The sequence below is a fragment of the Paramormyrops kingsleyae genome, chromosome 8 (assembly GCF_048594095.1).
Source record: "Paramormyrops kingsleyae isolate MSU_618 chromosome 8, PKINGS_0.4, whole genome shotgun sequence".
Lineage (NCBI taxonomy): Eukaryota > Metazoa > Chordata > Actinopteri > Osteoglossiformes > Mormyridae > Paramormyrops > Paramormyrops kingsleyae.
The window spans coordinates 39,844,023-39,894,916 of NC_132804.1; the positions used below are offsets into that span (position 1 = coordinate 39,844,023).

Genomic DNA, 50,894 nt, shown 5'->3' on the forward strand with positions numbered 1-50,894 from the left:
GGACAACATCAAAGGCTTTCTGGAAATCTAAGTAAATCACATCATAGGCCTTTTTGTGATCAATTTCACTTGTAGCTTCCTCAAAGAACTCAAGCAGATTCGTTAAGCAGGATCTACCTCTCCTAAATCCATGTTGGCTATCCTTTATAATGTTATTTGCATCTAGGTAATCTACCATTTTCACTTGAATTATAGCTTCCATTATTTTTCCAGTAATGCTAGTTAAACTGATTGGCCTATAGTTTGCTAGATTACTTCTATCCCCTTTTTTGAATATGGGTGTTATATTAGCATGCTTCCAATCTGATGGTACCACACCCGCAGATAACGATTTCTGGAATATTAAAGTCAAAGGTTGGCTAATAATATCCCTCATCTCTTTCAAGACTAAAGGTAAGATGCCATCAGGCCCCTGCGATTTATTTATTTTGAGTTTAGCTAGGCTTAGTATCACATCAACCTCAGTTATACATATATTGGTCATAGACGATGCTGTATTCGTATTAATTGGTGGTAAGTTACTTGTGTTCTCTATTGTGAACACCCTTGAAAAATAATCATTAAACTCGTTTACCATATCAATTTCGTTATCAATTATAAGGCCCTTACTATCCTGAAAATTAGTGATTTCAGCTTTTAGTGCTCTCTTGGAGTTAAAATATTGGAAGAAACCTTTACTGTCATGCTTAGCCTCCAATGCAATTTTTCTTTCTACATCCCTCTTTGATAGCCTAATGTCATTTTTTAACTCTGCCTGTAGACTTAGATACTCCTTTGGGGCAAAAGTTTGGTTTTCATAAGTGTTTATATAGTTTTGACTGGAGAGCTTCATTTTGCAGGATATGTGAGGTGTTTTGCTCTTTGGGTGAGGTGTTTTGTGAATTGTGCTAAATGATTTGCAAAAATGAGCCTTGTTGTCAAAATTGTGCTTTAGCAATTGGAAAAATCTGTAAGAAAAGCAAAGAGAAGCATAGTGTTATACGGTCCTAGAATGGCATGGCGGTGGAGTACCCATCATTGGCTGATGGCTGCGCACATAGTGACATTCCCTCCACGTTGACCAGGGACATTTACAATAGCACGATGGCCAATTATGTTCCTCCCCCTTCTCCTCCTTTTGGTCAGGTTAAAACCTGCCTCATCCAAAAAGATAATTTCATGGGGAACAGGCCGTCCTTCAATCTCAAAGATTCTCTGCAAAACACATAACACAGTAGAGTAAATCGCTACCCTGAACCACAGTTCAAGAGTGCACAAATGGCAGCATAAACTGCCATGCTGTGATGGAACACAATACTTCATACAGTATCAAAACTCATACCTGGACATATTCTACTCGTTGGTTTTTCTGTTGGTTCAAAAGGGATGCGGTATGCCTGTTTCATCCGGAATTGGTTCTTTCGGAGGATGCGGTCAATTGTGGAGAGGCTGATGGCATTTATCCCTCAAATGATGATCATCCTCAATCACTCTCCTTTGAATCTCTCGCAGGCGGATTACATTATTGGCAATTACCATGTTTACAAGCTCCCTCTCTTGCTCCTTAAAATATCTGTACTTTATATTTCTGCTCCCTGCATGGATTACCTTACATTTATCTGTGTTAAATTTCACCTGCCAAGTATCAGCCCATTCGCTAATTAAATCCAGATCCCTTTGAAGCCTCTCTGCTGCTAGATCAGTATCTGCTACACCGCCCACCTTGGTGTCGTCTGCAAATTTAACCAATTTACTGTATGTATTTGTGTCAATATCATTAATGTAAATTAGGAACAATAATGGTCCTAAAATTGAACCCTGCGGTACCCCACTATGAACGGAGGCCCACTGTGACATTGTGCCTCTAATAACTACTCGCTGCTTCCTGTCAGTTAGCCAGTTTTTGATCCAAACTGCCACAGTTCCTAAAATCCCTGCAGCTTTAACTCTCTGGGGTCGAGTATGTCGTCGGCGACATCGCGTACTTTTCGCGTCTATTTCAGTTTATATCTCGCTGAAATCTTAATGTAGAATCATGAAAAAAACGCTGGCTAAATCCGTAATCTGTCTTCTTTTCAAAACGTGCATTGTCGGAAGTATTAAAGTTTTTTTAATTAGGTTAAATCGGCAGAAAATTAAACCATGTCATCTTACTTTGTTTTACCTGCATGGGGGGCGTGTAGTGCCGCTCTCACCTGAAGATCGCTATTCACATTCTAAATAGCCGCATTAGCGCGTATTCAAATCGCATTCGCATGGTAATTTGATTAACAGCGCAATGGTGAAACGCGATCCAGATACATCCCCTTCAGCGCCATAAAAGGGGGTTGGGGACGTGGCCAGGTGACAATGGCTCATTCATACACATGAAAGTTGCTACATTTCAATGAAAGGAGCCAGAAATAGTGACATGAGTTAGGTTTTTCTTATTTATTTATCCAAATGAATGTTGCATCTACACAATTTAGTCATCTTCATGTAGCCAAGACTTTGGTGATCAGATATCTGGGATCAAAACAAACTGCCAGCATTGCTTACTATGTACTTTTATAATGTTTCTGCAAGTGTTCCAAACTGCGTTTTGCAATGTCTATACTTTGATGTCAAATTTCAAACTTAACAAAAATCTGACATATTTACAATATATATTAAAATACAGATAAGTGTAATGGCAAAACAAATATATAAGAAATAATTTATTTGCCATGAATTAAGTTTATGATATTTGAAGAAATGTGTGATCATGCCCCAGTCAGTGAAAGTGTGTTTCCAACCCCTAGGCTCCAGAGGGTTAAACAGGATCTACCTCTCCTAAATCCATGCTGGCTATCCCTCAAAATGTTATTTGAGTCCAGGTAATCTACCATTTTCTCTTTGATTATAGCCTCCATAACTTTACCAGTTATACAAGTTAGACTGATTGGCCTATAGTTTGACAAATTACTTCTATCCTCTTTTTTGAAAATGGGCGTTATGTTGGCATGCTTCCAATCAGAAGGTACCACACCTTCAGATAAGGATTTTTGAAACAGTAAAGTTAAGGGTCGGCAAATAATATCCCTCATCTCTTTTACAGTTTTTCTCAAATGCTAAAACACATTTCACAAACGTTTCCTCCATGTTCCCCAATGTCTAAACAACAACACCCTTTTCTAAAGCTACATAAACACAACCACACCTTCTCACTTCAAAACTCAAACTTTCACACCAAAAGAGCAGCTCGAAGCTTTCAAAAATGTAAACACTATACACATCATTACACACTACAGCAAAACAATTGAAAACACAATGCTCAATTTGTGAGAAGGTTCTTTGTTTCATAACTGCCAATGCATATTTTTAGAAACTTTAAAGTAACGGATCTTCTTAGATCTCTGCAGAGGATTAGGCATTTAGATTTGTGAGTTTCATATGAAGAGTATAAATCTATAGAAAATTCTGCATGTACACTACTGTAAAACAACTCAATGCAAAAACAGAATCTATTGCACACAACAGTACTCTTGAAAACATGATCAGGGTGTGAAGTTTTTTTATTTACTTTATTCACACCACAATCACTGTGCGGCATCATGTCGCTGAGCTGCATCGGGCCACATCACCTCATCCACATCGCAGGCTATATTGTTTCTTGCCAGGCACCGTGGGAAAAACGCCCTGGAATGGCAAATCCATCCTTGGAAGGCCTCCACTGGGATGTCAACACAGGCCAGCTCCATTGCCCTTAGGAGGTTCTCTCTAGTGTATGGTTGTCTGTCATAAACCTTCCATCTCCACGATGAGAAGAACTCCTCTATAGGGTTCAGGAAAGGGGAGTAGGGTGGCAGACAGACGTTTAAAAAGTGGTTACTGTTGGTGGTGAACCACTCTCTGATTTGGTTTGTTCTGTGGAAGCGGACATTGTCCCAAATGATCACATAAATGTGATGTGCGGGCCCAGGATGGTGTTGTTGACGGTCCAGGAGGATGTCTTTTAGCTCCTCTAGGAAGGTGAGGAGACGTTGGGTGTTGTAAGACCCAAGGACAGCATGCTGGTGGACAAGCCCCTCCGAACCCATGGCCGCACAAAGAGTAGTATTACCCCCCCGTTGGCCAGGAACCTCAGTGATGGCTCTTTGGCCAATGATGTTATGGCCTCTTTGCCTTCGTTTCTGCAGGTTGAAGCCAGCCTCATCCAGGAAGAGGTACTCATGAGGTCTGGCCATCGCGTCCAACTGTAATATCCTCTGTGAAAAAGTGAAAGTGCACAGGTGTTCAGAACAACAGTCAATCAGGTAGCACAGTATTGTCCAGAAGTAATGTAGGCCACTGAGCAACACAGTATGTCCACTAACTGTACTGTGAACATGGATGTATAATTACTTGCACATACTCGTAACGTAGGTCTTTGTGTCGCGCAGAGTTGCGCTCAAAGGGAACCCTATAGACCTGTTTCATCCACATCTTTTGGCGCCGGAGAACTCGGTCTGTTGTGGCCAAGCTGATATCATCAATGCTCTCAAAGTTGACATTATCGACAATGACTTTGTCTCTGATCTCCCGGAGTCTGATGAGGTTGTTCTCACGAACCATATTCACAATGAGGGTTTCTTGTGCCGCTGTAAATATGGCAACCCTCCCACCTCTATGTGGCATTCTTTCAACTCTAAAGAAAGAAACATGTGTTGTCAATTGACATGTTTTGCAATAACAACTGATTTGAAACCAAGACAACTTTCACAGGCTTGTAAAACTGTATTGTGACAAAGACAGCAATAGAGTACAATACCTGTTGTGTTGTCTGAATGCCTGAAAGGTGGTCACGGTGAACCTACTCAGGTTTGGACGGACTCTTAGTCCTGCTTCAGCCATTGTCATGCCATGGACAATGACATGGTCAATGACTTTTGCTTGTATCTCGTCCGTAATGATGGTGCGAGGTTGTCTTGCTCTCCCTCCTGGACCTTCTCCTCTCCCTTGTTGGCCTCCTCCTCTTCCTTGTTGGCCTGCTCCTCTTCTTCCATGGCCAGCTCTTCTCCCTCCTCTGACTCGAATTCCTCTTCCCCTGACTCTGCCTTCATCCATTGTGTTTGTTTGGAATCTTCAGCAAACTGTGCACTCTGAACTTGCTTTTATACATGTGGTCACAGCATTAGCAACAAGTGTCTTCAATTTTGAGTCGTTGTGTGTAATGAATGACGCCAGGTGTGTTCATTGTGTTCAAATATTGCTGACTGTGGCAAGCATTTTGCATCACATGAGCTTTCATTTGAGAATATGAGCAGAGTTCTTTTGCAACTTGTGTTTTAGCAAGGAAAAATGTGTTTAGATTTATGAGAACGGAGGATTGTGTTTTGTGAATTGTGTCTTCATGTGAAATGTGTTTATGATATTGGAAAATGATGGCTAGATTTAGTAAATGTGTTTAAACAACTGGTCATTTGGTTTAGAGGATTGGCTTTTGTGTTTTAGCATTTGAGAAAAACTGTAACAGAGATATCCCCTCATGATTTGCGCGCCAATGTCATACGGATCATCCAAGTACGCTGGCATTGTCTTTGGAGAAATTGTAGTTGGAGGGGCGGTGCTCATATAGGGCTGGCTTACGCAGAAACCTCGTCTTAACCAAGAACAAAAACTGCTCAGAGCAGTTTTGAGACTTAGCGTAAATTGCCATGGCAGCATGCCTCGACTAAAACCTACCCACCTTTCGTAATACAGGTTAATCGCAAAGTTACACCATGCGTCATCAAGTTACTCGCAAAGTTACCCCGATAAGCCAGTAAACCCGCTTCGTAGTACAGGCCAGTCTTGTGCAGTGCTTGGTAAGTTTATAGTAGGCTATTTGTGTACTTTCTCTGTATCTAAATTATCCTATAAGCATGCTCTCAAACAACATTTCTGAATAAAACCCAGCACTCTACTTCTGAAAAAAGGGTTTTTAGAAATGTGTTTTGAATTTATTATGGGAGTGTGTAACAAATTGAAACTGTACGATCATTGAAAGCCTGTGTTAGTGACATGAGAACAAAATAACATTTTTATCAATTTGTTTATAGTTTTGGCTGAAATATTTCATTTTCCAAAATAACTGGGGTGTTCTGCAAATTGGGTATGGTGTTTGGTTAATTGTGTGAGGTGTTTAGAAAAAAAGGAGCCCTGTTTTCAAAATTTTGTGTAAACAATTGAAAAAACTGTAAACATAATGACTCAAAATTGTTCACACATGTTTCTAAACATGAGTAGAACCCAGAGTGACTAGAACATAGAATACATGCAGGATGAGAGCACAAGTACTATAGGTGAGTTGAATTTCGACACCAACATACAACATATAGTCTTTTGGTTTCCAAAACAGCTCAACAAGCAAAAGACCACATCCACAGTAAATGTTTCTCTACATGCCAGCAACAGTTTTGACTGGTAATGTTTTCAATTATTTGCTGTAGTGTGTAATGACTACTCAGTAGTCTTTGTGTATCAATTGACTTGATGTGTGATCTGAAAGCAGTGTTTGTTTTTGAGCAAAGATAATATAGTTTTGAGAAGATTGTTTGATGTTGCAAGAGGGGTCAATGGTTTTGTGAGTGTAGCTTGAGTTTTAGGGTTTGTGCTTAATGTTTTGAGAAAAGGAGAGGAGATTTTAGGAAATGTGTTTTAGCAATTCAGAAAAACTGTATCAAAATAATATTAGGGATGAATATTTGATTGAAACAAGTATTTGTTATGAATAATGTGTTCTTTCCAAAGCTGACTGCCATCTGATCATCCAAAACTGCAAACTGTCACTCTGGGTTGCAAAGAACTGCTTCTGTGCACCCTGCATGTGGGTCTAACCTATATTACTGTGAGTACAGTCAATTTTGCCTAAGCAAAAACTATGTATGAAGCTCTCATAAGCTGTTTCAGGGGCTGCAACCTTCCAAAGCTGCAGTTAAAGACCTAATGCAGTAAGGCTGTCCCATTTCAAAGGCTCCTTCAAATGTGGCCTAGAAATACGTCATTCTTTTCCTGGATTGTGAAAGTTCCTCCCAATGGATCATTTGGAGCCGAACCTATCTCAAGATTCATTGCATGGATTTTTAGAAGGACACCGTCTACAAAAGCTATGCCTTTGAAGGACGCAGCCCAGGAATTGGGACACAGACTCCCAGTGAAGCTTGGCATCCGGGTGACCTCTAAAAACATGTAACCAAAGCATATTCTTGTATCCCTAGCTAGTTTTGCGTTAGTCTACCATATTAACATAAACTAGCACGTGGGTGGTTGTTGTTGTTTCATTTTTAACTTTTATTTTTACGTGTGTACTTGTCTGTCCTTGTTCATTGACAGCGTGAGTGTTACCGAAAGCTGCGGGCGCGAGTGGCGTTTCTGTCTGCGTCCTTCGCATCAAACACCCGCGGGTAATATTATCGAACATCGGTAACATTAACTCTAAAAGGACAGTTGCTCCTGAGCTTTGCTCGGTCGCCGGTCCGGGCCGGGAGGACATTTTCCACTTTTTTTCCCGCTCCGGCAGTAGCCTGCTTTGAAAGGGTTTTTTTTTTGTGGTTTTTTGGCCTCCCTAGAGCAACTTCGCTTTAGTTTAGCTAAACGTGGTTCAGCAGGAAGTTAGTCTCGGGTAAGTAATTGTTAATTTGGTTATTTTAAAAGTTTAATTTAAAGGTTGTTATCGCTGACACTGCCGGATAATTTATAATAAAGTACCGATTTAACGCAAGTGTTAATTTAGTGTTTTAGTGTACTCGGCACTTTGTTTTAACTATACGTTAATTAGATCAACTAAAAGTTTAAATACTCTATATTAATATACTGCGCTGGGAGTAAAAGACGGGGACATAGTGAGTTAGGTAATTATGGGGCCAGCTCAGTGTTGTGTTTGCAAGATGTTTGCCCTTCTGGATGCTTGCATCCAGTCGGACTTCATCTGCGAGCGATGTAGGTTAGTTGACTCTCATGAGTCACTCATGGTCCAGGTTCGTGACCTAGAGGAGCGACTGGCTCTCATCCAACATAACAATGAGTTAAAGGAGAGAGTTAATACGCCTTCTAGGGAGACTGTGTGTACGTCACAAGCGGGGAGGGGGGAGAATGGTGAACAGGTAGGTCGAGAGAGCTGGGTGAACGTAGGTCATAGACGTAGAAAAGGGCGTACACAATTCACAGAGGCGGCATCACCTGAAGTAACGGTGTCTAACCGCTTTCAGGTGCTTCCAGCTCTAGAGCCGGAAGAGACTGGGGAAGCAGGTGGGCCCTTGGGCACCAAGGAGCCGCCTAACCCCAGTAGGAGGGAGGTTGTGGTAGTAGGGGATTCAATTATAAGAGGTGTAGATAGTTATGTGTGCACCCGTGATAGAGGGTCCCATACGGTGTCTTGCCTGCCTGGTGCCCAGGTAGGGGACCTTCCAGATCGAGTGGACAGGCTTTTGGCCCCAGCCGGGGTGGATTTTTTTAATTCAGCCTGTAGATTTAGATACTCTTGCTTTATTATGTCATCATCAGTTATTTTCCATCTCTGGAACAAAGCCCTTTTCCTCCTTACTTTATACTTTATTTCCCTATTAAACCACTTAGGTTGCAATTTCCTTGATTTATTCTTGCTGGAAACAGGTATGAAGTCCTCTTGCACTTGCAATAATGTGCTTTTAAAAAATTCCCATGCCTCTTCAACAGTTTTGTTATTTAACTCCATCCAGTCTACAGTTTCTAGTTTTAATCTCATACAATTGAAGTTAGCCTTCCTAACATTATATATTTTATATAAAAAATACATATTGTGGATGGCAGTACTCAAAACACAACTACACTACTACACATACAGAACCACTCCACCACAAAGGTAACTGTGTAGCTTTCTGAACATATCTATGTGGTACTGATCCAATGGTACATATTCAGCTGTTACTGGATTGCACCCATTCTGTATTGTACAGTAAATGTAAAGGACTGTAACTGTAGCTGGCTGATTGGTGTTCAGTTTTGTAAGTAAGTGTTGTCAGGTGTGTGCCTAAGTGTTTTCAATTACCCAATGTGTTTTGTATTTTGAATAGATGTGTTTTCCCAATGGTACACTGAGATGTCAATTTTGACCGAAGTGTCTTATGTATGAAATAGTGTGTAGTGTGCAGGAGCAAGTGTGTTGCAGAAAGGAGCAAGTGTTTTGCAGAATTGCAACTAAAGTGCAAAGCAGCGCTTTTGTTTAAGGTATGGTTAGACTTTGTTTAAGGTATAGTAACAACAACTTCAAGTTATGTTACTTTGGTTTAAGCATGTGTCTATAGTGTTCAAGCAATGGGTAAAAACTGTAATACGTATGAAGGAAAGTGGTGGTCAGCAGAAGGCAGGAGAGGCACAGGAGCAGGCAGCAGGGAGATGGCAGGATCAGGACGGTGTGCAGGACCGTGAGCAGGCAGCAGGAAGATGGCAGGATGAGGACAGCGCACAGGACCAAGAGGTGAGTTAGAAATTAGGCTGTACTTTAAGATCTACTGTATCATCAAGACAGATATTAGCCTAATAGGCAAATATTTATTTCTGAAGGCTGTTGGAGCTGGGGGGACTGAGAGGGCAGGAATAACACCAGACTGCTGGACCAGACCAGGCTGTTTGTAAATGTATAGGCTTATTACTTTTAATAATATACTTCTTCTAAGATAATTCCTGGGAGTTATCAAAACCAAATTCTTTTGGATAGGGATAAGGATAATGAGATCTTCTGTATTGATTCTCATTTTGCCGCATGTTCAGACCATGACTGTGTGTTGCATACATGTTAGTAAACACCCCTAGTGCATCTTGCACTCTTAACATTGATCCTGGTGGCGACTATTCGTATTGATGCGGTAGAGGACCATAATGGTCATAGAATTGTTATGAAGGCAGTACCCTCCAATTATGGAGGGGTAATTCGCACTCTGTCTAAACCTGATTAGTGTGTCTATAATTAAGCACCTAATTGTTTGTACACCTGGTGGTTTTGTTTAACCAAATGGTTCATGGGTGTGGATAATTCAAAACCAGTGCTTTGAAATGGACAAATGTGTTTAGTGATTTGCAAATCACTGTGTGTTGAGTTTTGGAAGAAGTGTGAAGCTGACAATGTGCTTAGTGTTGCGCAAATCTAGACCGATGTTTTGCTAACTGAGTGTAAAGTTATGCCAAATGTGGGAGACTTTTTCTTTTAGTGTTTAAGCAATCAGAAAAAAACTGTAATAAAGACTAAACAGCAAAACAATGTTATTTTTATATTTTATATTAACCAAAAAGTTATCCAGAGTTTGAAATTTTGTCCTCTCACTCTCATGATAAAATACATTCATATGTGATTACATATTTCTCAAAGTTTGTAGACTACAAAACAATATTTTTATGTCATGCTCTAGAATGACATACAGTATAAGGACAAAATTCTTTCAAGTTATGATTCTTATGAGGTTTTGCTAAGACTTGTAAACAACAGTTGTGTAATGTAATTCATTATCATCACTGTCCTCGCTGGCTTCACTGTGACACTTTGCCTTTTGCTTATCCATTACTATTTTACTGAGCAAGTCCTCATTGTAATCAGCTTCACTCTCAGTGGAATCATCAGGTGCCTCGACATTCACATAATCCTGAATTCCACAAAGCTTTGCCGGAAAAAGGCCACTCTTATCCTGGGACAGGTTCACATAGTCACCCTCAAGCCTGCCAGTCACCTAGAAAAAATAGAATTACTCTAGATTACTTATTATTTAATATCCAGCATTCTGAAGACTTGTTCTTGGTTTCGTCTTCTACTGTAGTACTGCTAAAATGCATTTGCCCACAAAGTGTCATGTGGCTTACTAAAGTAAAGTTACATTCTGTATACAGTCAAATACATTATGGAAGAAGATGAACGTCACATGCATGAGATGCAACATCCTCATTATTTCAAAACAGGAAATGACTAGAATCCCCTGACTGCACATGTGTCAGTGTCATGGATGCGGGCGGCTCGGGTATGGGAGCGAGGCATCGGGCACAAAAAGGGTGGACGACCCACTGGCGGCTCCGAGACAGATGGGGTTTTAATCAAAACAGAAGATACTACAAACACAAAACCAAAAGGACCACACAGGGTCAAAGAACTAAAGGGGATAAATAAAGACTACAAATCACAAATAGACATAAACTGGGCAGGGAAACATAATACCGATCTAACCTCAAAAATATCTGAATACAATCACAATCAACAACAACACACAGACAACAATGAACCACTGAGGAACTAAACAGAAGCAGGAACTAAAATACTAAAGGGGTAACGAGACTAACACAGGACAGGTGAGACTGATTAACAAAGACCAGGGAAACGGGGTACAGGTGAAACTAATACTCAAAGGAACTAAACAGGGAAACTAATAACTAACCAAGGAAATAGAAACCAACACTAGGGAATTTAAACAGGTAAAGACACAAGCAGAGGGCACAAGGAACAAAACAAAAAAACATATACAAAATCACCAAATACAATAACTAGACAAACTCAACTGAAACACTAGGGAGCAAAATACAAAAACAGAGGAGGCAGGATTCAAACACAGGATAGAAAGGTACATAGACAACCACATGCTCAACACATTGAGCCACATGACCAGACAGGTAACAGGGGAGAACAAAGACTAACATAAAGAACGGGATGACCAGCAACACCTGCTGGTCAAACGGGGAAGAGACACGGAAGGACCACAGCAGGGGCTGACCCTGACAGTCAGTACTTAACCTACACCTGAAAGGCCAGAAATCAGATTTTATTCCAGAAAAAGTGTCTTTAAAGATATTTTTGTTGCTATTCATTAATGCTAATTGCATAAAGGAGAAATTTGTAATGAATGAGACCTTCCCTTTATTATGCTGTATTGTGTATGTATATAAGTGAATTATACAGTGGTACCTCGGTTCTCAAACTCACTAGAACTCGAATTTCTTTTAAGTCGAACAAACCAGAACTAGAACTCAATCTGAATAACAGAAGTCGAACCGTGAATGCTGACCTAATATAAATTGTACGTGCCAGGAAATGAGTCATACTACAATGCAATCCATACTTGAATGCCTTCTTCACAGACTGGACGATTAACCAAATAAAGCAGCGCAACATTACAGTAACTAACAATAAATAAACCACTAACTCACATGTACTATTAGAGCATTTATGTCATTTATTTAAACTTTATTTTACCAGGTAAATTAACTGAAAACCCAGTTCTCACTGCTTTACGTGATATTCGGGAGAAATAAAAGATTACGCATCGGAACTGCCCGGGATACAAACGTCATGCGTGTAACTAAACTCTTCAGCCAATAAGGGCAAAGGTGTGTCGTCACGGAGGCGGTTCCAGTTTGTGCAGCCGGGTGAGAGGTCGCAATGCATCTAACCGTAATGCATTGCGTCAGGATCAGAATGCGTTGCTTTAATCCAGCGCTGTAAACAAGTCGAACGCACCGAATGACCGGACTGGGGGAGAAGGGTCCAGCTGCAGACGCCTGTAGAGTGGAGCTCCACCGGAAATATGTCACCTCCACAGGAAATACGTGATTTTAAGGGGCGTAAAGTGGAGCTCCACAGGAAACACGTGACCAAACTGTGTGTTACAGCGGAATTTCAGTTGTAAAATGTAAAAAAAGTATGTTTTTGTTCATTTATACGCTAGAGAAATTATTATATATATATATATATATATATACACATATATATATATATATCTGGTCTGATCTAGTTTGTGGAATATATATATTGGTCATAAGATGAGCAGTTATAAACATGCCATACATACGCAATTGCTATTATGTTACTTTCCATACACATTACTAATATATATATTGGTCTTGCCTTAACTGTTATAAACATATACTATATACGATTGCTGGAACAGCGCAAATGCGTACGTATTTTATGTGCATTTGCGCTGATATGACAAGAAATTATTGTGCATTTTAACCTGTATATGCTAATTCGTACTTCATTTGCGGTATATAGGTTGAAATGCACGGTATTTTCTTGTCATATCAGCGCAAATGCACATAAAATACGTACGCATTTACACTGTCACAGCAATCGATTGCCGCACGTATCGCTTTTAAAGGTGAATGCGTACTTGCGTACCAGTTATATGCAGCCCTGTATGTGTTGTATAAATGATGATCAACATGTAACAATTATATTCAATCAACTGCTAAATTTATTTAGACAGCAACAACAAACAGAATTAAATTTTTTTTAAAAATCAATCAACACACTCATGTGCCAGTAATTTAATCTTTCTCATAACAGACAGCATTAACCCGGAGGCCCCGCTGGTCAACACAGGCATGTAAAAATAATTCCATGTCACGTGTTTCCTGTGGAGCTCCACTTTACGCCCCTTAAAATCACGTATTTCCTGTGGAGGTGACGTATTTCCGGTGGAGCTCCACTCTACAGGCGTCTGCAGCTGGACACTCTTGGACTGGGGAAACAAACTGAAACGCGGACTTAATACAGAGGACTAATGACAACAACCAGAAACAGCTGATCACATGGGAATCCCACATGAGGTTAACGAGGGGGCGTGGCACACGGACGGAGCGGACGATCGGACAGGACAGGGGTAATGTTGGGACTTTATTGTTTTGAAAGCCACTAAGAATTTTGTGTTTAAATGCTAAAAAATTGGCCGGGAACCAATTAATTGGTTTTTCATTATTTATTATGGGAAAAATTCGATCAGAACTCGAACTTTTTAGGATTAGATCCGGAGTCCAGAACGGATTAAGTTCGAGAACCGAGGTATCACTGTATATTATATATTAATAAGCAGAGATGGGGGACTCGAGTCACATGACTTGACTCGAGTCAGACTCGAGTCACAATTTTCAGGACTTGAGACTTGCTTGATTGAAGTAAGAAAATGACTTGACTTGACTTTGACTTGAGAGTAAGTGACTTGAGACTTGACTTGACTTAAAGTGGGAGACTCGACAATGACTTGAACTTTTAAATATAATTCGTTTAATAAAATAAAATAATTTAATAAAATAATTATGACTCAGCAGCACCATAATTGGCGCCTGCGCCCTTAACGCTGCACAACTCTTAACGTTACCAAGAAGAAGAACGCTGCACAACTCAAACCGCGCCAAACATAGCAGACAATAGTCGAGCTCCTCATATAGTCACGTTTGGCTATAAGGACTTTGAACTAGACCGTACTAACAAAAAAAGATTTGCCAGATACAGAGAATGCAACGCGAGAGTATCAGACACGACAACCACAACATCAAATTTCATCCGGCACTTCAAAAACCACAAGGAAAGGTAAGAAAGTCGAATTCTTTATTATAGTCAATTTAATAAAACGATTACTAATTAATTAAATTAATCTTTTCTGTTTGTCATAATTTGGCCTTGGTTGCATGTTTTTTTTATCAGAAATGTGATGATCATCTCACAAATAAAACGCTATAACGTTACCAGTGGCGTAGCCACATTTTAATGTTGAGTGCAACTTTAAATGAAAGGGCTTCTCGATATTACATGTAAACTATAATGTCTATATTAAATGTGCGCCTTTTCAAGCGTTTGTATGGACTGACTGCGTGTGGTTAGTTGAATGGCAGCTCGTGTAACGTTATACTGCATGAAAATCTAAGATGAAAGCGTCGGTGCAATCACTTCTCCTTCAATAACTCGTTCAAAACTTTTTGGTCATACAGACAAGAATAATTTCATCGTTCGAATCGGTTACGTTAAGTGTCTATAATTTTTTTTGTGTACACTCACAATAACAACAAAATGTTGTGAGCTGTATAACAATGAAACCAGTTCAAATAGAAAACAAATATATCAGATTATATATTATGTATGAAACGTGTATATTGCGCGTCCACCGCAGAGATGACGATTAAGCTTCATAACTTCATCACTGGGCTATATTAACATACATTATATTTATATTCTGCTGAAATGAAAAAGATCCGTTTATTTTAATTAACGAGATTCATCACTAACGTTAGATTAAAAAGAGTGGAGTCCATTATATAGAGAGAAATCCTGAAATGTTTTCCTCAAAAAAACAATTTCTTTATGACTGAGGAAAGAAAGACATGAACATATTGGATGACAAGGGGGTGAGTACATTATCTGTACATTGTTGTTGTCAAAGTAAACTAATCCTTTCAGATTGAATACATTTTAGACTGGATTTCTTAGTTTTAAACATTTTGTGTAAGCAACACAATTTTATTTTCAGATATTAATGTAGCACAGATATGCATATAATTTAAATATATCAATGCAAATAAGATACATAATATATGTATATAAGTTCATCTTTACTGTAAAAATTTTTCTGTGCAAAAATAAACATGTATCGAAAATTTAACCTCTGTTTGTTTTAGTACTGCAACTTGACTTGACTTGGCTTGAAACTTATCAGGACTCGACTTGACTTGCTTAGGGTGAACCCTTGACTTGACTTGACTTGCTTGATTTGTCTTAACTGTGACTTGAGACTTGACTCGAGACTTGATGGTTAACACTTGAAACTTGCTTGGACTTGATCATATGCGACTTGTCCCCATCTCTGTTAATAAGGTTAGGACTACCTGTAATCAATCCTTATCAATCAAATTTTGGTGATGTATTCCACCTATTTAGGTTTACATGTAAATCTTGAAGAGAGATGGGCACTCCCTTTCCACATTATTAGTGATCAAATAAATGAAGTTTCAAGTTCAGAAGTTAAAAGTGAAATCTTAAGTCAAACAGTTACAACAAAGTAATTTGACAGATAAACCATATGTGCTAGAAATTGAGGAACTGCCGTATCATTTAAATAAATAAATAAATAAATAAATAAATAGATAAATAAATAAATAAATAAATAAGAAAAGAACGAAGAACTATTGTGTGCAATGGATAGGGAAGCACACTTGTAATTGAAAGATTGCAGGTTTGAATCCCTGACCAGCAAGACACCACTGAGGTACCCTGAGCAAGATACTACCCTCAAGCATTGCTCCCCGGGCGCTGAATTAGCTGCCTCCTGCTATGTCATGATGTCACATATAGGTTAAATGCGGAGGACACAATTTGTTGTTGTGCACTGTGTGCTGTGATGTGTCATCAATGATCGTTAAATTCTAAATCTAAATTCTAAAAATAGTGGTGCTAGGTCATTTATGACCACCAAACCCAAAGTGTGACAGAATTCCTAAAAGCAAATCTCTACTACGGCCCTTGGAAATTCAGATTTTCTGTTGCAAATCAAGCTACTTATCAACCTATGGGTATATTTAATTATATAAATATATTAATGTCTGTTGCATGTGCAAGAAAGAGGAATCAGAACTCTGTCCATTTTTCTACTTATCTGACTTGAGATGGACCTTTATTGAGTAAGGATAGAAAGTTTATTGAGAAAGAAAAACACTAAAGAAATATACCAAATTCCACAGTGAATTTAATGTTTTGCAACTTTTTGTTCGAGATTCGTCAGAGAGTACACTGCTCTCATAGTTGAACATTGCATATGATACATGGATTAACATAAATCGAGATAAGACCATAACTCCTTGTTCTTAAGAAACAAAATGCAGTATATGTAATGAATATGCAAACTAAAACCAGTGTGAGTCTACTGAAACAAATATTGCCAGAGAACAAAAAAAAAAAAATCAAAAACACCAAAATAAAAAAACTAAGTAGATCACAGCTTAACAATACCTTAATTTCATATAGTTTTATAGGTACAATTTAATTTAGATTTAAATGCCAATCAAAAGTATGTTTTCCAACACATCTGGATAAGTAAACAGTTCCTATGACAAAGAACAAGCTGGAATACTTACAGAGCCATCATAACTTTCTGAGCTAGTTGAAGAGGAATCATCACCTGAACCTACAAAATTATATTATTTACATTATAAAGTAAACATGCAAAGATATATAATAATAAACATAATGACTCAAATAATAAAAGTAATATATATTTTAACTCATGGTTACCTTTATCACCTCCAGTTGTTCTGAAAGGAGTGGGATGATTATGGAGGCCGGAGGCAGGGCACCCATCCAAAGATGGCACATTTCTCATGGCTCTCATTTGGATATTGTTTCCATTCTTAAGGTAATTAGTAGTTTCTAAAATATAAGCCACTCATTAAAAGTCCTGGCAACCAATGTAAATTGTAAGAATATGAAAGTAGTTATTTCTAAATTTATAATCACACCTAATTAACATATAACATTAATGAGAGTTATGAAAATTAAATCGTTTTCAATATTATTAAACTTGTCACATAACTCACCACTGCAATCTGCAAGTTTTCTTCTAACTAGTACTGCAAAAAGGACTATAATTATGAAGATTAGAATGGCTATGATAGCATATAAAATGTTAGATGGGCTGGAACAAAGAGAAACAAATGACACTTTAACTAAATCGCAAGCATTCTTCAGCATCTATGACCATTATAAAAAAAAAATGTAATTAAAAATCAGCACTAGATTTTTTAATAATGAATGTCACTATTCCTATTACCTTATCAACAGTTGATTCATTGCCAGTCTAAATTTGTGGTATATCTACTTGTAAAATAGTATTTTGAGTACAGCTGTATTCATGTATTCATGACTTTATTGTAATAAAATTATACATAACTATTTTCTTAAGATTTTATATTTATTAATTGTCAGACCTTTTCAGATGCATATCAGGGATTCCTCCTGAAGTAGGCACTAAAAAAAATATATATATATAAACACATGCAATTTAGTATTTTCCCAGGGCAAGTGACTGCACCTGTATCGACAAAAGGCCAGAAGGATGAACATAATACACACAAACACACTACACAAGCAAGCATGTATTATGGACATTTTAGACTAGGGTGTCACAACCTTAATAATACGGGCCAGGTGGCAACTCTACCCCCAGTATTCTGAGGTAGAATACTGGTCATGGTTGGGAACCCCTACTTTAGAGAAACCACATAACATATTAAGACAGATCAATGGGGCTTGGGGTACAGAGTATATAAACAACATATTCTTTTAATCTATACATAAACTATGAAACTTTGTGGCAGACATATGTTTTCCACCAACTCGTGATTCGCTAAAGTAATTTTATGATTATAAACATAAGCACACAGAATAACTGTAGACAGGAGCCAATTAATACATACTGTAAGCCATCCTATGCTATAGCCTGGGGTGCCAGGAAATATTGGGGCCCTGCCCCATGTTGGAAAACTGGAACAGTTAATCTAATTCTGGCCACTCAATCTGCCAGGACCCACCCAATTGGCAAGTGTTGCTGGCAGCCCATCCCCCCCTTCCGCCTGACAAGCATTATAATCAGCACCTCTTGCACTGATTAATAAATTTGGGATGTTTCATTGTTTCTAATTCTGTCTTCTTTGTCTTTCTACACAAATAATATCTTAAATCACGCTAAACGTGTTACTTCAGTAGCAAAATGTATTAGATTAGATCATTTAGAAACTAAGACAGTCATGTGAGTTTTTTATTTCCACCTCATCTAAGTTTTTTGAGCTAGGGAGTACTACCAAATGACAACATGAAAAAGTACATCAAAACAAAAAAAGTACAACAAATATTTAACCTTTACATCTTAGTAATAATTCATTGTGTAATAATTTTACAGGTAAAAGTTTATTAATGCCATAGATAGAGACAAAGCTTTACTGGAGACATAAAATCATTTCCGTATTCTAATTCAGCATTCAGCCATTTTGTTTGGTGTCCAACCGACATTTTGTTATGTATAATTATCGTTAACTAGATTTTAAAGCCTTATGGTTAAATGAAACATAAATTTGTACAATACCTATTAACAGGGCAGTATTTCTTAAATATAGACATATACTTTTAAATACAGATTTTATCCTTAACCTAATGTAATGCACCGAAAATGGGAGAAATAAAGAAAAAATGGATAGATAGATAGATAGATAGATCGATAGAGAGAGATAGGTAGATGCCCTTTTCAATCGTCAGAGATGTAAAATAAAAAAAAACTTTTCTTAATCACTGCTTCAAGTTAACAAAGTGCTTCTTATATTCAAATAATACTCATTAGAATTATACAATATATGTGTGCCAAAGTCAAACCTCTTCAAAGTCTGATGTTTCATAGTTGAAAATGATGTCTACAGCCCATTAGCTTATCAATTTCAAAAAGTCTTACTTTCTGAAGTAGTGGTACTGGTATTCATCTTCTACCCAGAAACCCAGGTGGGTGAACTCTTCAGTTTCCAATGAATACAGTCGTGCTACTTGACTTGTTTAAAATAATGACAAAATCTGCAACAGTCCCACGTGGATAAATGCAACATGATGCACTGGAAGATAAACATCAGCACTGCCTACATGTGGTAAGTGGTGACTTCCTACTTAACCGGTAAAAATTATGCAGAAAGAGAACATTAAGATATATTCATATTCACTTTACAGTTATTTAATATTTACTTTAATGATATTTACTTGAATGATTTAGCACACTGATGAATATCCACCCTCAACAGTGAGGCAAAAAATACACTGGCAGTTAATAATATTCATTATATTGAAATTGATAAAATTGCATCAGGTTATATTATGTGTTTAATTAGAATCGATTGTCTACAATAGTTTTATTCTAAACCTAATCCAGGTCTAATTATGAATTATACTGTCAGACTTACGTATTGTTTTTGCCCATTTTGTTACCGTATTGTGTCTCGTAATTATCCTGCCCTGATTGCCCTCATATGTTACACCTGTGTTTTACCCTTTATACAGTATGTAAGGGCTTAGGCTGAGCATTTGTCATGTCTGTCACTGTAGGTGCTGTGGTGTATGCAGTTGCTAGCAAAGGGGGAATACTTGCTTAATGCACACTATACTCTTCATAAAGAATAAGAACAACAGAACCATTTAATCATTCTATACAAATAAATAAAAATATATTCACATTATTTCCATTTTTTAATCTTCTGGTCAAATCTAGGTCATTCTTGCCTTAGTTATGGATGCTAAGAATAAAGAAAAATTATGCAGTGTAAAGACTGTATGTATATACATGCAAGAATTTCCTTTGCTTCTGTAAACTGTATCAATTTTTAAATAATTGTACCTTTAGTATATATTTTTGAAGAATTCACTTTTTATTTCTCTACTGATGAAAATGTATTAACTTTATTTATATTGAAAGGGTGTCTCATTGGCCTTACTGGATAAAAACTTAAGACCATCTCTTCCAAGTAAATTACACTCAGCAATAAACTCACACACAGTTTTTGTTTGTATGCAACATAATTTGCTTTACCTTCAATGCAGTGGTAATGTAAAGGAATTTAAACTATATAAATAAATATAATTGCTAAGAAGTGCAGAACTCCACAGCACAATAAATTGCCATGCATGAGCCAGAGATCTTTAGATGTGACAAGGCTCACTTTCCATAGCGCAGGCCAAAAGAGTTCCAGTTGTAAGAGGAAAGGTTTTGCTGTTTCTTAGCCTTGATGTGTGCCATCTCTGGGTACCACCAAGTCCTTCTGTGAAAACGTGCTCCCATGAATGAGTGGCTGAGCTGCAAGGGCATGGGGCTGGACAACACTGTGGGTGGGGGGCCAGTGGTTGAAGCAGCATCCAAGACCTTTAAGACCTTTAGGAAAGCCAGCTTAGGGCTCTCATCTGTACAGAAGGACATGTGAAACAAAGAACAGTCAATTGTATGACTACTCAAAATAACTTTGCAACACTGTATATGAATTTATAAAAGATAACAAAGTTAGTTAGAATTGTAGTTATTTTTGCCCAAACATTTTAATGTGTCCCACTTTTGAGGTCCATCCAGTGGCTCTTTTTGAGCCCCATCCCCTGCCCCCTCTCCTGGGGCACCAAACTGAGCAACCCCCCCATCAATATGTCAGGAACGGTCTGGAGAACAGAAGAAATCTTTTCTTTTTATTATTGTATTACTGTTCATTGGTATATATTTCTGAGCCAATATACATCAGGACCAGTCCACTGCCACTGCACATATCTCATTAGCATAACTATATGTGTTAATAAATATATGTGACCGATCTTTTTCAAACATTGCAGACACATTGTATAGGTGAAGATTTAGAAATTAGGACATTTTTGAGGACCACATGAAACTGAACCTGCGGGGGGAGTGTGGGTGTGGGTGGGGGGGATACAGATAAATGTAGAGGTTGTGGGAACTATAATTGTAATAGTACCTAGTTTTCTTTGGTTAGTACTGTATTGTATGTTGTACAAGATTTTTTATTTTTTTTACAGAGCGTGGAACAGTCATGATCAACCCAAGACCACAAATCAGGGGCATACCTTTATTCAATTGGAGAGAACCACTGGGGTAGGCCTCCCGAAGGCCAGCAGCCAGCATCAGCAGCATGGTTGGAAAAAGCATACTGGAGTTCATGATGGAGTCGAAGTGACAACCAGCCCACAGAGCAGAGGTAATCTGCAGAAGACAGAAGAGAGGCATCACTCTGATTTGTATCTCTTTTCCAATAAGGCAAAATAATATTATAATATAACAGTCCCAGGTAGCAGTGTGAATTCCAGCTCTCAACAAATCTAGAATAAAAAAACTTAATTTTATAAAAGATTATAAGAACATAAGAACATAAGAACATAAGAACTATACAAACGAGAGGAGGCCATTCGGCCCATCGAGCTCGCTTGGGGAGAACTTAACTAATAGCTCAGAGTTGTTAAAATCTTATCTAGCTCTGATTTAAAGGAACCCAAGGATTCAGCTTGCACTACGTTATCAGGAAGACTATTCCATACTCTGACTACACGCTGTGTAAAGAAGTGCTTCCTTAAATCCAGTTTGAAATGTTCTCCCGCTAATTTCCACCTATGGCCACGAGTTCTTGTATTTGAACTAATGCTGAAGTAACTATTCGGTTGAACAGCATCCAAACCTGTTACCAGGTTATCTGCTATATAGCAGATATGGAGCAGATATGGAGGATAGACAAATATTGGAAATACCATATCAAAAAGTCCTTTAGCATAACAAAGTCACAATTATAAATGTAGCTACAAAAGTGAATGATTAGGTTTAATGTCAGTTAGCCATGACAGTTGTAGTAGAATGCAACATGAAGCAAAGCATACCTATAGAGCAGAGAATAAAGAATGAATCTTTGATCAATGATTAATGAAAAAACGGAATACAGTCTAGAGTCAGATTTCTCAACCCTACATCAACAACAACAACAAATTTATTTTTGTATAGCACATTATCACAACATTACATCGTCTCAAAGCGCTTTACAGCATCCCCACCCAAAGCCCCCAGTGAGTAAGACATAGGCGACAGTGGCAAGGAAAAACTCCCTAGAAGGAAGAAACCTTGGGAGGGACCAGACTCAAAGGGGGAACCCATCCTCCAGGGGCCGGCAGAAATGGCTATGGCAGCATAAGTAGGAGGGAGAGGCAGGTGGGAATGCAGGCATGGGGAGTCCCTGAAATGACAGCACTCCAATCCCACAAGTGATTGTGAAGCTAGAGTGACAGCACTGTCAATTCAGTTTATCCAAAGCCAATGGCACCGATCCCCACCCAGCTCTACACCTCACACTATAGGTTTAACTGGGAGTGAGAAGTTAGCTAGAGCTAGAACTAGTGTCCCTATAAGCTGAACTAAACAGGTGTGTTTTTAATCTAGACTTGAATATTGAGAGTGAGCCTGAAATCCACACATCCGGTGGAAGACCATTCCACAGCTGGGGAGCTCTTTAGGAGAAAGCTCTGCAGCCTGCCGTAGCTCTTTCTACCCTAGGTACTAACAGATATCCCGCACCTTGAGAACGAAGTAAGCGCGGGGGGTTGTATGAGGTCAGCAGATCACTTAGGTATTCTGATGCAAGGCCATTCAGTGCTTTATAAGTTAATAGCGGTATTTTATAGTCAATCCGAGACTTAACTGGTAACCAATGAAGAGAGGATAAGACTGGTGTAATGTGATCAAATTTTTTAGCGTTTGTGAGAACTCTGGCTGCTGCATTCTGTACCAGCTGAAGTTTATGTAAGGATCCAGACGGGCAACCAGAAAGGAGGGCATTACAGTAGTCCAGTCTGGAAGTTAGAAAGGCATGTATAAATTTTTCTGCATCACGAAGTGAGAGCATCTTACGAAGCTTGGCTATGTTCCGTAGATGATAAAACGCAGTTCTAGTAATACTTCTTATGTGAGCATCAAAACATAGATCTGAATCAACTAGAAGACCAAGATTTCTAACCACCGTGTTAGGTTGTGTAGGAAGACCACTAATGCTTAGGTGGTGCAACATATTTCTTGCAGCCTTGGGACCAATCACCAGTACTTCTGTTTTTTCTGTGTTTAACATTAGGAAATTTTTTGCCATCCAGCACCGATATCTAACAGACAGTCTTCTAACCGAGATAGGAGTGATGTATCATCAGGGTTAACAGATATATATAACTGTGTATCATCTGCATTACAATGAAACCCAACACCATGATTTCTAATAATGTTACCAAGAGGTAGCATGTATAGGGTAAACAGTAGTGGGCCCAGTACTGATCCCTGTGGGACACCGTATGTGACTTTGGTGGCCTTGGATGATTCGTTGTGCACATGGGTATACTGATAGTGATCAGTTAAATATGAGCGGAACCAAGAGAGTGCTGTCCCCATAATGCCAATTACCCCTTATAACCGGTCCAAGAGGATATTATGGTCCACAGTATCAAATGCTGCAGTTAAATCTAGTAATACCAACAGCGATATACAGCCACGATCTGAAGCCATAAGTAAATCATTCATTACTTTGACTAGAGCAGTTTCTGTGCTATGGTTTGGTCTAAAGCCAGACTGATATAATTCATTAGTATAATTTTTTTGTAGGAAAGAAGACAACTGATGAACTACAACCTTTTCCATGACCTTTGAAACGATAGGAAGATTTGAAATAGGTCTATAGTTTCCTAAAACACGAGGTTCAAGATTTGGTTTCTTTAGGACGGGTCTAATAACAGCCATTTTAACATATCCAAGCTTAAGAGATGAGTTTAACACATTTAACAGGGTACTGAAAATCTGCGGTGCAATTTCCTTGAAGAATTTTGTAGGAATTGGGTCTATGAGGCTTGCAGTGGATTTACAGGAGGAAATTAAGCTCAAGAGTTCTGTGTGTTTTATAGGAATGAAAGATTCAAAAGTCTCATTATTGATAGGCATAAGACTAGCAGGAGTCTGGCAGTCATCGGTAGCTAAGGACGTGCACTGGATGGTCTGTCTAACCTTAATTATTTTACCATTAAAAAATTGAATAAAATCATCACTCTTAAGAGCTTGCGGGACTTGCGAGTTTAATGGAGAATTCTGTGTTAACCTAGCCACGGATTCAAATAGGAATTTTGGATCGGTTTTGTTCCCATCTATTAATCTGGAGAGATACACAGACCTAGCAGTCACTAGTGCTTGTCTGTATTTAGACAGGCTCTCTTTCCATGCAGATTTGAAAACTTCTAGTTTAGTTGAGCGCCATTTGCGCTCTAGCTTGCGTGATGCCTGTTTGAGTTCACGTGTATGATCAGAGTACCAGGGGGCAGGTTTCTTATCTCTATGCTTTATTTTCTTAAGTGGAGCTACAAGATCTAGTGTGCTACGAAGGGATTTATCCATGTTTGCAGTCGCCTGTTCAAGTTCATTTATACACGATGCTTCAGATGTAAGGCTGAAGGACTGTGGAAGTTGTTTCATAAATGTTGTTGTAGTTAGTGAGGCAATGGAACGTCTGATTCTGTACTTTGGAGCTGTGGTCAACGGGAGGCTATACCGGATTTCAAACGTTAACAAGTAATGATCAGAGAGAAGGGGACTCTGAGGCATAATAGATACATGTTCCACCAGGATGCCATGACTAATAATCAAATCAAGGGTATGGTTACAGGCATGAGTAGGCCCGACAACATTCTGACATACACCAACAGAGTCAAGAATAACTGCAAATGCTATTTTTAAAGGATCACTATTTTGTCCATATGAATGTTAAAATCACCCACAATAACAGCTTTGTCAGTACTGACCACCAGGTTAGTTAAAAAATCAGCAAACTCCTTAAGAAAATTACTGTACGGCCCAGGTGGTCTATATACAATAACAATGGTGATTTGGGCTGAAGAGCTATGAAGAGATGAGCCAGCAAGACTAAGAACAAGAGTTTCAAATGTGCTGAAACTCAAACCACATTTCTTAGACACTCCTAGGCTGGACTGAAAAATTGCAGCAACACCACCACCTTTGCGATTTGGTCGAGGATTATGCTTATAACTGTACTCAGCTGGAGTAGATTCATTTAGTGCCATGAATTCATTCGGTTTAAGCCAGGTCTCTGTGAGGCATATTGCACCAAGGCTAAAATCAGTAATTATTTCATTTATTAATAGTGCCTTAGGAGCCAGTGATCTTACATTCAGAAGTCCAAGTTTAAGTTTAAGCCCTGCATCACAGCTGTTTTCTAGTAACGGATTCATTGTAATTTTTAAGTTATTATGGCACACACTATGGTGGAATAGGCTTCCATGATTAAAAACGCGGGGAACAGACAGTCTCAAGAAAATGAATCCTAGGTGACGACTCTAAGCGACTAGCAGGCGGTCGGTTATGCCGGTTTGCCTGCTACCTGGACTTGGCTCTAGTTAGTCAGCGATTTGCCTGGAGACTAAGAGCTATGCTTTTAGACAAGAGCCAGTTCACCAGCCCGCGAGGGGTGAATAACGTCCCTCTTCAAAAGCCCAGGCCTACCCCAAAACATCCGCCAGTTGTCTATACTGTATAACCCACACCATTTATCGGGCACCATTCCGACAGCCAACGATGTAGCAACGATAATCTGCTGTACATTTCATTGCCACGTCTAGCAGGGATGGGGCCAGAGCACGTTACTGACACACACATCTTCTTCGCAAGGTTGCACACCTCTATGAAATTTGACTTCGTGATCTCTGATTGCCTCAATCGGACATCATTAGTGCCGACGTGGATAATAATCTTAGAGTATTTACGTTTACTTTTAGCCAGCACTTTTAAATTTGCCGAGATGTCGGTCGCTCTGGCACCAGGGAGACAACTATGGTCGCTGGAGTCGCTACTCTCACGTTTCTTAGAATAGAGTCACCTATTACTAGAGCACTTTCAACAGGTGTCTTAGCGGGAGTTTCACTGAGTGGGGAAAACCTGTTGGAAACGTGAATGGGCGAATGGTGCCGGTGTGAATTATGGTTGGATTTACGAGTATGCCGCTGGGTCGTCACCCACTCGCCTTGCTGCAAAGGCTCTGCTGCTGGAGCGGGGGGAGACTGAATACCTATGGTGGACATATCCGGAGCCGCTAACACTGAATCAATAAAACTCTCAGTCTCCTGAATGTCCCGTAACGTCCGGATTCGTCCCGCTAAAACTACAATCTTCTCCGCCAGCCTAGCAACTAACTGACACTTCTCACAGATAAACGTACCGCTAATGACCGGAGAAGAATAACTAAACATATTGCACTCAGAACACGGAGCAGGAGACATGGCGTTGTACTTATGTGAAACGGGAAGACTGAAGTTCTAAAGCTGGAAGCACCTTTTTGATTGAATGGAGATCATGGGTCGGTGCTTGCGAAGGTGATTAATCCATAGGGGTTTGGAAAATTATCAGAAGACTATTAAGCTTGTGAAGATTTTTTCCGATGACTTCATTCTAATTATTATTTAGGTGATATCAATAGTTTTAAAGTTCGCGTGGTAGCAACCAGTTTCGCTCATGCTCATGCAGGAAACAGCGGAAATGACGTCTAAAGACAAACAGTCATAAGGATTCAACATACAAGATCAGTAGCTAAACTGTCTCGTAGTATGGCACACGGTGCGCAGACCAAAAACATCCTACATATCAAACATGGTGGGAGATCCATAAGGGTTGGTCAGCCATCAAATGGGAGTCATCAGGTCTGGCATTAGCTTTGCAGGTTTGCTATAGCATCCAAGGAATACAGTATGAGACCATTTTACAATACCAGGTGCAGCCTATTGTTCAAACATTGTTCTCTCATGACATTCCCATATTCCAACATACACACTGCTAAACAAATTCAAGACTGCCTTCATGAACCGCAGCATGAAGTTAAATATGGCCTCCCCAATCACCAGATCTAACTTACTTTAAGAGAAGTTCTAGAGTACAGAGTGTGAAGTATATTTCCACTAGGGGTGGGCGGATCGATCCTAATATCGATAGTATCGATACCAACGTTGGTATTGATATTGGATCGATAGTAGTCTTCCGAGATCGATACTATTTTTTAAATTTCATCTAATTTACGCTAAAGTACATTGCTCATGTTTCATAAAAGAGCGGACATGTCTCTAAATACCCCGCTCCTTTTATAGCTCGTATGCACCGTTGCTCCTCCCTGCTCTGCTGTTATTAGTTGTCCTTTCGTCACGTGACTCAGCAGCGCCAAAGCGCAAGCACTTTTGGCTGTTCTGAGATGACGGAAAGAAAGAGGAGCGCTGTTTGGAGTTATTTTACTGCAGTAAACGAAAATATTGCAAACTGCGATGTTTGTAGAAAGTCTATTCGATACTGTGGCAACACCACAAATCTACACAAACACATAAAACAACACGAAAAAGACAACGCCGAGCTGCAAAAAAGGAGAGAAGAGGAGGCAAATCCTCCAGACAGACCCCCAGCAGTGCCAGCCCTGAGACAGAGGTCACTGGCCGAGTCGTTTCGGAGAGGCAATGAATATCCAGGTAGCTAGCTACAGTGGTGAAATTAATATTTGAGTTATATAGGACATTCAGTATTAGTTTTGAAAAAAAAAAAAAACGAATACTTGATCATAGTTGAACTTGTTACTTTCATCATCAGGCTGATTAAATATAGCCTATATTAATTTGTTTAAAGACATTGAAGAAGTGCTAAAAGAGAAATGGTTTTGTTATTATATTATTGTTTCTGAACAAAAACCCCAGACTGAAGGAAAGTTAAAAAAAATTCATTGTTCTCTAGTAATAAGTTTGTGTTTCCAAATCCAGATCATTACAATAATAAAAATGTTTTTATTTGGCTTAAAAGTGTTTAAAATTTGTCCTGGGTTTTAACATATACATTTAATTATAGCTGCTTTGAGAGCATTCAACTCATAAATCATGACACACTGTTATTCCCTACAGAAAAGTACATTTAGGTTCAAGTGCATGCTTTTTAAAGTAAAAGTATCAGTATCGGTATCAATATCGGCGATACTGGCCCTGTATTTACTTGGTATCGGATCGATACCAAATTTTGCAGTATCGCCCAGCCCTAATTTCCACCACCTCCATCCATTAAATAACAAGAGACTTTTCTTCTTGACAAATGGTCCGGTGTCCAGCTACATATGGTCCAGAAGAGAGACAATATGAAAATTTTATATCATTACTATACCAACAGGGTGGCATGGTGGTGCAGTGGTTGGCACTGTTCCTTCACATCTCTGGGACCTGGGTTTGTGTCTCTGCTAGGGTTCCTTGTGTGTGGAGTTTGCATGTTCTCCCTGTGTTTTTGTGTGGTTTCCTCTGGGTACTCTGGTTTCCCTGCCACACTCCAAAAACATGTTGAGGCTAATTGGAGTTACTAAATTATATAAATATACTGGGCTGGGAGTAAGGGATGGGGACTTAGTTAATAGTTAGATAGTTAGCTCAGTGTTTGCAAGATGTTTGCCCTTCTGGATGTTTGCGTCCAGTCAGACTTCATCTGCAAGCGATGTAAGTTAGTGGACTTACGCATGGTCAAGGATTGTGACCTTGAGGCTCTCATCCGATAAAACACGGAGTTAGAAGATATAGTTAATATTCCTTTTGTGGGGAGGGGGGAGAATGAAGGGCAGAGAGGTCAAGAGAGCTGGGTGACCTTATGTCATAGACATAAGAAAGGGTGTACACAGTTTAGGTGACTGTTAAGGTGGCATCTGAAGTGACTGTGTGAAACCGCTTTCAGGTGCTTCTAGCTTTAGAGCCAGAAGAGGGGATTCAATTATTAGAGTTGTAGACAGTTATGTATGCACCAAAGATAGAGGGACCCGTATGGTGTCTTGCCTGCCTGGTGCCCAGGTAGGGGACCATCTGGATCATGTGCAAAGGCTGTTGGCCCCAGCTGGGGTGGATCCAGTGGCCATGGTGCATGTTGGCACCAACAACATAGGCAAGGGTAGGAGGGCTATTCTGCAGGAAAAATTGATAGAAGTTGCAGATAAGCTTAGAAGCAGAACATCCATGGTGGTATTCTCTGGAATACTTCCCGTGCAATGCACAAACCAGGCTAAGTTAGCTGAGATAAGGAGTTTATATGTGTGGCTGAAAGGGTGGTGTAGGAAACAGAGGTTAAGGTTTATGGGGCACTGAAATATCTTCTGGAATAGGTTGGACCTGTTCAAGCCAGATGGGTTGCATCTGAACCAGAGGGGAAACAGTGTATTGGGGAGGCATGTGTGTAGAGTAGTTGAGGAATGTTTAAACTAGGGACTGGGGGGGCAGGGTGGTTAGTTAAGAATATAGGTGGGAGGAGACCGAAAGCCCCAAATAATATTTAAAGTGGGCACTGTAAAAGGTCTTTGCAGGGCTAGACATAAGCCGCGGCACCGCGGCCAATGGCCGTCGTGCCTTTCAAAATTGGCCGCACGCCTCCTCAAAATTGAAGTACCTTACGGCCAAGATTGGCCTGCCTTTAATGTTTGTCTGGCCGTATGCCCCCTTTTTACCGAAAGTAACGTTCATTACACAAAAGACTTGCGCACGACACGGTCCACTTTACCTCGTCAACAATCGATGCATCTGTACTGAACCCGAACCCAATCTTCGATACGAGAAACGAGGTCGACCCGCACATCTCGTAATTCCCAACTACTGAATGAACCGCAATGAATTCTGGACTAATACGATCATGTGTTCGTCGCATGATTGGCTGGTACGGTATGTATCGTCCAGCCTACTATGGAGCCACAGCAATGACAATGGTGCATCATTGGGGGTTACGTTTTTGATTGGAAAAGCCATCCGACGGTTTGCGAATAACAGATAGGTGTCCTCTTCGGTAATCATCGTGTAGTTGTCGTCTGCTGCTTATGCTGTCACCATGCCTCGCAAAGATCGAGAACGTAAAAGAAAGCAAGCTGAACTCGCGGCTACTGCCGCAAAATGTTGCAAATTATCTACTTTGTTCAGGTAAGTGTCAGATGGTGTTGTAAAAAAACATTTGCCGAGGCAGAGCAGATTTGACTCAGAGAAGTACCAAGCTCTGCTGGGAGGATATAGGACTGGTAGCGTGCAGTGTGCAAAAAACGAACGTCAAGTCAATTGTCATGTACACTAAAAGAATACGGGTGTTCTGAGCAAACAAATACAAAAATATTGACGGCTCCTTTATTGTTGGATTTTGTTTTTTGAAATAAAGCTATATATATATATATATATATATTCTGTCTCAAATCGAAGGTCGTATTGCGTAGGTTGTCTAAACTTGGTAATTACAGTAATTGGTAATTAGTGACTCAGTATTGGCCCAATGCCTTTTTGGAAAGTTTCTGCTTTTTTGAAAATAAAAAAAATGCATCCTTTATGAAAATAAAATTTCTCCACAAGGCCCGAGGTGTCCTATGAAATTTAAATAAATGAAAAAAACATTTTTACTCCAGATTTTGGCCTTGTGCCCAGGCTTAATGGCCTTGTGCCCTAGAAAAAATATGAATAGCCAAGGCCAAAGTGGCTGTGCCCTCCTAAATCCTTATGTCTAGCCCTGCCTTTGCTGTCTGCACTTAAACGCTAGGAGTATTAGAAACAATATTCATGATTTAGAGGCCTTTATTTCATCAGACACTTACAACATTATAGGAATAACAGAAACATGGTTGAGTGAAATTGACAGAGAAGAATATAATATGGATGGTTACACGTTGTTCTGTAGAGACTGGATTGGCAAGGAGGGAGGTATATGCAGTATATGTAAAAGAAAACTTGCAGGCAAGGGAGCTCACTGATAAAAATAAAAGTACACAAGCTGTATGGGTAAATCTAGATGCTAAAAACTCAAATGGCGTAATTGTTGGTGTTTGTTATAATATGGTTGTTGAGGAAAGCAGAATGTTATACAACCGTATCAGGCTTATGTGTAATAAAAATGATGTGGTAGTTACAGGGGATTTTAATTTACCTGAAATACAGTGGGATATAGTCTCTGGCTCTTCTGTAAATGAACTTGAGATGGTGAAATTGGTACAGGATTGTTTTTTGACTCAGAACCCCTACCACTGGAGAAGCCATTCTTGATCTTGTTTTCTTTAATAACCAGGATAGGATTGGAAGACTGAAACTAGAAACTGTAAACTGGATGGAGTTAAAAAGCAAAACTGCTGAAGAGGCATGGGAATTTTTTAAAACCACATTATTGCAAGTGCAAGAGGACTTCATACCTGTTTCTAACAAAACTAAATTTAGGAAACTGCAACCAAGGTGGTTTACTAAGGAAATTAAGAATAAAGTCAGGAGGAAAAGGGCTCTGTTCCACAAATGGAAAATAACTAACAACAAAATAAAGCAGGAGTATCTAAGTCTACAGATTGAGTTAAAAAATAACATTAGACTCGTGTAGAATGGAAGATTGCACTGGAGACTAAGAATGACATTAAAAGTTTCTTCCAATATTTTAAATTTGAAATAGCTCTAAAAGCTGAAATCACTAATCTGCAGGATAGTAAGGGTCTTATAATTCAAAATGAAATTGATGTAGTAAATGAGTTTAATGATTGTTTTACACAGGTATTCACTGTAGAGAACACGAGTAACTTACCACCATTTTGTACAAATACAGAGTCGTCTATGACCAATATATGCATAACTGAGGCTGATGCGGTACAAAGCCTAGCTAAGCTCAAAATAAATAAATCGCAGGGCCCTGATGGCATCTTACCTATAGTTTTAAAAGAGATGAGAGATATTATTAGCCAACCTTTAACTTTACTATTCCAGAAATCCTTATCTGCTGGTGTGGTACCTTCTGATTGGAAGCATGCTAATATAATGCCCATGATCAAAAAAGGAGATAGAAGTAATCAAGCAAACTATAGGCCAATCAGTTTAACTTGCATAACTGGAAAAATAATGGAAGTTATAATGCAAGTGAAACTGGTAGATTACCTGGATTCATGGGTGTAAATTTCATTTAACAGTAGGGGGGGGACAATAAATATAAAATTTCTCATGAGCAAGGGGACACAAATAATAAACTCAAATTGTACTTATAAAGATATGTCCCCACAGTGAAAAACTTTGCTTCTTATTATTATTGTAGCATGGAGACTGCGTCATTATGGTTATTTTCAAAGTTTTTCTCAGGTTCAGTGACAAAGCAGATTTTTCTTCAAAACTATTTATTGCATTGTTTGTTATGTTGTTTACAGTCAAGCCATCAACATGCAATAACATTTAAACATGACTGTTTAAATGCATAATATAAATTGATTATACAAAAAAAATACAGTGGGGTCAGTTTGGACGTAGCACAGTGCTCATTAAGTAAATGCACAGCTAAACAATAATCTAATTGTGGCTGTTAATGTTAAGTTAACATTATGCCAAGTCGTCACAAATAAAACAATGCATGGGAAAAGGCTTTGACGTGTTAGTTGCAGTGCACTATGCAACAAGCTATTGTAAACAAGCTAACGTTAACTAGATAAGTAATATTTTAATCGCTAATATAGCAGATTCATGGAAAATTACATCGGTAATCAGCATTTTTGCCGCAACTAATTTATGAAAGAGTCTGCATCAACTACATTAAAGAGAATCGCTTCATTTAAAGTGAATAAAATATCCTACTTACTGGAGTTCAACGTTAATTGAGCCGCAGCCACACACCTGACTCGTGTGTGCAGAGTAGGTGAGATGAACTGGGAAAGCAGGCAGTGGGCCAAACCACTGTGAGGAAGGGGAGGGGGAACTCAACTGTTTTTAAATGCATTTTTTGGGTTTGTTTTTTTTTTTCTACTTACATAATTATTTTAGGTATACATACATATATTTTTCACAATAGAGAGTGTGATTTTTTTTCATAATTTTTTTTGGGGGGACAACCCTCGGATGAGGGGGGGACATGTCCCCTCCGTCCCCCCCGGGATTTACGCCCATGCCTGGATTCAAATAATGTTCTGATTCAACATGGATTTAGGAGAGGTAGATCCTGTTTATCTAATTTACTTGAGTTGTTTGAGGAAGCTACAAGATAAATTGATCACAAAAAGGCCTACGATGTGATCTACTTAGATTTCCAGAAGGACTTTGATGTTGTCCCCTGCAAATGGCTCCTGCTTAAGCTCAAAGCAGCAGGGATTTTAGGAACTGATTAACAGTCAGCAAGCAGTGGGTAGTTATTAGAGGCACAATGTCATAGTGGGTCTGTGTTCATAGTGGGGTACCTCAGGGTTTAATTTTAGGACCACTATTGTTCCTAATTTACATGAATGATATTGACACCAATATATACAATAAACTGATTAAATTTTCAGATGACACCAAGGTGGGCGATGTAGCAGATACTGAACTACCTGTTACCTGGCAGATGAAATTTAATGTATATAAATATAAGGTAGTCCATGCAGGGAGCAGAAATATAAAGTAAAGATATTTTATGGGTTCCACTGAAATAAAGGTAGCTGATTATAAGAAAAACCTCATGTGTGTGTTGATGCTTCCATGTTCCACTCTGGCCAGTGTGGGGAAGCAATTAAAAAGGCCAATAGGATGTTGGGTTACATCTCTAGGTGTGTGGAGTTTAAGTCAAGGGAGGTGATGTTACATTTATATAATTCCTTGGTAAGACCCCACCTAGAATATTGTGTGCAGGTTTGGCCTCTAATAACTACTCATGCTTCCTGTCAGTTAAGCAGTTTTCGATCCAAGCTGCCACAGTTCCTAAAATCCCTGCAGCTTTGGGCTTTAGCAAGAGCCATTTGTGGGGGACAACATCAGAGGTCTTCTGGAAAACTAAGTAGATCACATCGTAGGCCTTTTTGTGATCAATTTCACTAGTAGCTTCCTCAAAGAACTCAAGTAGATTCGTTAAACAGGATCTACCGCTCCTAAATCCATGTTGGCTATCCCTCAGAATGTTATTTGCATCCAGGTAATCTACCATTTTCATTTGGATTATAGTTTCCATTATTTTTCTTGGTCACCATTCCTTAAAAAGGACATTGCTGCCTTGGAAAGGGTACAACGTAGAGCTACAAGAATGATTCCTCGTCTCAGAGAAATGTCTTATGAGGAAAGGTTAGCTGAGCTAAATCTGTTCAACCATATCATATGTGCATTAACATAAAAAAATTCTGGAGCTCTGTAACTGCCCTGAAATATTTTCATTAACACAAAATACATCCACTATGCATACTGCATCTGCACACCTGCATCTGAGAGATTGTTGCTAACTTTGGTTGATGCTGGACAGTATTAAATGAGAGCTTTTCAAAGTGCGGTAATCATCGATGGTTTTAATTAGGGCTGCATGATATCACATTGTGGTATGTGAATTATCCTAGTAATATTGCATTATTTATAAAACAAAAAAGGAGATGAAATTACCCAAAATAATCTATAACCAACTAGAACTTTTATCTACCAATATAATGCATCAAATAAGTTACCGGTGTTGTCGAGAGTTGTGTCAACAGACACAAAGCAATGCTGACAAATATGATGTGATTATTGCACATGTACACATCATGATTACAATACTAAAATGATATATTGTGCAGCTCTTGCATCAATGATAATTAAAAATTTTAAACAGTAACATTAACTGTGGGGAATTTTACTGTTATTGTGAAACCGGTAACTGTTTCATTCCTTGGAATATGTGTCCTGGTACACATTGACAATATCTTAATTATTCCAAGTCTATTGTTGAGCATGTCACTCATATACACATTCCATAAATCCTCAGTGTCGTTCTTGGTGTACGTCCAGCAGTTTCTAGGTTTCACTAACTTTCACTACAGGTTCATCCAGAATTTCTGCTCAGTGGCTATCTCCCTCATAGCTATGTGAAGGGCAAACCACACACCATCATTTACTCTCAACTCAAGTAGTATTTGACAGCCTCAAAGGAAGGTTTACCACCACCCTCAAGCTTGAGCTCCATGACCATTTGTGCATCCAAGGTGGGTGTGAGAGCGGTGTGCTTTTAAACACTATAATCCTCCCAAACTGTTCCCATGTGCATTTTACTTCAGAAAGCAAACCTATGCTGAGTCAAACTACATTGGCAGCTTCTGATCGTGAAGGTGGGCCTAGAGGAGTGATGACTCTGGCTGGAGTTGCAACCATTTGTTATGCTCATGGATTGTTGCAACCTGGAGCATATCTACTCTGCTAAACCCTTAGCAGTCCAGGTGGGCCCTGTTTACACAATCGCCTATCACCCTGGGTTGAAAAATATGACATCCTGATTTTGCCCAGTTTGCTGTGTCCGTGGATCAACAAAGGAGGGGCTTGCATTTCACTTCTTTAATCAGTCACAGTCTTCATCGTATTACATTACCAAATTGTTTTTTTTTTTTTCTTCTTTTCAAACTTAAGGCTTCCAACCATTAAGGTAGAGATGGTGTAAGGCTCAGTGGACAAAGCTGCTGTGTCTGTGATTAGAAGGTTGCCATTTCAAGCCTTATTATTATTATTATTATTATTATTATTATTATCATCATGAAATAAAGACATGTCCTTACATTGCATCATCCAGTCTTTCCAAGTAAGCATGTTCCTATGTTTTGTATCTATGACATGTCCCTTATCAAAAGGCATACACAATGAAATTGGTACTTTACGAATCTGGAAACCATGCTGCTTAACAGAAAACACTGGCTTTAATTTGTGCGGTTATGTCATACAATGAAGACTGATTGATTAAAGAAGTAAAACGCAAACTCCTCCCTTGTTGACCCAGGGACACATCAAACTTAAAAAATCAGGACGTGATAGCGTGCACAGCCCAGGTGATAGGAGAGAAGTACTTGTGGCCCACCATGGCTGCTAAGATAAGAAAATGTCAAGTCATGTGCCATGTATGCTATCAGCAAAACCATCTAACAGCTACAAGCCAGTAAGCTCCTTCTGCTCCCCAAGACTGAACACCACTGGTCACACTTGAATCTGATGTTGGCTATTGGTGGTAGTAGACAATTTTTCAAACGCATGTCACCTTGTTCCTCTGCCATCACTTCCTTATGCACTCCAGTTTGCAACTGCGTTTGAACATGTGTTCAGGTATTACAGCTTCCCTGAAGACATCCAGTTGGACCATGGCTCCCTGTTCACTTACTGAGTCTGGTCAGCCTCCTTCCACCACCTGGGGACCACAGCCAGTCTCATGTCCAGATACCACCTAGAGTCAAATGGCCAAGTGGAGTACTATCCAGGTCCTGAGCAGGTCCTTTAGGGCATATTGTTATATTCAGCAGCATGACTGGACATCAAACCTCTGGTGAGCAGAATATGCACGGAAATACCTTTGTCAGTCAACAACAACAAACAAATCTACATTGTCTCTAAGCACTTTACAGCATCCCCACCCAAACTCCCTAGAAGGAAGAAACCTTGGTAGGCACCAGACTCAAGTCAGCCACTGGACTCGTCCAATTCCAGTGCATGCTAGGTTATCAACAAGACCTGTGCCTGCCCAGGGATGTCACCCCCACTAGTGTCCCAGTGGTGGGTGACTGGTGCTGGCAAGCCAAGGAGGTCTGGGTCAGCACAAATACAACATCGCCTGTGCTGTTTGCTGGTTCTAGGCCCAAGTAGACAGCCACCATTAGGAGACACCTGAGTACCAGCCAAGTGACAGGGTTCACTCACTCCTTGTTTTGTTGGTCCCTTCAGTATCCTGTCCCAAGTTAACAGTGACATGTATAAGTTACCTTCCCAGTATTGTTTCACCTTAAATCCAGGTTTTTCTCCTTAGAACAGTTATCTGAGGACCCATGGCCACTCCCCCTGAGGCATCCCTGTAGGTGCTGGACTTTGGGAATTCCACTGCTTGCCAGACCCTCCGCCAAGTCCTTGATATCCTTGATTCAAGATGCTGTTGGGACCATGCAGACTATCTTTTAAGTATGGCCCGGACAAGTGCTGTTGGGTCCTGACATAGGACATGCTGGACCCCCACCTCATTACTAAGTTCCATTATTCCGTTTTCCCATCCTGACTCTCTGGCGCTGCATCCTCGAGGTCACCTGCCTGGTCAGCATAGTACCATGGTGGATGCTATTTCTTTTAGGGGGAGGTCTCTCATAGAGGGTCAATCCCTCTAGTACTTCTGGGCCTCGGAGTTCTAGCTGGGGATCTAGCCCTGCCTGTTCCACAAGCTTACCTGTGATTTTATGTTCTTAGTTCAGGACTGTGCCTGGAGGTTTGATTCTGTCTTAATACTTTTTAAAAGGAGGAAGCCCTTTGCACTTGCATTCTGTCTTTTGGCATCCTATTTACCAAACCCATGCACGTCATGACATGCCAGGGAAAAAATGTACTAATAAAGTTGTGTTTACAGAGATCACCTGCTCCATCCACCACAAAATGCAGAAAAGTCAGTTCCAGCCGATCACAAACAGTGGTATAATTGCAATAAGATTATTCATTTTTGCTTGCAATAGATAACACAAAAGGTCCAGGTTAAAGGATTTTACGTCAAATTAAAACTAGGAGTCTATGTGATATTTTCAATTAATAATTCAACAACATGGCTTTAATCACATCAGAACCCTTCTTCTGATACCCCATTTTGTTCATTCCTCCTGCGGAGATCAAAGGAGCAAAGAGATGCAACAGCATCATTCTGTCTATTGGAGGAAAGGTCAACTACTGACCCGACTATTTCAATCCATGAAAAAAAAAACACCAAACAAACACATATCCACTTCAAACACCCAGCATCTCAAACCACGCCTGAAAATGCTCTTGTACCACATATAAGGCAAAGAATATGCTTTATTTTTATGCTGAATGAAAAATAAAAAAAGAACTTCACATGCTTAACTTTTGACTTCAATGTGTCAGGAAACTGTCATGCCAGAGCCCCATCAGTCCAATTACTAAATCATATGTATTATTTAAACATATGCCTTTTTTCAATATTAATAAAGAAAAATATATTCATAATTATAATAAATGTATTTTGTAGCTGTATTCCCCACTTACTGTGGTGCACATACACAGAGCCTTCAGATGACTGAGTTTAAGCCCTCAAAATTAAACTAAAAATAGAATTGCATTAAGCTTGAAAATGTTTGTTAAAAAAGGGGGACTCCATGAAAAGAAGTACCAAATAGCCTATAAAGTCTCCTAGGTAACAATATCCCTTGACGAAATAGTAATTTTTCTTTTTAATTATTTGAGATAACCTTCGTTCTGAATGAAACCTGATGAATGACAATGACAACACATGGCACAAGAGAATGCAGAACACTACAACTTACCTTTTGGTCTTAAGTGGCTGAAGTGACTTGAAGTGAATTTAGTGCTGTTCTCTGTGCTGCAGGAGCTCATATTTCTTGCTTGCTGGTCAGCAGTTATATCCCTCAAATTGTGTGCGTCACAGTCCCCATGACCCAGGGCAAGCTCCGCACAAGCAGGACTGGCACAGGTACCTCCTGCTCCCAACACACTCAGTGTTCATAGTCCCATCAAAAAGAGCTGGCATGTGATCAAAACACACATGCCCCCACTAAAGCATTTTTGTAAACCCTTGACAAAAATGAGAAACTGTACTAAGCTGGAAAATCTAAAAATGATTGAATTTCTTTATGTAGCTACATCCAATATTACTTTTGATATATTTTTTACTGAAATTTAGTTTTCATTTCCTGTCTGATAATTAACAAACTTCCTCTGAAATGGATTACTGAAAACACTCATATAAAATGGCATTTTTATTGCTGTCCCCCAAACAGAAAGAAGTATGAATATTTATATTTATTTGAACTGAATGTTATTTCAAATAAAAGTAAAACAAGTAACTTAGACTATTTTCTGTCCAGTATGTAATAACACACAGTAGTATGCTAAAGTTTGGGCACCCCTCAATAAATAACATATTTTTGTCATTTTTTAATGGAAAATGTTCTCTGTAGGAAATGGAAAAAATGCACAATATTTACACCAAACATTGATGCATAGTTACTTTTTATGTCATAAATTGAACAAAGATAAAAATAAAAACATTATTGTGGCACTCTGCAAAAGTTTGGACACCCTACATAATCAGTACTTAGTAACACCTCCTCTGGCAGATATTACAGCTTGCAAACACTTTTTATAGCCAGCTAAAAGTCTTTCAATTCTCGTACTTGGGATTCTTCCTTGCAAAAGGCTTCCAGTATTTAGTATTTAGTGGAATCCATTCTTCCCTCCACCCATGCAATGTTTCCTGTGCCACTGGCTGCAAAACAACCCCAAAGCATGATAGATCCACCTCCATGCTTAATAGTTGGCAAGGTGTTCTTTTCATGAAATGCTGCTCCTTTTTTTCTCCAAACAGGCCGTTGCTGATTGTGGCCAAAGAGTTCTATTTTAACTTAATCAGTCCACAGCACTTGTTTCCAAAACGCATCAGGCTTCTGTAGATGTTCTGTTGCATACTTCTGACGTTGGATTTTATGATGGGGACGCAGATAAGGTTTTCTTCTGCTGACTCTTTCATGAAGGTCTTGTGGAACGGTGCACCACCACTCCTGAGTCTGCTAAATGTTCCTGCAGTTTTTTTGCAGTCAAATGGAGGTTTTGATTTGTCTTTCTGACCAGCATGTGAGCAGTTCTCTCCAAGAGTTGTCTTGGTCTTCCAGATCTCATCTTGACCTCCACAGTTTCCCTGAACTGCCATCTCTTAATTACACTTCTCACTGTGGAAACTGCAAGCTGACAACGCTTTGCTATCTTCTTGTAGCCTTTTCCTCCATTGTGGGGATCAATAACTTTCATTTTCAGAGTCTAACACAGCTGCTTAGAGGAACCCATGGTTGTTGAGTGTCCACGAGTGTGTGCACAAGGTTTGAAGAGTCAGTGTATTTGTAAAGCTTTGGAATTGGTACGAGCTAACATTTAATAATGACAGCTGTTGCCATGCATCAGATCTAATGAGCTGATTAAGGTCTGAAACCTTGTAAAAAGAATCTGAGGCTTTGGAACTATTAGGGTGCCCAAACTTTTGCAGAGTGCCATAATAATGTTTTTATTTTTTATCTTTGTTCAATTTATGACATAAAAAGTAACTATGCATCAATGTTTGGTGAAAATATTGTGCATTTTTTCCTTTTCCTACAGAGACTATGTTTACATCTTTTCCATAAAAAAATGACCAAAATATGTTATTTATCGAGGGGTGCCCAAACTTTTGCATACTACTGTAAATAACACAAGCAAAGTATGAGTCCACAAATGCCAAAATCAAATCTCTTAGAACAGGGGGTCAGAAAGATTATTTCCTCATAATTTATATTACATTTGAGTTTTTGGACTTGTAAAAAGATATGGCAAATGCAAATTTAAAAATTAAAAATAAATCAAAAACATAATAGCATAATAGCTACCTGTCGTTTATGTTGATAAATGTTGCTCTACCGGAAATGCTGTAAGTGACGTCAGACGCCGGAGACTTGGCGGAAAACCTGAATGAACAGTGAGGACAGCGAAGGGAAGTTGGAATCACTCGAAGAATACATTGACTGGTACTTCGACGCTATAGTCATGAAGAAGAACCTAAATACATCTTCCCCGGGCAAAAGCGAGACGCCGTCATCGAAAAGAAGTCGCCCGGCAGACTCCCCCGGAACAACTTCGCCGACTAGTAAAGACTTTACCGACATCCTGGAGTCAATCGACAAGCGATTGTCCAGCTTCGACGCGAGGTTATCTCTGGTCGAGATTTTACATCAGGAGTTCAAATCCCTGAGGGAGTCTTTGGAATTCAGCCAGCAACAGGTGGAAACACTCGCTGCTGACAACGCCTCACTACGGGACTCGGTCAAGTCTCTAACTGAGAATGTGACCAATCTAAAAGAAGAAAATAAAAAAATAAAAGAGACTGTCATCGATCTCCAAGCCCGTAGTATGAGAGATAACCTGGTGTTTTCAGGCATCCCGGAATCTGCTGAAGAGGACGCAGAAATTACGGTTAAAACATTTATCAAGACCCACCTGAAGCTTCCAGAGGACACTGTGAGAAACATCTGCTTTGACAGAGTCCATCGGCTGGGAGCTAAGAGGCCTGGTGCCCTGAGACCGCGTCCTATTGTGGCCAAATTCGGGAATTTCAAGCAGAAGCAGCAGGTGAAGAGTCGCGGCAGGGAGCTGAAAGGAACGGACTTTGGCGTAAACAACCAGTTCCCCAAAGAGATTCTGGAGCGACGCAAAGTTCTGTTCCCAATCCGACGCAGCTCCATTCAGAAGGGCTCCTGAGCTGTCATCGCCGTGGACCGGCTCTACGTGGATGGGCAGCTCTACCGCGACCCTAACATCACTCCCTGGTTATATTAACGCCACTCCAGATAAGAACCCATTATATTTTTCTTCTTCTTTCCCCTAATCCTCTTCCGTTCACATCAATCTAGCTTATACATGTTAATTCGCTAATTTAATGTTATGTCATTACAAATACACTACCGTCAGTCTCCGCAGCGCTACAGTCCTAACAATGTTTTCGTTTCTATGTTTCTTATTTATACCCTTCATCGTGTGCCCCTTTGTATGTCTTTTTCACTTCCCCCTGATTTCCCTGCACCGATCACCTGCTTTAAATTTCTACTCAGTCACACACAACACCCTCGATTTTTACACATCTGCACGACATGACCATGTACATATGTACTCAGCTTCACCACAACCACTCCGACCTTATAGTGCACACAGACATATAGGATACACACGCACACAAGCGCTCACACGCTCGCTCATATCTAACTCATTTGCACGTGCAATATTAGCTACACACACATGTCTATGGGCACACTAAGGTTTGTCTCACGGAATGTGCATGGAGCTGGCTCCAGAGAGAAGAGGTTAAAGATATTTAGCCAGCTTAAAAAACTACAGGCAGACGTTGTTTTACTACAAGAAACTCATAGACCTGCCACAGCTACAGATGAACTTAAAACACCTGAGTTTCCTAATGTGTTCTCAGCCTGTTATAACTTTAGGCAAAGGGGAGTAGCAATTTTAATACATAAAAATGTTAATTTCACATTACTCAACACAATTATAGATCCAGAAGGTAGATTTATAATCATTAAATTATCTATACTTAACAAAAAGTTATGTATTGTTAGTATATATGGTCCAAATGTTGATAATCCTTCATTCTTCCACGTTTTCTTTACCGCACTCTCTGAACACCTAGATAGCTCACTCGTTCTTGGGGGCGACCTCAACTTCGCACTAAATAAAGAAATGGACAGGCTCAGTACAGCTGCTCAGCGCAATTGGGAATCCATAAATATAGTTAAGCAGTACATGAGCGACCACGGACTTTGCGATGCATGGCGTTCTCTTCACCCCAACCGTAGGGAATACACTTTCTTCTCACACGTCCATCACTCGTACTCCCGTCTGGATTATTTCCTAGTCAGTAGCTCACTGCTGAGTGACATTTCAGACACTGAGATACACCCTATAGCTGTCAGCGATCATGCTCCTGTATCTTTAACCCTAATAAATAAGAAAGCCATTCCACCAATTAGAAACTGGAGATTTAATACATCATTGCTTAAAGATGGAGATTTTATTAACTATTTCAAAAAAGAGTGGGCTTTATATTTAGACTATAATGACCTGCCTGGAACATCAGCATCTGTTCTCTGGGAAGCAGGCAAAGCTGTGATGAGAGGTAAAATAATCTCATTCTCATCACATAAAAAGAAAAGAGAAAACAAGTATATTCAGGAATTAGAAGAAACCATCAAATCCTTAGAAGAAGCTTATGTATCATCCCAGGAACAGGAAATGCTGAACAAAATATGTAAAGCAAAATTAGAATTAAATAAAATTATTCATAAAAAAACACAATTCTTAGCACAAAGACTTCGCTGGCAAAATTATGAATATGGTAATAAATCAGGTAAATTTCTAGCTAACCAGTTAAAAATAAATAAAGAAAAAATAACTATATGTGCTGTTAAAGACTTAACTGGGGATACAGTATATGACCCTGAAAGAATAAACAACACTTTCAGGGACTTTTACAAATCTTTATACTCACCACAGATAAACCCATCTAAAGACGAAATTGATCAGTTTCTTGATAGTATAACCCTTCCGAAATTATCAGATAATCAAACGATGGTACTGGATTCTCTGCTGACACCAGGTGAACTCCAGGAAGCTTTGAACAGTATGCCCAATAATAAGGCTCCAGGTCCAGATGGATTTTCAGTAGAATTCTATAAAGAATTCTGGACAATTCTGTCACCAACATTCTACAGAATGTTGCAGGAAACCAAGGAAAATGGTAGACACCAAATATGAATTCTGCCAACATTAGTCTTTTGCTAAAACCAGGCAAAGACCCTATTTTGCCTACCAGCTATCGTCCAATATCCCTTATTAATGTTGACCTTAAAATAATCTGCAAAGCTCTCTCAAAAAGAATAGAGAAGATAACCCCTCACATAATTCATCCTGACCAAACTGGTTTCATAAAAGGGAGGCACTCATCAACAAACACACGTAGATTACTCAATCTGATAGACTATTCGTGCAATAAAAAACCTTCAAATCACAATATTGTCTCTAGATGCAGAAAAAGCATTCGATAGAGTCAGTTGGAGTTTTTTATTTGCAACATTACACAAATTTGGTTTTGGAACCTCTTTCATAAACTGGTTAAAAATATTATATAGTTCCCCAACAGCATGTGTTAGGACAAATGACCAAACATCCTCTAGCTTCTGTCTCAAGAGGGGCACCAGGCAGGGATGCCCTCTCTCCCCCTCACTCTTTGCAATTTTTATTGAACCACTAGCAGCAGCAATTAGACAGGCTATAGTGATTAAAGGCATCAAATGCAAGAATGTGGAACATAAGGTCAGTCTTTATGCGGATGACGTGTTACTCTTTCTCCAACATTCACAAACCTCTCTCTCTGAGGTAATTACATTAATAAACTCTTTCTCAAGAGTCTCAGATTATTTGATAAACTGGTTAAAATCCACAGCTCTTCCAATTAACTGCTCCTTTCAGAATTCTTCTTCCACTCCACTGCAATCTGGAGATATCAAATATTTAGGTATTAATGTTTCACCTAGGCTGGCAGATTTAACTAAATTAAACCACATCCCACTTTTAAAGAAGGTAGAGGATGATCTGGCTAGATGGAAGTCCCTACCCATATCACTCATGGGACAGGTCGCCTCAATAAAAATGATGGTGCTGCCAAAAATTAATTATTTATTTGCAATGATCCCGAGCAAACCATCACCTGACTGGTTTAGATCTCTGGACTCCGCCATCTCTAAATTCCTTTGGAAAGATAAACCACTGCGTATTAGCTTAAAAACGCTGCAAAGGACCAAGGAAAAGGAGGACTAGATCTGCCTAACTTTCACCACTACTTCTTAGCCAACAGGCTTCAAAACATCTCAGGGTGGCTAAAACATACCCTCTTAGATGAACCTTGGCTAGACGTAGAACAGGCTCTATGCAATAACATAGAGATTTCGGATCTACCATTCATTAGCTCAAACATTAAACGACACGAATGCTTTAAAAGCATCAGTATCAGCTCTTCTCTGACAGCATGGTGGGAGTTTCTAAAAACGACTGAGTCTTCATTAATCCCATGCAAACGTACTCCCATCTGGAACAACCCTGACATACTACTAAACAATAATATGATAAATTTCCCGGATTGGAGTTGTAAAGGTATTAAATACTTGGAACATATATTCGAAGAAATAGACTTTATCCCCTTTGACTTATTAGTTAAAAGACATGGGATTAACAAGAATAGATTTTTAGAATATCAACAAGTTAAATCTATAGTAAAAAGGAAATTCAAGTCTAATCAAATCAAATTACAAATACCACCAAGTGTGGCAGAATTCCTTAATCTCAAAACCCCCAAATTATTGTCTAAAATATACAGGACTCTTTCCAAAATGGATGGATCAATATCCCTTCCTATAGCAAAATGGGAGGCAGATCTATCAATCAGCTGGGACCACAATTTCTGGTCTAAGACATGTTTAAAAACCTTTGAACTGATTAGAAGTCCCAATTTACAATTAATACAATACAAAATCCTGCATAGCGTGCACTATACAGGGCATCGGATGTTCAGGATGGGTTTTACGTCTTCTAACAACTGCTCACACTGTCAAGGGGATACACCTGACAATTACATCCATGCTCTTTGGTTCTGTCCACCTGCTCAGATGTTCTGGCGCAGGATTTGTGAGGACTTATCAAAGTGTCTGAAATGTACCATTCCAGCCTCACCTTCAGTCTGCTTGTTGGGCGACCTAGATGGTGTCACTACAGAGATTAACACAACCCACATGGCTTTCACCGCTCTATGCATTGCTAAGAAGACTGTCCTCATGAACTGGAAAAATAAAATAACCTTAATATCAACCAATATAGAGAGAGTTTGCTGGACCATATTAGTCTTGATACAGCTTCTGCCGCCACATTAGACCAATCTCTCTGGGCTCCTTTGATCAGCTCCATCATCTAGTGGTGGTGGGGGGTCGCAGGTTTGTCCCGCTTCGGTTTTTGTGGTTGGTGTGGGGGGGGGGCATGTGGGCTTGGGGCGTCTGGGGGTTCCCTTGGGGGGGGGGTTTCTGGGGGGGTTCGGCGCTGGGACTGCGGTCCTGGCCTGGATGGGGCTTTGGTGGCTCTTGGGTGGCGTCTTTCTATCGGCTGCATGCAGCGCTGCTGGGGTAGCCTGTGCCGGCGGACATAGGTTGCCGGCCTGACGGCCGTGCTGCTCCTGGGTAGGTCCGGGGCGCGCTTGGGGTTCTGGGGGTGCTCTGCCTCCGGGCTGGGTGCCCGGTGCCCGGTGGTGCCGCTGCTCTGGGCCCCGGATTGGATAGACCTGGGCCCTCCCGCCCTGGGTGGATTTCGGGGAACGGAGGTGCTTATGGAGGTCAGCGGGGGAGCTGGCTCCAGAGGGGGGGTACTTTGCCCCCCCCGATCCTTTCCTCCCCATCCCTAAATGCTTCCCTCCTCCCGCTCTGTCACCCCAACACACACGTAGGGCTCTGAGGTACAGGTGTGTCGCTGGGATGGAGGGGAGGTATTCCTCCTCTGTCCCCCCGTGACCACCTGTGTCTCAGTCACACATCACTTCAATTTCAATTCAATTCAATTTTATTTATATAGCGCATTATCACAACATTACATTGTCTCAATGCGCTTTACATTTCTGCCTCGTAAGGACCCCCCATTGAGTAAGCCAAAGGCAACGGTGGCAAGGAAAAACTCCCTAAGAGGAAAAAACCTTGGGAGGAACCAGACCCAAAGGGGGAGCCCATCCTCCAGGGGCCGGCAGATGAGTCAAACAAACAAGATGAAATGACTAAGCTAATACAGGGGTTGAAATATATGTCTCAATGCAGAGGCCGACCGGTGCAGGCACGTGGTGCTTGATGCACGATGGCAGGATTAATAGAGGCTAGGGATGTGCAAAGCAGCCGGTATTTGTATCTGTATTTGTATTTGTTGAGGGGGGAAAACTATTTGTATTTGTATTTGTATTCGAGTAAAATTCTAAATAGGCATAAAAATCCAGTTTTTTGCATTAGACTTCTAATTTACGTTATAGTGTATGTATTCTTTAATTATATCCATTATAATAATTATGGATATGCAATATTGGTTGATGTTTTTCCATAAATCCAGCAATGAACATGTAACAAGGAACGTCATTGAAAAGAAAATAACATAACAGCCATTACCTCATCCATGGTTAAATCAACAACTAATAAAATACCATTGTGAACATTATGAACAGGTGCGTAATTTTCAGGGGGGGTCATGACCCCCCCAATAATCAGATCCAGCCAATATAACCCACCCAATAATCATGTTTCCCCCATAATGGGTGGAGACCTCAACCCCCCCAATGTTCCAGCCAAAGTTACGCCCTTGATTATGAACCCCACCACCACCCGTCCTTGTTGGAGGACGCTGAACAGACAGAATAAAAACAAATAATACTTCAAAGAACTGTTCTTCTTCTGAAAGAACTTCTTTCTAATGCACAGAATTCCAAGAACTAAACTTTATCAACCCCTGACTGGGAGATCTGGCAGAACAAAAGTTATATTCTATATAATACTGTTACAAACTAAAAGATGCAGCCCTGCTATTGTCAACTGTCTGCCAAAAAACAGACGCAAAACAGGTTTTTTTATGTTTTTTAATTTTTTTTTTTTTTTATGTTTTATCTTAACCATAACTTAACCATATTTCACTTGGAAGAAGATATCTTCTGCCAACATACTCTCAGTTAAATTTCTCCATGTTGTATTTTGTGAACACAAGCTCCTCCACATGTGAGGGGAGCAGTCTGGAGCGATGTGGGGACACAATATCTCCTGCTGTGCTAAAGATCCTCTCAGAGGAGACACTTGTTGGGGGGCAGGTGAGATATTTCATTGCCACATGAGCCAGAGCTGGCTGTGGCTGCATCATTTTTGACCAGAAGGTCACTGCAGGATCTGAGGTCAGTGATTCAGTGCTGTCCTCAGCTAAGTAACTCTCAACTATCTTGAGGGAGGTCATAGCACCAGATGAGGCAGATTTGGCTTTTGGTTTAGCAAGATTGTGCATTGCCCCCCAAAAGAGGCTTTTTTGCCCACTGGTCTCACGCTCAACTGAGGATGAACTGGCAGCTTCAGGTACCCCAGAAACATCATCCGCTTGGAGTTCTGCATCCACCTCTGCAGCCACATCTGCCTTGAGCTTGTCAAACTCTGATGTACTAAGTAGTGACATGGGCAAGCTCTTAAATCGGGGATCCAGTAGGGTGGCTTTAAAGTAATGACCCGAGGAGTCATCAAAGACAGCCTGGAAGCGCTGAGCCAACTGAGACTGCAATGTGGTCACCATTTTAAGTGCCTCTGGAAGAGCCTGTACATCTCCATCCACCTTTAAGTTTGTTAATGCAGTCTTGAGAGCCTGCACACAAGGGATAACAGAAGACAGAGAAGCCACATCCTCACACACAGTGCGTGTTGCCTCCTGAAATGGTTGTAGTATTTTCACAATGGCCTGCACAAGTTCCCATTGATGGTGTGACATTACACCTCCCAGATCCATCTCTGCACTCATGGTAGTCAGTGGTCGTCTCTGCTCCAACAGCCGCTGGAGCATGTGGAAGGAGGAATTCCACCTGGTTGACACATCATGCACCAAAGTGTTCTTGGGAAGGCCAAGCTCTTCCTGGATTTTGTGAAGTTTGTTCACAGCTTTGTTTGATCTGTGTACAAACCCAGTGATCTTGCGAGCAATCAATATCACATTGGTCACTCCCCGGCACTCTTTTAGAGCAGCTGTTACCACTAGGTGTAAGGTGTGAGCCATACATCTAAAGTGCACATAGTCACCATCAGCCATTGCCTTAACCATGTTAGTGGCATTATCTGTGACAAAATACTCAACAGAAAATGTCGCTCCAACATCATCTTGCCATTGTTTCACAACAGCCTGGAGGTGATGTAGAATGTTGGCTGCTGTGTGATCTTCATTAAGAACCTCCATCTTGAGAAGTGCTGTCACACGTTTATGTTCATCTATTCCTTGTGGACTCTGTTTGCATTCTATCCAGTGGCCAGTGAGAGAAAGATATGCATTTGTGGAAAATTTGCTCGTCCAGATGTCAGACGTGCAGTGCACAAATTTCCCTTCAATTTTTGAGAGAGCTTCTTTTACTTTTGTTTTCACATCTTGGTAAAGTTGTGGTATAACTGTGCGAGAGAAATGCCAACGAGATGGTAGTTGGTATCGAGGTGCAACCACATTGAGAAGCTTGCGAAAACCTTTATTCTCCACTACTGAGTAGGGCATCAGGTCAAGGCAAATCATTTCTCCCACTGTGTTTGTTATTTGCTTTGCAGTGGGGTGGTTGGGTGGATAAGCCTGTTTTGCATTAAATGCAGCTAATATAGGTGATTGAAACTGACTTGCAGGGGCAGAACATGGCTGTGATGATGATTTGGTGCTTGTGGAGGGTTTGGCAGAACATGGTTGTGATGATGAATTGGTGCTGGTGGGGGAATTGGTGCTTGTGGGGGGGTTGGCAGACAGTACCAGGAGAGGATGCTTTAAGTGCATGTGATTATGCATAGCAGATGTTGACAGATGTTTGATATCTCTGCCTCTGCTGATTTGACCTTTGCACACATTACATATCACTTTGGTTTTATCTGTAGCACTGACTGTAAAATGCTTCCACACAGAACTTGAGCAAGTTTTTTTGGCTGGTGGAGGACCAAGAGATGGCTCAGCAGCAGCCGCACTCTTTTCTATTTGGCTGCCCAAATCCATGTGGGGAGTTTCAGCTAAGTTAATTAGTGACGGGAGGCTATGCTAAGTGAGGGATAATGTACAGGCAGCCAGTAGTTATCGCAGAAATAAGCCCCGACAGTGTGATCAGGACCCGGCGCGAAGCGGAGCTACGTAAGCGGAGCTACGTAAACAGGTAGAGCGAACATGAGAGCACCCGACTGCAGACGTCAATAATGCAACGTAATGGAATAATCTCCCGATGAAACTCCGCTTCCCGAAAGTTATAAACTGCCTCCGGAACTAAGTTAAGGTACAAAAATCTATTCAACAAAAACAGTGATGCAGTTAAGTCTTTTTTCGCTCAGCCGAGCCTTCTATGTTGCTGTGTGGAGCAGCCTGTGTCAGTCGCCTCTTTTACTCCCCCCCGACTCCTGATCGTCACTCACTCACCCGGGCATGCACTGCGGTCTCATGAGGAAACGCAGCTTTTTGATATGAAGTTTTTCTTGCTCCCGAATACAAATATTTTAAAAGTATTTGTTTGAAATAAGTATTCGTAAAAAACACGTTATTTGTGCCTTTCCGAATACCGTATTCGGGTTCGGCTCCACCCCTAATAGAGGCACAGCCGCAGGGAAGGATGGCGAGGCATCATGTTGAGCCAAGGGCAGGCAGGTTGGAGGGTAGTTGCCGGAGGTGGAGGTAGTTGTCTTGCAGGCAGCAGAGGCTTAAATTCTTCAACGACATTGTGCTCCAGGGAGCACACCCCAGAAGGGGTTCGGGAGGTAGTAAGAAAAATTGTGTATTAGCCAGAGTTGAGGAAACCAGAGGCAGTGCAAGCAAAATGATCAAGTGCAATATTCGTCTAGGCTCCGGCAGATCTGGGTATGGCAGCATGAGAAAGAGGGAGAGACAGGCCGGAACACAGGCATGGGAACTCCCTGAACATCAGCACTCTAGTGTAAAGCTAGAGTGACAGCACTGACGCCTCAGTTTATCCAAAGCCAATGACACCGATCCCCACCCAGCTCATCACCTCATACTGTTAGTCTGACTGGGAGTGAGGGACTAGCTGGAACCAGAACTAGGTTTCCTATACGCTAAGCTATACAAGTGCGTTTTTAATCTAGACTTGAAAAGCGAGAGTGTGCCACATCCGCCAGGAGACCATTCCACAGCTGCGGAGCTCTGTAAGAGAATGCTCTGCAGCCTTCCGTAGCCCTGTCTACTTTAGGAACTAATAGATATCCTGCTCCTTGTGAACGAAGCAGGCGAGAAGGGTTGTAAGGGACCAGAAGATCATTGAGATATTGTGGTGCAAGGCCATTCAGAGTTTTGT

The 50,894-nt window shown here is 40.1% G+C and overlaps 2 long non-coding RNA genes across 2 annotated transcripts; both read right to left on the reverse strand.

Annotated features, from left to right (window-relative positions):
* Nucleotides 1-10,262: 10,262 nt before the first annotated feature.
* On the reverse strand, nucleotides 10,263-19,397 carry LOC111839056 (uncharacterized). Its single transcript, XR_011992502.1, has 6 exons — nucleotides 19,176-19,397; nucleotides 17,662-17,701; nucleotides 17,272-17,369; nucleotides 16,970-17,104; nucleotides 16,813-16,862; nucleotides 10,263-10,655 (listed from the first exon to the last, which is right to left on the reverse strand). It is a non-coding gene; the product is annotated as an uncharacterized lncRNA (long non-coding RNA).
* A 1,177-nt stretch (nucleotides 19,398-20,574) lies between these two features.
* On the reverse strand, nucleotides 20,575-32,980 carry LOC140592219 (uncharacterized). Its single transcript, XR_011992503.1, has 3 exons — nucleotides 32,895-32,980; nucleotides 21,326-21,461; nucleotides 20,575-20,662 (listed from the first exon to the last, which is right to left on the reverse strand). It is a non-coding gene; the product is annotated as an uncharacterized lncRNA (long non-coding RNA).
* Between the last annotated feature and the right edge of the window lie 17,914 nt (nucleotides 32,981-50,894).